Source organism: Chiloscyllium plagiosum, unplaced genomic scaffold, assembly GCF_037043375.1.
Source record: "Chiloscyllium plagiosum isolate Xiang-an unplaced genomic scaffold, Cpla_swu_hap1 HiC_scaffold_48, whole genome shotgun sequence".
Classification (NCBI taxonomy): domain Eukaryota; kingdom Metazoa; phylum Chordata; class Chondrichthyes; order Orectolobiformes; family Hemiscylliidae; genus Chiloscyllium; species Chiloscyllium plagiosum.
Genome location: NW_028270186.1, coordinates 28753947 through 28826035, shown reverse-complemented (window position 1 = coordinate 28826035; position 72089 = coordinate 28753947).

Here is a 72089-nt window from a genome sequence, read left to right as displayed (position 1 = left end):
CAGATGCCATGTACACCATCAGGAATCCCACTATACTGGCTATACCCGGCAGCTTCCTGCTGAGGGAGAAACAATCTATTTACCTCATCCACCATATATATCCTCCATCACTGAATGGTGACATTGATGTTGAGATACTGGGAAATGATGGATATGTCTCCTAGTCCTGCCTGGAAAGGTCAGGTTCATAGAAGTTGAATGAACCCGTGACCCTAGCAGCCACTGGCAGCACCATACTCCCCCGGGTGTGAAGCTGCAGGTCGTGTTGAAGGAGGTGACACCGCTCTGTGACCAGATCCTTGTTCAGTCAGGGTCCCCTCACACTCTGCTCCTGGGTCAAGTGAAGCTTGGGAAGCTGTTCCTGGAAAACCCGGGATGGATACAGCAGATCCCTTTCACCACACGCACTCACTGCGTGGTGTCAGAGCTTCCCCTCTCTGCAGCCTCTGCTCCATTTGTTGTTCATGTTACACACCCAGATGCTGTAACTACAGTCCCCATGCTCCATCCAGAGTTGGGTCACCAAATCCTCAGGTCTCCCTGAATGTCTGAGGCAGCTCACAGCACAACCTCCAGAAAACCATCCCCAGCCTCTCCACTAAATTTTGAATTACAGGAGTCAGTCAGAAACCCCTCGGTACAAGTATTGTGAACCAGACCAGATCACCACAGAATGTTTTAAGAAGGCCGCTTAGACCCAAACCTTTCCTTATTTTAAACATAGATGTGAAGTGTGCCTTACCGATATGTTGTTACTTGTCAAACCACTCGACATTGAGCAAAATATAATCTATTAAAATGCTTTAGTTAAAATACAATCAAAGAAAAGAACATTTTGAGATAGCTTAGATGTTGGAACACTTACACAAATAATAGATACCATACCTTCTTGGTTTACACCGCTTGGCACAAAGATATATTCAAATACAGATCCTTACAGCAGTTTTCCAATCCAGGAGAAAACAACATCAACAGAGATCTCAGAGAAAAACAGCTGGGGATCATGTATTGAAACTTCAAACCCTTCTGGGATCCCCAGCAGCTTCGGAATGCTGCAGCTAAAAACAAAATGAGGAAACCTGGTCTGGGAGAGCTGGCCACTGCCCTCCCATCGTTACCACCGTTTTAATGAAACTTAAAGGCTTTGTCCGTTATTTATTTAAACTGTTTTCAGACCACTCTTCAAAAAAACCCAAGAGAAAATAACCTTTTTACAATGATAGCATTCTCACAATTCCATCTTCAATAAAATAATCCATCAATACACAAAGGTGGATTCATTTTAGACCTCCTAATCTTCCTCTATTAGTAGACTGAAATGCATAGACATTACATTGACTGTGAGCATACAAATGTTCACAACTAGTTTCGATTTCAGGCGTTTTACTCCTGCCACAGAATGCCTTTGTAAAAACGTCGGGTTTCTCGCCCTGTCACCTGTATGATTACAAACTGAATGGCAGCAATAATAAGCTCAATCGAAACAGACTGGTATTTTTCTCCCTAAACTTCTCCAAAAACTTTAAGTGGTCACGATCAATGATAAAGATTTGTCTCGTGTATGTTATTCGCAATTTAAATGCTGAAATGTTGTAACACCAACACAAAGCTCAAGGCCTCCTTCCCCATTGTGGAATAGATCTGTTGATGTTTCCACTGGACACTCCAAACACACGTTACATAACGGAACACTCCTCACCTTTCCAATCCTCCCTCTGAATGACATAGCTCCTTATGTCTCAGCAAAAAAGAATTACATGCTTATGTACCTCTTAATGCTGTAACCCCTTTACCTGTGCTCCTGGCCTATGCCAGTGAACCTTACTCTCGCAGGTAAATGTTTTAAGAAGATCTCGCACATTCTTCTCAATCTCTCACAGCAACCAAACTTTGCTTTCTGAACTCAATCATCATCAGCAGCCATTTCAGCTTCTAATATTGCCATTGTTACTCTCTGCTCTTCTACATGAGTTCTCACGACTGCAGGAAGTGAATTGTTGAACTTCTCCAAAATAAGAATCTCTCTAACAGTGTCATAGGTTTGCTCTGTTTTTAATACCCTTACCCACCTTTCACAATTACTTTGTTTGATCCTTTCAGACTCAATGTGCGTTTAACCAGGGACCCTTTTTTAGATTCCTGAAACGCTGTCTGTCAACTTCTGGCCCAAGCTCATATGCACTTCAGATGGCTTTCTTCACCACCCCATACTGGCCAGGTACCGTCTCCGATCGGGATGCAAATACCTATCAGTTTTGTTTGGATCAACTAAATCCACATGGTCACTGGGCACTGCATTGGTTTAGCCACTTTCTCAAATGAAATTCAAAAGGATTCCCCATCCTTCTCATCAAATTTAGATAATGCCTGGGTGTATTTAAACAGAATCCCATTAGGCCTTTGGCTACTATAGGGTTACTCAACCTCACTAACCTCCTCATCCCGCCGACCGTCTACCTTCATCTCCGCCTTCTATGTCAACTTTCCTCTCTAATTACTAACTGTTTAAGTTGATACTCTCTGCTTTTCTTCTCTTTTTCTCTCTTTCTTCTTCATTTCCTTTTCTTTTATTTCTGCTTTTCATCATAATTCAAACTGCTTCAATTCCTTCTCATGTTCAAATTGCCTCATTTGAAATTGAATTCTTGCCGAGCTGTAATTGCCGAGCTGTAGCTCTAATTATCTTCATTTTCTCACAGACAGACACAACCCCAACTCCAGCTTGTCTGCCAATTCCTACAGCTTTGCCTTCATTACCTTTTGTAAAACCCCCAACTTCACTTCTTCCACACCCAGAGAACTCTTAATGACTGAAAGAATCTTTATACACAAAAACACTGCTTAAACCAACCGAATTCAACATCCGGAACAAAAGACACTGACAACTGCCATACGCGACCTTTGAACCCAATAGCCTCCTGGTGCATAATCTCCAGTGTCTGCATGAGCTTATTCTGGATTCTCCGGTTTCCTCCCACAATCCAAAGGTGTGCATGTCAGGTGTATTGGCCATGCTAAATTGTTCATAGTTTTCAGGGATGTGTGGGTTAGGTGCCTTAGTCGGGATAAATGTGTAATAATAGGGTAGAGGAATGGGTCTAGGTAGGTTACTCCTCGGAGGGTCGGTGTAGACTTGTTGGGTCGAATGGCCTGTTCGCACACTGTAGTGATTGTAATTCTAAACCCACTTTGGTATTATCGATTTAGAACCAGATAAGAGTCCCCAGTTTGCTATAGACCAACCAGACTGCCTCAAACTATTTTAAGAAGGTAGCTTGAATGCCAAACCTTTGTAATTTTAAAGGTAAATGGGAAGTGGGTGCTACAGATGTGATGCTACTAGTCAAACCACTCACCATTATGCAAAACACAATATATTTAAACACTCTAATGAAAATCCACACAAAATGAAGAGGAATTTAGAATAACCTAATTATTGGAAACCTTAACTGAATGATAGATACAGTACCTTCTACAAATGAACTGTTCCAATTTATTAACATCACCTAAACACAGGGTGGCACCGTGGGGTGGCACGGTGGTACAGTGGTTAGCACTGTTGCCTCCCAGCGCCAGAGACCCGCGTTGAAATTCCCACCTCAGGCGACTGACTGTTTGGAGTTTGCACATTCTCCCCGTGTCCACGTGGGTTTCCTCTGGGTGCTCCGGCTTCCTCCCACAGTCCAAAAATGTGCAGGTTAGGTGAATTGGCCATGCTAAATTGCCCGTAGTGTTAGGTGAAGGGGTAAATGTAGGGGAATGGGTCTGTTTGGGTTAATCTTCCGCGGTCGGTGTGGACTTATTGGGCAAAAGGACCTGCTTCCACACTGTAAGTAATCCAATCCATTAAGACATGCATTCTTGCACACAGTTCTCCAATCCAGGAGGAAACAGTATCAAGTGAGGTTTCAGAGATAATAGCGTCGAGGGACAATTTACTAAAACATCCAACTCTTCTGGGACACCAGTCACCTGGTAACTTTTACATCTACAAGAAGAAAATCTGGAAATCTGAAAATCTGTGCGAGCTGGCCATTGTTACTACTATTTATTAAAAACACTAAAAACCTAATAAGTTGTTTACTTGAGCCGTTTTCAGTAGGCAGTTTGTCCTTTAAGATCGCTTTCTACAAAAAAAGGAGAAAATAATCTTTTTAAAAAATAAGTTACATCATTGCCACACAATTTAGATGCCTGGTCCTTTACTGAAGGGGCTTCCTCGTGTTACTGATAGTAAGATCACCTGAAAGGGGCAAACACAGGTACAGACCAAGTTACAAGGATGTGTCTCATAACTTCTGAAACACGCCTGTCCATGGACCATCACATGGGACATACCGGGAAGGGAACAACAGCTTGACACACACCATTTCAGTATTTCTGAGTTACACAATGCCAGCACTCGATACACTAGGGAGCCAAAAGCCAAAGGCCAGGGAAAGATGCAGAGGGACAGAGAGATTCACAGTAAAGACAGAAACAGACAGTTTATTAAGTGAGAAGATGTTGTGGAAATATGTGGAAAAAAACAGGGCAGTGGGAGTAACTGGAGAAATGAGACCTTCGAGAGTAAAATGACAAGAATTAGAGCATTGAATAAAGGCATTGTCAGATCAGCTGGAATGGTTTGTTACATCAAATTCTGAATCTGCTTCACAGAACACCACAAACAACATAAACTGGGACAAGATGACAGCCCAGCATGGAGAGCTGTGCAGACCATGCTAGTGTGTTGCTCAGTAAACTGCACTATCTGCCCAGCATGGAGAGCATTGCAAACTTTACTACCATATGCTAACTATACTCGCATCAGATTACTGCCTACAATGGGAAGGTTTGCTCTCTCTGAGTGTGTGTGTGTGTGTTCATCAGAGAATGTGTGTGCGCGATTGGTGTGGTTGAATGCGAAACTCATTGTTTGAGAAGGAACGCACATGGAGGAAACTATTTTAATTACGAACAACTGGCAGGCTTTTTGTTAATCGAGAGAACGAGAGAAGTTTCATGGACAGATGAGGTAAAGTGTTTGATAATGTTTAAATAAAGGCGTTGCCAGACACAACAGCAATATACATCGGCGTGCACATGAATGACTGATGGATGGGAGTTTGGTGTGAGTTCCAATCAGGTTTGCTTCGGCAGGTTTGAAGCCAGGAGCATCAGCAGCAGATTATTGGCTTTATTAAGAATGTACATCATAGCTCAAGATTCAAACAGCAGATGGAATAAGCCAGTGAGATATATTCTGGAGTAGTGAGTATTTAAAGTTAAAAGGGTCAGGGAATGGTGTCAAGAGTCAGCGCATGTTCATAGGGATGTCCCACAGTTGGGACTTGTGTGCTTCAGTCGCAGATATTGGCCAGGGATGGGATGGAAACAGTGGAAGGAAGTGGAGTATGTAACCAGAACAGTAGAGAGTGACCTCCATGCTCTTACTATTTAAATAACAAAGGCAATGATACAGTAAATTGTAGTTCTCCACTGGAATTGAGTAGGTCAACATAGAGACCCGTGAGTAACACTGCCAGAGCAGAGAGGGAGACAGTAATTGAACACCTTCGTTGATGTATTTAATAGTGGTCTGTAGAGTGAATATCTGGATTCAGAGTTTCAACAGGAACAATAATAGTGCAAGATGTGTAGACTATATGAAAGAACAATAATACAGTCATAACTGGTTTATAGAGAATAAAAATCTGGACAGTGACACTCACCAGGAACACCAACGATAGCCAGGAAGGGATAAGAAAAGTGTTGAATAATGAGAAGGGCGTAATAGATCCGCAATGATAATGACAAACAATCAAATGCAGAAAGATACCAAACATAATTGGATAAAATCCTGTCTATTGTTGGAATATTCCTGTCTAATATTCTCAGTTTCTGATCCATTATTGGAACATTCCAGTCTAATGTTCGCACATTCTGATCCATTGTTGGAATATTCTAGACTACTGTTCTCAGATTCTGATCCAATGTTGGAATATTCCAGTCTAATGTTCTCAGATTCTGGCAACGCTCCTCCCCCTTTCTCTGGAGCTGCTGATCCCTGTCAGTGCTGTCGGTGACTCTCCGCTCATGTTATGGGATAACACATTGAATGGCGCCCATTTATCATTAAAAGAAGGAAGCCCTCCACTGAGATAATTAGAATCCATCGAGCCTGGCATTAATCACAGTCACTGAACAAATAGGCTCAGTTAAACAGTTCCATACATCACTTTGTATAACACTATAAAATGGAACATTTGGATGGAATGGATGAGGGTTGCTGAGGGATGAACCATCAACCTTTCAATGTTTTTAATCTTTTTTGCCTTGTATATGAGAGTATTAACAGAACACTGCAGCGGTCTATATATGTTCCACTCTGTTTATGAAAGGAAGCAGTTATGGAATAACAGATCGGCTGCTTAAAAAAAAGTCGGCTGGGCAAGTTTATAGATACCTCAACACAAAGTACGGTACTTATTGACCAGTGTGAGGCTACTCCTGGTTTTAATGCCCTGTTATCAAATCTTTGCATAACCTTGAGACAGAGCATTGAGACTGCTGCTCAGGAACAGGCTAAAGTAATTCTGTCCCTAACAACCTCTTACAGAGGGATAAGAGAAGACCATTCAGCTCATATTAGACTGTTGCTACTTGAAAGGTGGAAAGCTGGAATATTGGCATATTTTGTCAAAATAATCATTCAGAACAAAGGGATGTGTGGCTGCAGCTGTATGAAGTGTTACTGATAGGGCACTTGGAGTACATTGCGTTGTTTGTGTTTCTGTAACTGAGAAGGAATGGGCCTCCATTAGGTACAGTTTACCGGCTGCTCACACGGATTGCTGTGTCATTTAATGTCTCGAGTCTGTTACACAGGGACAGGAGGAGGCCATGAAGCTTGTCGATTGTGTTATAGAAGAACAGGAGGAGGCCATTAAGCCTCTTGAGTCTATTACAGAGGGAAAGGAGGAAGTCATTCAGTCTCTCAAGCCTGTTCCAGAGGGGCAGGAAGTGTCTATTTAATTTTTCAAGTCTGTTACGCATAAATATTAGTTTTACACTCGTTGTGGAATAGGAAAGACCTGATGTAAACATTAAAGTTCTAACTTTGACTAAGGTCAATTTTGAAAGTGTGAGGCGAGCCCTGTGAAAGGCTAATTGTAATACCCTATTCACAGGGAAAGGGATGGTTGGAAAATGGAAAACCATCAAGACTTGGTTTCAGAGAGTCCAAAGCCAACTTGCTCCTATCAGTGAGATGGGCAATGCTGTTGGGTGCAGGGAATGCTGGATGGCTAGATATATTGATGTTATGGTCAAGGTAAGGAAGGAGGCATATGTCAGGTAAACAGAGCTGAGATCAATTGGATCCCCAGAGGTGTATAAGGGCAGTAAGTATAGAGTCAATGGGGAAATCGGGCCAGAAAAATGTGGACATGAGATGGCTTTAGAAATAGGGTTAACGAGGCACTGAAGAAATTCTGCAAATCCTTTGATGGCAAAAGATTAACTAGGGAGAGACTAGGGCCCCTTAAAGATCAGTAAGGCTAGCTGTGTGTGGAACCACACGAGATGGGAGGGATTAGAAACCAATATTTCTCCTCAGTATTTAATGTGGGGTGGGGGGGGTTAGAAAAGCCAGAGAATGATGAAATATATAGTGATATCTTGAAAAGTATCTATATTACAAGGAGTTGTAGGTCATTTTAAAATATATAAAGGTGAGCAACTTCCTGGGACCTGATCAGTTGTATCCCAAAAGTATGTGGGAAGCTAGGAAAGAGATTGCTCAGCATTTTGCTGATATGTTTGTATCATTGATTTCCACAGGCGACGTGTCAAAAGACTGGAGGGCTGCTAACATGGTGTCATTATTTAAGAAAGTAAGGAAAAAAACAGGTAACTATAGATCGGTGAGCCTGACGTCAATGGTGACTAAATTGTTGGAGGGGATTTGGAGGAAAAGGATCTCTATGCATTTGGAAAGACAAGGACTGAAGAGGGCTTTATTCATTGGCGATGACGTCTCACTGACTCGGTGGATTTTTTTGAGGAAGTGATGAAGATGATTGATGAAGATGATTGATGAAGGCAGGACAGTGGATGTTGTCTTTATGGAATTCAGTAAGAAATCCAAAATGTTCTACATGGTGGACTAGTTAACAAGGTTAGACTGCCTGGGATCCAGGGAGAGCTCGTCATTTAGATCCAAGGTTTTCTTGAATATTGGAGACAGGCCGTGACAGTGGATGTTTGTTCATTGAACTGCGATCAGTGGCATGCCGCAAAGATCAATAGTGAGTCCACTGCCTTTTGTCACTTATACAAATCATTTTCACTTGGGTATATGAAGTATGGTCAGTAAGTTTGTAGATAATTCCAAATTGGTTGGTGTCGTCGACAGTGAAGATTGATCTCTCAGACTGTAATGGGAACTTGATTAGGTGAGCCGAGGGGTGGCAGATGGAGTTAAATTTAGATAAATGTGAGGTGGTGCATTTTGGCAAGACAATCAGGGCAAGACATGTAGGTAGGGTCCTGTCGAAAGTTGCCAATCAAAGAGAACTCTATTGAAATTATAGAACCCCTACAGTGAGGAAACAGGCTATTCGGCCCATCGAGGTCACCCATCTAAACAGTATCCTACTAGACAAACCCCTACCCTATCCCTTTAAGCCTGTATTTCCCATGGCTAATCCACCTTGCCCACACATCCCAGGGTACTTGGGGCAATTTAGCATGGCCAATCTACACTTGCCTGTATATCTTTGTACTGTGGCAGGAAAACGTAGCACCCGAAAGAAACACACGCAGAGACGGGGAGAATGTGCAAACTCCACGCAGGCAGTCATTCAAGGATGGAATTAAACCCAGCTCGCTGCGCTCTGAAGCAGCAATGCGAGTCACTGAGTTACTGTGTCACCTTGTGGTGCTGGCTCTCCGTTCCTTGCAAGTGCTGTCACAGGTAGACAGTGCAGTGAAGAAGGCACTTGGTGATCTTCCCTTTATTGGTGCGTGCTTTGAGGCTATGCGTTTGCATGACATGTTGCACCTGTCCACGACATTGGTTTGGCCACTTTTGTAATATTGCCTTTAATTCTGGTCTCCCTGCTGTCAGAAAGGTGTTGTCAAACTTGAAAGGGTGCAGAAGAGATTTAAAAGAATGTTGCAGACGTTGGAGGCTTTGAGCTACAGAGAGAGTTTGAAAAGGCTGGGAGTATTTTCAAGTGCTGAGGCTGAGGGGTGACCTAAAAGAAGATTATAAAATCATGAGGAGCAGAGATAAGGTTAACAGTCAATGTCTTTACCCCAGGAGAGGCGAGTGGAAAATTACAGGACAAAGATTTAAGGTGAGAGGGGAAAGATGTATAAAGGGAAATGAGGTACAACACTTTCAAAGAGATACTGCTGTGTTTATGGACTGAGCACCCAAAAGAGGTGGTGGAGGCAGGCACAGTTACACCATTTAAAAGGCATTTGAATGGGTACGTGCATGGTAAGTGTTTAGAGGCATATAGGCCAAGTGCTGGCAAGGGGGACGAGAATAATTTAGGATATTTGATCAGAATGGACGAATGGATCGAAGGGTCTTTTTCCGTGCTGTACATCACAGAGACTTTGCTGACTCTTGAGTGTATAACACAGGAACAGGAAGAGGCTACTCAGGTTCTGAATTCTGTCAGTCAGCTTGTTTGAGCAATTACTGAGACTCAAATACAAAAATACATCATTCAGATGTTGATGGTGTTTTACAGAAAGAGAAGAAAGGCTTTTAGTCAAGAGAAGCTGTAAAGAATGTAAAGAGGCCATTCAGTCCCTCAACTCCATCCACAAAAGCAGCAGGTGAGCACAGAGTTATTGGAGCCAGTTCGTCAGTCGCAAGAGGAGGACATCGAATTTCACAAACTTGGGATCAGGAGCCATCACTCAGTTGCTCAAGAATGGGACACAGGAACAGGAAGCAGTCACTCAACTGCTCGAGACTGGGACACAGGGACAGGAGAGAGTCATTCAACTGCTCGAGACTGGAACACAGGAACAGAAGGAAGACATTCAACTGCTCGAGACTGGGACACAGGTACAGGAGCGAGTTACTCAACTAGTCTAGACTGGGTCACAGGAACAGGAGGGAGTCAGTCAACTGCTCGAGTCTGGGTCACAGGAACAGGAGGGAGTCATTCAACTGCTCCAGTCTGGGACACAGGAACAGGAGGGAGTCAGTCAACTGCTCGAGACTGGGACACAGGGACAGGAGGGAGTCAGTCAACTGCTCGAGACTGGGAAACAGGAACAGGAGGCAGTCATTCAATTGCTCGAGACTGGGACACAGGAACTGGAGGCAGTCACTCAACCGCTCGAGTCTGGGACACAGGTTCAGGAGGCATTCATTCAACTGCTCGCGACTGGAACACAGGAACAGGAGGGAGTCATTCAACTGCTCGAGTCTGGGACACAGGAACAGAAGGGAGTTACTCAACTGCTCGAGACTGGGACACAGGGACAGGAGGGAGTCAGTCAACTGCTCGAACTGGGACACAGGAACAGGAGGCAGTCAGTCAACTGCTCGAGACTGGGAAACAGGAACAGGAGGGAGTCAGTCAACTGCTCTAGATGGGGACACAGGAACAGGAGGTAGTCACGCAACTGCTCGGGACTGGGACACAGGACCGGGAAGGTGTCACTCAACTGCTTGAGATGGGTGACATGAACAGGAGGCAGTCAGTCAACCGCTCGAGACTGGGACATAGGGACTGGAGGGAGTCAGTCAACTGCTCAGACTGGGACACAGGAGCAGGAGGGATTCATTCAACTGCTCGAGTGTGGGACGATGGAACAGGAGGGAGTCATTCAACTACTCGAGACTAGGACACAGGGACAAGATGGAGTCATTCAACTGCTCGAGACTGGGACACAGGAACAGGAGGCAGTCACTCAACTGCTCGAGACTTGGAAACAGGAACAGGAGGGAGTCAATCAACTGCTCGAGATGGGGACACAGGAACAGGAGGTCGTCACGCAACTGCTCGAGACTGGGACACAGGACCGGGAAGGTGCCACTCAACTGCTTGAGATGGGTGACAGGATCAGGACGCAGTCAGTCAACTGCTCGAGACTGGAACATAGGGACAGGTGGGAGGTAGTCAACTGCTCAGACTGGGACACAGGAGCAGGAGGCAGTCAGTCAACTGCTCGAGACTGGGACAAAGGGACAGGAGGGAGTCAGTCAACTGCTCCAGACTGGGACACGGGAACAGGAGGGAGTCACTCACTTGCTCAAGACTGGGACACAGGAACAGGAGGGAGTCACTCAACTGCCCGAGTCTGGGTCACAGGAACAGGAGGGATTCATTCAACTGCTCAAGTGTTGGACGAAGGAACAGGAGGGAGTCATTCAACGACTCGAGACTGGGACACAGGGACAGGAAGCAGTCACACAACCGCTCGAGTTTTGGCCACAGGAACTCCAAGTCATCATTCAACTGCTCGAGACTAGGACACAGGAACAGGAGGCAGTCACTCAACTGCTCGACTCTGGGACACAGGGTTAGGAGGGAGTCAGTCAACTGCTCGAGACTGGGACACAGGAACAGGAGGCAGTCACTCAACTGCTCGAGACTGGGAAACAGGAACAGGAGGGAGTTACACAACTGCTCGAGACTGGGACACAGGGACAGGAGGGAGTCAGTCATATGCTCGAGACTGGGACACAGGAACAGGAGGCAGTCACTCAACTGCTCGAGACTGGGAAACAGGAACAGGAGGGAGTCAGTCATCTGCTCGAGTCTGGGTCAGAGGAACAGGAGGGATTCATTCAACTGCTCGAGACTGGGACACAGGAACAGGAGGGAATCACTTAACTGCTTGAGATAGAGAAACAGGAACTGGAGGGAATCATTCAACTGCTCGAGACTGGGACACAGGAACCGGGGGGAGTTACTCAACTGCTCGATACTGGGAGACAGGAACAGGAGGGAGTCACTCAACTACTCGATACTGGGACACAGGAACAGAATGGAGTCACTCAATTGCTCGAAACTGGGACACAGGAACAGGAGGGATTCATTCAACTGCTCGAGGCTGGGACACAGGAACAGGAGGGAATCACTTAACTGCTTGAGATAGAGAAACAGGAACAGGAGTCAGTCACTCAACTGCTCGAGACTGGGACACAGGAACCGGGGGGAGTTACTCAACTGCTCGATACTGGGAGACAGGAACAGGAGGGAGTCACTCAACTACTCGATACTGGGACACAGGAACAGAATGGAGTCACTGAATTGCTCGAAACTGGGACACAGGAACAGGAGGGATTCATTCAACTGCTCGAGGCTGGGACAACAGGACAGGAGGGAGTCAGTTAACTGTTCGACATTGGGAAACAGGAACAGGAGGGAGTCATTCAACTGCTCTAGACTGGGACAACAGGACAGGAGCGGATCACTCAACTGCTCGATATTGCGACACAGGAACAGGAATGAGTCACTCTGCCACTCGGGTTTGGGCCACAGGAACAGGAAGTAGTCACTCAACAGCTCAAGACTGGGACACAGGAGCAGGAGGGAGTCACTCAACTGCTCTAGACTGGATCACAGGAACAGGAGGTAGTCATTACACTGCACGAAACTGGAACACAGGAACAGGAGGCAGTCACTCAACAGCTCGAGACTGGGAAACAGGAACAGGAGGGAGTCACTCAGCTGCTCGAGATGGGGACACAGGAACAGGAGGTAGTCACGCAACTGATCGAGACTGGGACACAGGACCGGGAAGGTGTCACTCAACTGCTTGAGATGGGTGACATGAACAGGAGGCAGTCAGTCAACCGCTCGAGACTGGGACATAGGGACTGGAGGGAGTCAGTCAACTGCTCAGACTGGGACACAGGAGCAGGAGGGATTCATTCAACTGCTCGAGTGTGGGACGATGGAACAGGAGGGAGTCATTCAACTACTCGAGACTAGGACACAGGGACAAGATGGAGTCATTCAACTGCTCGAGACTGGGACACAGGAACAGGAGGCAGTCACTCAACTGCTCGAGACTTGGAAACAGGAACAGGAGGGAGTCAATCAACTGCTCGAGATGGGGACACAGGAACAGGAGGTCGTCACGCAACTGCTCGAGACTGGGACACAGGACCGGGAAGGTGCCACTCAACTGCTTGAGATGGGTGACAGGATCAGGACGCAGTCAGTCAACTGCTCGAGACTGGAACATAGGGACAGGTGGGAGGTAGTCAACTGCTCAGACTGGGAAACAGGAGCAGGAGGCAGTCAGTCAACTGCTCGAGACTGGGACAAAGGGACAGGAGGGAGTCAGTCAACTGCTCCAGACTGGGACACGGGAACAGGAGGGAGTCACTCACTTGCTCAAGACCGGGACACAGGAACAGGAGGGAGTCACTCAACTGCCCGAGTCTGGGTCACAGGAACAGGAGGGAGTTACACAACTGCTCGAGACTGGGACACAGGGACAGGAGGGAGTCAGTCATATGCTCGAGACTGGGACACAGGAACAGGAGGCAGTCACTCAACTGCTCGAGACTGGGAAACAGGAACAGGAGGGAGTCAGTCATCTGCTCGAGTCTGGGTCAGAGGAACAGGAGGGATTCATTCAACTGCTCGAGACTGGGACACAGGAACAGGAGGGAATCACTTAACTGCTTGAGATAGAGAAACAGGAACTGGAGGGAATCATTCAACTGCTCGAGACTGGGACACAGGAACCGGGGGGAGTTACTCAACTGCTCGATACTGGGAGACAGGAACAGGAGGGAGTCACTCAACTACTCGATACTGGGACACAGGAACAGAATGGAGTCACTCAATTGCTCGAAACTGGGACACAGGAACAGGAGGGATTCATTCAACTGCTCGAGGCTGGGACACAGGAACAGGAGGGAATCACTTAACTGCTTGAGATAGAGAAACAGGAACAGGAGTCAGTCACTCAACTGCTCGAGACTGGGACACAGGAACCGGGGGGAGTTACTCAACTGCTCGATACTGGGAGACAGGAACAGGAGGGAGTCACTCAACTACTCGATACTGGGACACAGGAACAGAATGGAGTCACTGAATTGCTCGAAACTGGGACACAGGAACAGGAGGGATTCATTCAACTGCTCGAGGCTGGGACAACAGGACAGGAGGGAGTCAGTTAACTGTTCGACATTGGGAAACAGGAACAGGAGGGAGTCATTCAACTGCTCTAGACTGGGACAACAGGACAGGAGCGGATCACTCAACTGCTCGATATTGGGACACAGGAACAGGAATGAGTCACTCTGCCACTCGGGTTTGGGCCACAGGAACAGGAAGTAGTCACTCAACAGCTCAAGACTGGGACACAGGAGCAGGAGGGAGTCACTCAACTGCTCTAGACTGGATCACAGGAACAGGAGGTAGTCATTACACTGCACGAAACTGGAACACAGGAACAGGAGGCAGTCACTCAACAGCTCGAGACTGGGAAACAGGAACAGGAGGGAGTCACTCAGCTGCTCGAGATGGGGACACAGGAACAGGAGGTAGTCACGCAACTGATCGAGACTGGGACACAGGACCGGGAAGGTGTCACTCAACTGCTTGAGATGGGTGACATGAACAGGAGGCAGTCAGTCAACCGCTCGAGACTGGGACATAGGGACTGGAGGGAGTCAGTCAACTGCTCAGACTGGGACACAGGAGCAGGAGGGATTCATTCAACTGCTCGAGTGTGGGACGATGGAACAGGAGGGAGTCATTCAACTACTCGAGACTAGGACACAGGGACAAGATGGAGTCATTCAACTGCTCGAGACTGGGACACAGGAACAGGAGGCAGTCACTCAACTGCTCGAGACTTGGAAACAGGAACAGGAGGGAGTCAATCAACTGCTCGAGATGGGGACACAGGAACAGGAGGTCGTCACGCAACTGCTCGAGACTGGGACACAGGACCGGGAAGGTGCCACTCAACTGCTTGAGATGGGTGACAGGATCAGGACGCAGTCAGTCAACTGCTCGAGACTGGAACATAGGGACAGGTGGGAGGTAGTCAACTGCTCAGACTGGGACACAGGAGCAGGAGGCAGTCAGTCAACTGCTCGAGACTGGGACAAAGGGACAGGAGGGAGTCAGTCAACTGCTCCAGACTGGGACACGGGAACAGGAGGGAGTCACTCACTTGCTCAAGACTGGGACACAGGAACAGGAGGGAGTCACTCAACTGCCCGAGTCTGGGTCACAGGAACAGGAGGGATTCATTCAACTGCTCAAGTGTTGGACGAAGGAACAGGAGGGAGTCATTCAACGACTCGAGACTGGGACACAGGGACAGGAAGCAGTCACACAACCGCACGAGTTTTGGCCACAGGAACTCCAAGTCATCATTCAACTGCTCGAGACTAGGACACAGGAACAGGAGGCAGTCACTCAACTGCTCGACTCTGGGACACAGGGTTAGGAGGGAGTCAGTCAACTGCTCGAGACTGGGACACAGGAACAGGAGGCAGTCACTCAACTGCTCGAGACTGGGAAACAGGAACAGGAGGGAGTTACACAACTGCTCGAGACTGGGACACAGGGACAGGAGGGAGTCAGTCATATGCTCGAGACTGGGACACAGGAACAGGAGGCAGTCACTCAACTGCTCGAGACTGGGAAACAGGAACAGGAGGGAGTCAGTCATCTGCTCGAGTCTGGGTCAGAGGAACAGGAGGGATTCATTCAACTGCTCGAGACTGGGACACAGGAACAGGAGGGAATCACTTAACTGCTTGAGATAGAGAAACAGGAACTGGAGGGAATCATTCAACTGCTCGAGACTGGGACACAGGAACCGGGGGGAGTTACTCAACTGCTCGATACTGGGAGACAGGAACAGGAGGGAGTCACTCAACTACTCGATACTGGGACACAGGAACAGAATGGAGTCACTCAATTGCTCGAAACTGGGACACAGGAACAGGAGGGATTCATTCAACTGCTCGAGGCTGGGACACAGGAACAGGAGGGAATCACTTAACTGCTTGAGATAGAGAAACAGGAACAGGAGTCAGTCACTCAACTGCTCGAGACTGGGACACAGGAACCGGGGGGAGTTACTCAACTGCTCGATACTGGGAGACAGGAACAGGAGGGAGTCACTCAACTACTCGATACTGGGACACAGGAACAGAATGGAGTCACTGAATTGCTCGAAACTGGGACACAGGAACAGGAGGGATTCATTCAACTGCTCGAGGCTGGGACAACAGGACAGGAGGGAGTCAGTTAACTGTTCGACATTGGGAAACAGGAACAGGAGGGAGTCATTCAACTGCTCTAGACTGGGACAACAGGACAGGAGCGGATCACTCAACTGCTCGATATTGCGACACAGGAACAGGAATGAGTCACTCTGCCACTCGGGTTTGGGCCACAGGAACAGGAAGTAGTCACTCAACAGCTCAAGACTGGGACACAGGAGCAGGAGGGAGTCACTCAACTGCTCTAGACTGGATCACAGGAACAGGAGGTAGTCATTACACTGCACGAAACTGGAACACAGGAACAGGAGGCAGTCACTCAACAGCTCGAGACTGGGAAACAGGAACAGGAGGGAGTCACTCAGCTGCTCGAGATGGGGACACAGGAACAGGAGGTAGTCACGCAACTGATCGAGACTGGGACACAGGACCGGGAAGGTGTCACTCAACTGCTTGAGATGGGTGACATGAACAGGAGGCAGTCAGTCAACCGCTCGAGACTGGGACATAGGGACTGGAGGGAGTCAGTCAACTGCTCAGACTGGGACACAGGAGCAGGAGGGATTCATTCAACTGCTCGAGTGTGGGACGATGGAACAGGAGGGAGTCATTCAACTACTCGAGACTAGGACACAGGGACAAGATGGAGTCATTCAACTGCTCGAGACTGGGACACAGGAACAGGAGGCAGTCACTCAACTGCTCGAGACTTGGAAACAGGAACAGGAGGGAGTCAATCAACTGCTCGAGATGGGGACACAGGAACAGGAGGTCGTCACGCAACTGCTCGAGACTGGGACACAGGACCGGGAAGGTGCCACTCAACTGCTTGAGATGGGTGACAGGATCAGGACGCAGTCAGTCAACTGCTCGAGACTGGAACATAGGGACAGGTGGGAGGTAGTCAACTGCTCAGACTGGGAAACAGGAGCAGGAGGCAGTCAGTCAACTGCTCGAGACTGGGACAAAGGGACAGGAGGGAGTCAGTCAACTGCTCCAGACTGGGACACGGGAACAGGAGGGAGTCACTCACTTGCTCAAGACCGGGACACAGGAACAGGAGGGAGTCACTCAACTGCCCGAGTCTGGGTCACAGGAACAGGAGGGATTCATTCAACTGCTCAAGTGTTGGACGAAGGAACAGGAGGGAGTCATTCAACGACTCGAGACTGGGACACAGGGACAGGAAGCAGTCACACAACCGCACGAGTTTTGGCCACAGGAACTCCAAGTCATCATTCAACTGCTCGAGACTAGGACACAGGAACAGGAGGCAGTCACTCAACTGGTCGAGACTGGGACACAGGAGCAGGAGGGAGTCATTCAAATGCTCGACTCTGGGACACAGGGTTAGGAGGGAGTCAGTCAACTGCTCGAGACTGGGACACAGGAACAGGAGGCAGTCACTCAACTGCTCGAGACTGGGAAACAGGAACAGGAGGGAGTTACACAACTGCTCGAGACTGGGACACAGGGACAGGAGGGAGTCAGTCATATGCTCGAGACTGGGACACAGGAACAGGAGGCAGTCACTCAAATGCTCGAGACTGGGAAACAGGAACAGGAGGGAGTCAGTCATCTGCTCGAGTCTGGGTCAGAGGAACAGGAGGGATTCATTCAACTGCTCGAGACTGGGACACAGGAACAGGAGGGAATCATTTAACTGCTTGAGATAGAGAAACAGGAACTGGAGGGAATCATTCAACTGCTCGAGACTGGGACACAGGAACCGGGGGGAGTTACTCAACTGCTCGATACTGGGAGACAGGAACAGGAGGGAGTCACTCAACTACTCGATACTGGGACACAGGAACAGAATGGAGTCACTCAATTGCTCGAAACTGGGACACAGGAACAGGAGGGATTCATTCAACTGCTCGAGGCTGGGACACAGGAACAGGAGGGAATCACTTAACTGCTTGAGATAGAGAAACAGGAACAGGAGTCAGTCACTCAACTGCTCGAGACTGGGACACAGGAACCGGGGGGAGTTACTCAACTGCTCGATACTGGGAGACAGGAACAGGAGGGAGTCACTCAACTACTCGATACTGGGACACAGGAACAGAATGGAGTCACTGAATTGCTCGAAACTGGGACACAGGAACAGGAGGGATTCATTCAACTGCTCGAGGCTGGGACAACAGGACAGGAGGGAGTCAGTTAACTGTTCGACATTGGGAAACAGGAACAGGAGGGAGTCATTCAACTGCTCTAGACTGGGACAACAGGACAGGAGCGGATCACTCAACTGCTCGATATTGCGACACAGGAACAGGAATGAGTCACTCTGCCACTCGGGTTTGGGCCACAGGAACAGGAAGTAGTCACTCAACAGCTCAAGACTGGGACACAGGAGCAGGAGGGAGTCACTCAACTGCTCTAGACTGGATCACAGGAACAGGAGGTAGTCATTACACTGCACGAAACTGGAACACAGGAACAGGAGGCAGTCACTCAACAGCTCGAGACTGGGAAACAGGAACAGGAGGGAGTCACTCAGCTGCTCGAGATGGGGACACAGGAACAGGAGGTAGTCACGCAACTGATCGAGACTGGGACACAGGACCGGGAAGGTGTCACTCAACTGCTTGAGATGGGTGACAGGAACAGGAGGCAGTCAGTCAACTGCTCGATACTGGGACATAGGGTCAGGAGAGAGTCAGTCAACTGCTCAGACTGGGACACAGGAGCAGGAGGGAGTCACTCAATTGCTCGAGACTGGGACACAGGAACTGGAGGGAGTCACTCAATTGCTCGAGACTGGGTCACAGGAACAGGACGCAGTCATTCAACTGCATGAGACTGGAACACGACAGGAGGGAGTCATTCAACTGCACGAGACTGGGACACAGGTACAGGAGCGAGTTACTCAAGTAGTCTAGACTGGGTCACAGGAACAGGAGGGAGTCAGTCAACTGCTCGAGTCTGGGTCACAGGAACAGGAGGGAGTCATTCAACTGCTCGAGTCTGGAACACAGGAACAGGAGGGAGTCAGTCAACTGCTCGAGACTGTGACACAGGGACAGGAGGGAGTCACTCAATTGCTCGAGACTGGGACACAGGAACAGGAGGGAGTCAGTCAACTGCTCGAGTCTGGGTCACAGGAACAGGAGGGAGTCATTCAACTGCTCGAGTCTGGAACACAGGAACAGGAGGGAGTCAGTCAACTGCTCGAGACTGGGAAACAGGAACAGGAGGCAGTCACTCAATTGCTCGAGACTGGGACACAGGAACAGGAGGCAGTCACTCAACCGCTCGAGTCTGGGACACAGGTCCAGGAGGCAGTCATTCAACTGCTCGAGACTGGAACACAGGAACAGGAGGGAGTCATTCAACTGCTCGAGTCTGGGACACAGGAACAGGAGGGAGTTACTCAACTGCTCGAGACTGGGAAACAGGAACAGGAGGGATACAGTCAGCTGCTCGAGACTGGGACACAGGAACAGGAGGGAGTCATTCAACTGCTCGAGTCTGGATCGAAGGAACAGGAGGGAGTCATTCAACTACTCGAGACTGGGACACAGGGACCAGATGGAGTCATTCAACTGGTCGAGACTGGGACACAGGAACAGGAGGCAGTCACTCAACTGCTAGAGACTTGGAAACAGGAACAGGAGGGAGTCACACAACTGCTCGAGATGGGGACACAGGAACAGGAGGTTGTCATACAACTGCTCGAGACTGGGACACAGGACCGGGAAGGAGTCACTCAACTGCTTGAGACTGGGTGACAGGAACAGGAGGGAGTCAGTCAACAGCTCGAGACTGGGACATAGGGACAGGAGGGAGTCAGTCAACTGTTCAGACTGGGACACAGGAACATGAGGCAGTTACTGAACTGCTCCAGACTGGTACACAGGAACAGGAGGGAGTCACTCAACTGCTCGAGACTGGGACAACAGTACAGGAGTGATTCATTCAACTACTCGAGACTGGGACACAGGGTCAGGAGTGAGTCATTCAACTGCTCGAGACTGGGACACAGGGACAGGAAGCAGTCACACAACCGCTCGAGTTTGGGCCACAGGAACACGAAGTCGTCATTCAACTGCTCGAGACTGGGACACAGGAACAGGAGGCAGTCACTCAACTGCTCGAGACTGGGAAACAGGAACAGGAGGGAGTTACACAACTGCTCGAGACTGGGACACAGGGACAGGAGGAAGTCAGTCATATGCTCGAGACTGGGACACAGGAACAGGAGGCAGTCACTCAACTGCTCGAGACTGGGAAACAGGAACAGGAGGGAGTCAGTCATCTGCTCGAGTCTGGGTCACAGGAACAGGAGGGATTCATTCCACTGCTCAAGACCGGGACACAGGAACAGGAGGGAATCACTTAACTGCTTGAGATAGAGAAACAGGAACTGGAGGGAATCATTCAACTGCTCGAGCCTGGGACACAGGAACAGGAGGGAATCACTTAACTGCTTGAGACAGAGAAACAGGAACAGGAGGCAGTCACTCAACTGCTCGAGACTGGGACACAGGAACCGGGGGGAGTTACTCAACTGCTCGATACTGGGAGACAGGGACAGGAGGGAGTCACTCAACTACTCGATACTGGGACACAGGAACAGGATGGAGTCACTCAATTGCTCGAAACTGGGACACAGGAACAGGAGGGATTCATTCAACTGCTCGAGGCTGGGACAACAGGACAGGAGGGAGTCAGTTAACTGTTCGACATTGGGAAACAGGAACAGGAGGGAGTCATTCAACTGCTCTAGACTGGGACAACAGGACAGGAGCGGATCACTCAACTGCTGGATATTGGGACACAGGAACAGGAGTGAGTCACTCTGCCACTCGGGTTTGGGCCACAGGAACAGGAAGTAGTCACTCAACAGCTCTAGACTGGGACACAGGAGCAGGAGGGAGTCACTCAACTGCTCTAGACTGGCACACCAAAGCAGCAGGGAGTCACTCAACTGCTCGAGACTGGATCACAGGAACAGGAGGTAGTCATTCCACTGCACGAAACTGGAACACAGGAACAGGAGGCAGTCACTCAACAGCTCGAGACGGGGAAACAGGAACAGGAGGGAGTCACTCAGCTGCTCGAGATGGGGACACAGGAACAGGAGGTAGTCACGCAACTGATCGAGACTGGGACACAGGACCGGGAAGGTGTCACTCAACTGCTTGAGATGGGTGACAGGAACAGGAGGCAGTCAGTCAACTGCTCGATACTGGGACATGGGGTCAGTAGAGAGTCAGTCAACTGCTCAGACTGGGACACAGGAGCAGGAGGGAGTCACTCAATTGCTCGAGACTGGGACACAGGAACTGGAGGGAGACACTCAATTGCTCGAGACTGGGTCACAGGAACAGGACGCAGTCATTCAACTGCATGAGACTGGAACACGACAGGAGGGAATCATTCAACTGCTCGAGACTGGGACACAGGTACAGGAGCGAGTTAATCAACTAGTCTAGACTGGGTCACAGGAACAGGAGGGAGTCAGTCAACTGCTCGAGTCTGGGTCACAGGAACAGGAGGGAGTCATTCAACTGCTCGAGTCTGGAACACAGGAACAGGAGGGAGTCAGTCAACTGCTCGAGACTGTGACACAGGGACAGGAGGGAGTCAGTCAACTGCTCGAGACTGGGAAACAGGAACAGGAGGCAGTCACTCAATTGCTCGAGACTGGGACACAGGAACAGGAGGCAGTCACTCAACCGCTCGAGTCTGGGACACAGGTCCAGGAGGCAGTCATTCAACTGCTCGAGACTGGAACACAGGAACAGGAGGGAGTCATTCAACTGCTCGATTCTGGGACACAGGAACAGGAGGGAGTTACTCAACTGCTCGACACTGGGAAACAGGAACAGGAGGGTGTCAGTCAACTGCTCGAGACTGGGACACAGGAACAGGAGGGAGTCACTCAACTGCTCGAGTCTGGGTCACAGGAACAGGAGGGATTCATTCAACTGCTCGAGTCTGGATCGAAGGAACAGGAGGGGGTCATTCAACTACTCGAGACTGGGACACAGGGACAAGATGGAGTCATTCAACTGCTCGAGACTGGGACACAGGAACAGGCGGCAGTCACTCAACTGCTAGAGACTTGGAAACAGGTAAAGGAGGGAGTCACTCAACTGCTCGAGATGGGGACACAGGAACAGGAGGTAGTCACACCACTGCTCGAGACTGGGACACAGGACCGGGAAGGAGTCACTCAACTGCTTGAGACTGGGTGACAGGAACAGGAGGGAGTCAGTCAACAGCTCGAGACTGGGACATAGGGACAGGAGGGAGTCAGTCAACTGTTCAGACTGGGACACAGGAATATGAGGCAGTTACTGAACTGCTCCACACTGGTACACAGGAACAGGAGGGAGTCACTCAACTGCTCGAGACTGGGACAACAGTACAGGAGTGATTCATTCAACTACTCGAGACTGGGACACAGGGTCAGGAGTGAGTCATTCAACTACTCGAGACTGCGACACAGGGACAGGAAGCAGTCACACAACCGCTCGAGTTTGGGCCACAGGAACTCGAAGTCGTCATTCAACTGCTCGAGACTGCGACACAGGAACCGGAGGCAGTCACTCAACTGGTCGAGACTGGGACACAGGAGCAGGAGGGAGTCATTCTACTGCTCGAGTCTGGGACACAGGACCAGGAGGGAGTTACTCAACTGCTCGAGACTGGGACACAGGGACAGGAGGGAGTCAGCCAACTGCTCGAGACTGGGACACAGGAACAGGAGGCAGTCACTCAACTGCTCGAGACTCAGAAACAGGAACAGGAGGGAGTTACTCAACTGAACGAGACTGGGACACAGGGACAGGAGGGAGTCAGTCATATGCTCGAGACTGGGACACAGGAACAGGAGGCAGTCACTCAACTGCTCGAGACGGGGAAACAGGAACAGGAGGGAGTCACTCAGCTGCTCGAGATGGGGACACAGGAACAGGAGGTAGTCACGCAACTGATCGAGACTGGGACACAGGACCGGGAAGGTGTCACTCAACTGCTTGAGATGGGTGACAGGAACAGGAGGCAGTCAGTCAACTGCTCGATACTGGGACATAGGGTCAGTAGAGAGTCAGTCAACTGCTCAGACTGGGACACAGGAGCAGGAGGGAGTCACTCAATTGCTCGAGACTGGGACACAGGAACTGGAGGGAGACACTCAATTGCTCGAGACTGGGTCACAGGAACAGGACGCAGTCATTCAACTGCATGAGACTGGAACACGACAGGAGGGAATCATTCAACTGCTCGAGACTGGGACACAGGTACAGGAGCGAGTTAATCAACTAGTCTAGACTGGGTCACAGGAACAGGAGGGAGTCAGTCAACTGCTCGAGTCTGGGTCACAGGAACAGGAGGGAGTCATTCAACTGCTCGAGTCTGGAACACAGGAACAGGAGGGAGTCAGTCAACTGCTCGAGACTGTGACACAGGGACAGGAGGGAGTCAGTCAACTGCTCGAGACTGGGAAACAGGAACAGGAGGCAGTCACTCAATTGCTCGAGACTGGGACACAGGAACAGGAGGCAGTCACTCAACCGCTCGAGTCTGGGACACAGGTCCAGGAGGCAGTAATTCAACTGCTCGAGACTGGAACACAGGAACAGGAGGGAGTCATTCAACTGCTCGAGACTGGGACACAGGAACAGGCGGCAGTCACTCAACTGCTAGAGACTTGGAAACAGGTAAAGGAGGGAGTCACTCAACTGCTCGAGATGGGGACACAGGAACAGGAGGTAGTCACACCACTGCTCGAGACTGGGACACAGGACCGGGAAGGAGTCACTCAACTGCTTGAGACTGGGTGACAGGAACAGGAGGGAGTCAGTCAACAGCTCGAGACTGGGACATAGGGACAGGAGGGAGTCAGTCAACTGTTCAGACTGGGACACAGGAATATGAGGCAGTTACTGAACTGCTCCAGACTGGTACACAGGAACAGGAGGGAGTCACTCAACTGCTCGAGACTGGGACAACAGTACAGGAGTGATTCATTCAACTACTCGAGACTGGGACACAGGGTCAGGAGTGAGTCATTCAACTACTCGAGACTGCGACACAGGGACAGGAAGCAGTCACACAACCGCTCGAGTTTGGGCCACAGGAACTCGAAGTCGTCATTCAACTGCTCGAGACTGCGACACAGGAACCGGAGGCAGTCACTCAACTGGTCGAGACTGGGACACAGGAGCAGGAGGGAGTCATTCTACTGCTCGAGTCTGGGACACAGGACCAGGAGGGAGTTACTCAACTGCTCGAGACTGGGACACAGGGACAGGAGGGAGTCAGCCAACTGCTCGAGACTGGGACACAGGAACAGGAGGCAGTCACTCAACTGCTCGAGACTCAGAAACAGGAACAGGAGGGAGTTACTCAACTGCACGAGACTGGGACACAGGGACAGGAGGGAGTCAGTCATATGCTCGAGACTGGGACACAGGAACAGGAGGCAGTCACTCAACTGCTCGAGACTGGGAAACAGGAACAGGAGGGAGTCACTCGACAGCTCGAGTCTGGGTCACAGGAACAGGAGGGATTCATTCAACTGTTCGAGACTGGGACACAGTAACAGGAGGGAATCACTTAACTGCTTGAGATAGAGAAACAGGAACTGGAGGGAATCATTCAACTGCTCGAGCCTGGGACACAGGAACAGGAGGGAATCACTTAACTGCTTGTGATAGAGAAACAGGAACATGAGGCAGTCACTCAACTGCTCGAGACTGGGACACAGGAACCGGAGGGAGTTACTCAACTGCTCGATACTGGGAGACAGGAACAGGATGGAGTCACTCAATTGCTCGATACTGGGACACAGGAACAGAAGGGAGTCATTCAACTGCTCGAAACCTGGACACAGGACCGGGATGGTGTCACTCAACTGCTTGAGACTGGGTGACAGGAACAGGAGGGAGTCAGTCAACTGCTCAGACTGGGACACAGTCACATGAGGCAGTTACTGAACTGCTCCAGACTGGGACACAGGAACAGGAGGGAGTCACTCAACTGCTCGTGACTGGGACAACAGGACAGCAGTGATTCATTCAACTACTCGAGACTGGGACACAGGGTTAGGAGTGAGTCATTCAACTACTCGAGACTGGGACACAGGGACAGGAAGCAGTCACACAACCGCTCGAGTTTTGGCCACAGGAACTCGAAGTCGTCATTCAACTGCTCGAGACTGGGACACAGGAACAGGAGGCAGTCACTCAACTGGTCGAGACTGGGACACAGGAGCCGGAGGGAGTCATTCTACTGCTCGAGTCAGGGACACAGGACCAGGAGGGAGTTACTCAACTGCTCGACATTGGGAAACAGGGACAGGAGGGAGTCAGCCAACTGCTCGAGACTGGGACACAGGAACAGGAGGCAGTCACTCAACTGCTCGAGACTCAGAATCAGGAACAGGAGGGAGTTACTCAATTGCTCGAGACTGGGACACAGGGACAGGAGGGAGTCAGTCATATGCTCGAGACTGGGACACAGGAACAGGAGGCAGTCACTCAACTGCTCGAGACTGGGAAACAGGAACAGGAGGGAGTCACTCGACAGCTCGAGTCTGGGTCACAGGAACAGGAGGGATTCATTCAACTGTTCGAGACTGGGACACAGTAACAGGAGGGAATCACTTAACTGCTTGAGATAGAGAAACAGGAACTGGAGGGAATCATTCAACTGCTCGAGCCTGGGACACAGGAACAGGAGGGAATCACTTAACTGCTTGAGATAGAGAAACAGGAACATGAGGCAGTCACTCAACTGCTCGAGACTGGGACACAGGAACCGGAGTGAGTCACTCAACTACTCGATACTGGGACACAGGAACAGGATGGAGTCACTCAATTGCTCGATACTGGGACACAGGAACAGAAGGGAGTCATTCAACTGCTCGAGACCTGGACACAGGACCGGGAAGGTGTCACTCAACTGCTTGAGACTGTGTGACAGGAACAGGAGGGAGTCATTCTACTGCACGAGACTGGGATAACAGGACAGAAGGGAGTCAGTCAACTGCTCAGACTGGGACACAGTCACATGAGGCAGTTACTGAACTGCTCCAGACTGGAACACAGGAACAGGAGGGAGTCACTCAACTGCTCGAGACTCGGACAACAGGACAGGAGTGATTCATTCAACTACTCGAGACTGGGACACAGGGTTAGGAGTGAGTCATTCAACTACTCGAGACTGGGACACAGGGACAGGAAGCAGTCACACAACCGCTCGAGTTTTGGCCACAGGAACACGAAGTCGTCATTCAACTGCTCGAGACTGGGACACAGGAATAGGAGGCAGTCACTCAACTGGTCGAGACTGGGACACAGGAGCAGGAGGGAGTCATTCAACTGCTGGAGTCTGGGACACAGGACCAGGAGGGAGTTACTCAACTGCTCGAGACTGGGACACAGGGACAGGAGGGAGTCAGCCAACTGCTCGAGACTGGGACACAGGAACAGAAGGCAGTCACTCAACTGCTCGAGACTGGGAAACAGGAACAGGAGGGAGTTACTCAACTGCTCGAGATTGGGACACAGGGACAGGAGGGAGTCAGACATATGCTCGAGACTGGGACACAGGAACAGGAGGCAGTCACTCAACTGCTCGAGACTGGGAAACAGGAACAGGAGGGAGTCAGTCAACTGCTCGAGTCTGGGTCACAGGAACAGGAGGGATTCATTCAACTGCTCGAGACTGGGACACAGGAACAGGATGGAGTCACTCAATTGCCCGATACTGGGACACAGAAACAGGAGGGAGTCATTCAACTGGTCGAGGCTGGGACAACAGGACAGGAGGGAGTCAGTTAACTGCTCGACATTGGGAAACAGGATCAGGAGGGAGTCATTCAACTGCTCTAGACTGGGACAACAGGACAGGAGCGGGTCACTCAACTGCTCGATATTGGGACACAGGAACAGGAGGGAGTCACTCAACTGCTCGTGACTGGGACAACAGGACAGGAGTGATTCATTCAACTACTCGAGACTGGGACACAGGGTTAGGAGTGAGTCATTCAACTACTCGAGACTGGGACACAGGGACAGGAAGCAGTCACACAACCGTTCGAGTTTTGGCCACAGGAACTCGAAGTCGTCATTCAACTGCTCGAGACTGGGACACAGTAACAGGAGGCAGTCACTCAACTGGTCGAGACTGGGACACAGGAGCCGGAGGGAGTCATTCTACTGCTCGAGTCAGGGACACAGGACCAGGAGGGAGTTACTCAACTGCTCGACATTGGGAAACAGGGACAGGAGGGAGTCAGCCAACTGCTCGAGACTGGGACACAGGAACAGGAGGCAGTCACTCAACTGCTCGAGACTCAGAATCAGGAACAGGAGGGAGTTACTCAATTGCTCGAGACTGGGACACAGGGACAGGAGGGAGTCAGTCATATGCTCGAGACTGGGACACAGGAACAGGAGGCAGTCACTCAACTGCTCGAGACTGGGAAACAGGAACAGGAGGGAGTCACTCGACAGCTCGAGTCTGGGTCACAGGAACAGGAGGGATTCATTCAACTGTTCGAGACTGGGACACAGTAACAGGAGGGAATCACTTAACTGCTTGAGATAGAGAAACAGGAACATGAGGCAGTCACTCAACTGCTCGAGACTGGGACACAGGAACCGGAGTGAGTCACTCAACTACTCGATACTGGGACACAGGAACAGGATGGAGTCACTCAATTGCTCGATACTGGGACACAGGAACAGAAGGGAGTCATTCAACTGCTCGAGACCTGGACACAGGACCGGGAAGGTGTCACTCAACTGCTTGAGACTGTGTGACAGGAACAGGAGGGAGTCATTCTACTGCACGAGACTGGGATAACAGGACAGAAGGGAGTCAGTCAACTGCTCAGACTGGGACACAGTCACATGAGGCAGTTACTGAACTGCTCCAGACTGGAACACAGGAACAGGAGGGAGTCACTCAACTGCTCGAGACTGGGACAACAGGACAGGAGTGATTCATTCAACTACTCGAGACTGGGACACAGGGTTAGGAGTGAGTCATTCAACTACTCGAGACGGGGACACAGGGACAGGAAGCAGTCACACAACCGCTCGAGTTTTGGCCACAGGAACTCGAAGTCGTCATTCAACTGCTCGAGACTGGGACACAGGAATAGGAGGCAGTCACTCAACTGGTCGAGACTGGGACACAGGAGCAGGAGGGAGTCATTCAACTGCTCGAGTCTGGGACACAGGACCAGGAGGGAGTTACTCAACTGCTCGAGACTGGGACACAGGGACAGGAGGGAGTCAGCCAACTGCTCGAGACTGGGACACAGGAACAGAAGGCAGTCACTCAACTGCTCGAGACTGGGAAACAGGAACAGGAGGGAGTTACTCAACTGCTCGAGATTGGGACACAGGGACAGGAGGGAGTCAGACATATGCTCGAGACTGGGACACAGGAACAGGAGGCAGTCACTCAACTGCTCGAGACTGGGAAACAGGAACAGGAGGGAGTCAGTCAACTGCTCGAGTCTGGGTCACAGGAACAGGAGGGATTCATTCAACTGCTCGAGACTGGGACACAGGAACAGGATGGAGTCACTCAATTGCCCGATACTGGGACACAGAAACAGGAGGGAGTCATTCAACTGGTCGAGGCTGGGACAACAGGACAGGAGGGAGTCAGTTAACTGCTCGACATTGGGAAACAGGATCAGGAGGGAGTCATTCAACTGCTCTAGACTGGGACAACAGGACAGGAGCGGGTCACTCAACTGCTCGATATTGGGACACAGGAACAGGAGTGAGTCACTCTGCCACTCGAGTTTGGGCCACAGGAACAGGAAGTAGTCACTCAACAGCTCTAGACTGGGACACCAAAGCAGCAGGGAGTCACTCAACTGCTCGAGACTGGATCACAGGAACAGGAGGTAGTCATTCCACTGCACGAAACTGGAACACGGGAACAGGAGGCAGTCACTCAACTGCTCGAGACTGGGAAACAGGAACAGGAGGGAGTCACTCAGCTGCTCGAGATGGGGACACAGGAACAGGAGGTAGTCACGCAACTGCTCGAGACTGGGACACAGGACCGGGAAGGTGTCACTCAACTTCTTGAGATGGGTGACAGGAACAGGAGGCAGTCAGTCAACTGCTCGAGACTGGGACATAGGGACAGGAGGGAATCACTCAACCTCTCGAGTTTGGGACACAGGAACAGGAAGTAGTCACTGAACAGCTCTAGACTGGGACACAGGAGCAGGACGATGTCACTCAAATGCTCTAGACTGGCACACCAAAGCACCAGGGAGTCACTCAACTGTTCGAGACTGGATCACAGGAACAGGAGGCAGTCACACAACTGCTCGATTCTGGGACACAGGAACAGGAGGGAGTCACTCAACCGCTCGAGACTGGGACACAGGTACAGGAGCGAGTTACTCAACTAGTCTAGACTGGGTCACAGGAACAGGAGGGAGTCATTCAACTGCTCGAGTCTGGGACACAGGGACAGGAGGGAGTCAGTCAACTGCTCGAGACTGGGACACAGGGACAGGAGGGAGTCAGTCAACTGCTCGAGACTGGGAAACAGGAACCGGAGGCAGTCACTCAATTGCTCGAGTCTGGGAAACAGGAACAGGAGGCAGTCACTCAACCCCTCGAGTCTGGGACACAGGTTCAGGAGGCAGTAATTCAACTGCTCGAGACTGGAACACAGGAACTGGAGTGTGTCATTCAACTACTCGAGTCTGGGACACAGGAACAGGAGGGAGTTACTCAACTGCTCGAGACTGGGACACAGCGACAGGAGGAAGTCCGTCAACTGCTCGAACTGGGACACAGCGACAGGAGGCAGTCACTCAACTGCTCGAGACTGAGAAACAGGAACAGGAATTTGTCAGTCAACTGCTCGAGACTGGGACACAGGAACAGGAGGGAGTCACTCAACTGCACGAGTCTGGGTCACAGGAACAGGAGGGATTCATTCAACTGCTCGAGTCTGGGACGAAGGAACAGGAGGGAGTCATTCAACTGCTCGAGACTGGGACACAGGAACAGGCGGCAGTCACTCAACTGCTCGAGACTGGGACACAGGAACAGGAGGCAGTCACTCAACTGCCCGAGATGGGGACACAGGAACAGGAGGTAGTCACGCAACTGCTCGAGACTGGGACACTGGACCGGGAAGGTGTCACTCAACTGTTTGAGATGGGTGACAGGAACAGGAGGCAGTCAGTCAACTGCTCGAGACTGGGACATAGGGACAGGAGAGAGTCAGTCAACTGCTCAGACTGGAACACAGGAGCAGGAGGGAGTCACTCAACAGCTCGAGACTGGGAAACAGGAACATGAGGGATTCACGCAACTGCTCGAGATTGGGACACAGGAACAGGAGTGAGTCATTGAACTTCTCTAGACTGGGACAACAGGACAGGAGGGAGTCAGTCAACTGTTCGAGCCTGGGACACATGAACAGGAGTGAGTCACTCTGCGGCTCGGGTTTGGGCCACAGGAACAGGAAGTCGTCACTCAACTGGTCTAGACTGGGACACAGGAGCAGGAGGGAGTCACTCAACTGCTCTAGACTGGGACACCCGAGCAGGAGGGAGAAACTCAACTGCTCGAGACTGGATCACAGGAACAGGAGGTAGTCATTCCACTGCACGAAACTGGAACAGAGGAACAGGAGAGAGTCATTCACCTGATCGTGTCTGGGACGAAGGAACAGGAGGGAGTCGTTCAACTACTCGAGACTGGGACACAGGGACAGGATGGAGTCATTCAACTGCTCGAGACTGGGACACAGGAACAGGAGGCAGTCACTCAACTGCTCGAGACTGGGAAACAGGACCGGGAAGGTGTCACTCAACTGGTTGAGACTGGGTGACAGGAACAGGAGGGAGTCAGTCAACTGCTCGAGACTGGGACATAGGGACAGGAGGGAGTCAGTCAACTGCTCAGTCTGGGACACAGGAGCAGGAGGGAGTCACCCAACCGCTCGGGACTGGGACACAGGAACAGGAGGGAGTCACTCAACTGCTCGAGACTGGGACAACAGGTCAGGAGTGAGTCATTCAACTGCTCGTGACTGGGACACAGGGACAGGAGTGAGTCATTCAACTACTCGAGACTGGGACACAGGGACAGGAAGCAGTCACACCACCGCTCGAGTTTGGGCCACAGGAACTCGAAGTCGTCATTCAACTGCTCGCGACTGGGACACAGGAACAGGAGGCAGTCACTCAACTGGTCCAGACTGGGACACAGGAGCAGGAGGGAGTATTTCAACTGCTCGAGTCTGGGACACAGGAACAGGAGTGAGTTACTCAACTGCTCGAGCCTGGGACACAGGAACAAGAGGGAGTCAGTCAACTGCTCGAGTCTGAGAAACAGGAACAGGAGGGAGTCAGTCAACTGCTCGAGACTGGGACACAGGAACAGGAGGCAGTCATTCAACTGCTCGAGACTGGGACACAGGAACTGGAGGGAATCATTCAACTGCTCGAGCCTGGGACACAGGAACAGGATGGAATCACTTAACTACTTGAAATAGAATAACAGGAACAGGAGGCAGTCACTCAACTGCTCGAGACTGGGACACAGGAACCGGAGGGAGTTACTCAACTGCTCGATACTGGGAGGCAGGAACGGGAGGGAGTCAATCAACTATTTGATACTGGGACACAGAAACAGGATGGAGTCACTCAATTGCTCGATACTGGGACACAGGAACAGGAGGGAGTCATTCAACTGCTCGAGGCTGGGACAACAGGACAGGAGGGAGTCAGTTAACTGCTCGACATTGGGAAACAGGAACAGGAGGGAGTCATTCAACTGCTCTAGACTGGGACAACAGGACAGGAGGGGGTCACTCAACTGCTCGATATTGGGACACAGGAACAGGAGTGAGTCACTCTGCCACTCGAGTTTGGGCCACAGGAAGTAGTAACTTTATTGCTGGAACAGCACAGCAGGTCAGGCAGCATCTAGGGAACAGAAGATTCGACGTTTCGGGCACATGCCCTTCTTCAGGAATGAAGAAAGGCATGTGCCCGAAACGTCGAATCTTCTGTTCCCTAGATGCTGCCTGACCTGCTGTGCTGTTCCAGCAATAAAGTTTCAGCTTTGATCTCCAGCGTCTGCAGACCTCACTTTCTCCTCCACAGGAAGTAGTCACTCAACAGCTCTAGACTGGGACACAGGAGCAGGAGGGAGTCACTCAACTGCTCTAGACTGGCACACCAAAGCAGCAGAGAGTCACTCAACTGCTCGAGACTGGGTCACAGGAACAGGAGGTAGTCAGTCATATGCTCGAGACTGGGACACAGGAACAGGAGGCAGTCACTCAACTGCTCGAGACTGGGAAACAGGAACAGGAGGGAGTCAGTCATCTGCTCGAGATGGGGACACAGGAACAGGAGGTTGTCATACAACTGCTCGAGACTGGGACACAGGACCGGGAAGGAGTCACTCAACTGCTTGAGACTGGGTGACAGGAACAGGAGGGAGTCAGTCAACAGCTCGAGACTGGGACATAGGGACAGGAGGGAGTCAGTCAACTGTTCAGACTGGGACACAGGAACATGAGGCAGTTACTGAACTGCTCCAGACTGGTACACAGGAACAGGAGGGAGTCACTCAACTGCTCGAGACTGGGACAACAGTACAGGAGTGATTCATTCAACTACTCGAGACTGGGACACAGGGTCAGGAGTGAGTCATTCAACTGCTCGAGACTGGGACACAGGGACAGGAAGCAGTCACACAACCGCTCGAGTTTGGGCCACAGGAACACGAAGTCGTCATTCAACTGCTCGAGACTGGGACACAGGAACAGGAGGCAGTCACTCAACTGCTCGAGACTGGGAAACAGGAACAGGAGGGAGTTACACAACTGCTCGAGACTGGGACACAGGGACAGGAGGAAGTCAGTCATATGCTCGAGACTGGGACACAGGAACAGGAGGCAGTCACTCAACTGCTCGAGACTGGGAAACAGGAACAGGAGGGAGTCAGTCATCTGCTCGAGTCTGGGTCACAGGAACAGGAGGGATTCATTCCACTGCTCAAGACCGGGACACAGGAACAGGAGGGAATCACTTAACTGCTTGAGATAGAGAAACAGGAACTGGAGGGAATCATTCAACTGCTCGAGCCTGGGACACAGGAACAGGAGGGAATCACTTAACTGCTTGAGACAGAGAAACAGGAACAGGAGGCAGTCACTCAACTGCTCGAGACTGGGACACAGGAACCGGGGGGAGTTACTCAACTGCTCGATACTGGGAGACAGGAACAGGAGGGAGTCACTCAACTACTCGATACTGGGACACAGGAACAGGATGGAGTCACTCAATTGCTCGAAACTGGGACACAGGAACAGGAGGGATTCATTCAACTGCTCGAGGCTGGGACAACAGGACAGGAGGGAGTCAGTTAACTGTTCGACATTGGGAAACAGGAACAGGAGGGAGTCATTCAACTGCTCTAGACTGGGACAACAGGACAGGAGCGGATCACTCAACTGCTGGATATTGGGACACAGGAACAGGAGTGAGTCACTCTGCCACTCGGGTTTGGGCCACAGGAACAGGAAGTAGTCACTCAACAGCTCTAGACTGGGACACAGGAGCAGGAGGGAGTCACTCAACTGCTCTAGACTGGCACACCAAAGCAGCAGGGAGTCACTCAACTGCTCGAGACTGGATCACAGGAACAGGAGGTAGTCATTCCACTGCACGAAACTGGAACACAGGAACAGGAGGCAGTCACTCAACAGCTCGAGACGGGGAAACAGGAACAGGAGGGAGTCACTCAGCTGCTCGAGATGGGGACACAGGAACAGGAGGTAGTCACGCAACTGATCGAGACTGGGACACAGGACCGGGAAGGTGTCACTCAACTGCTTGAGATGGGTGACAGGAACAGGAGGCAGTCAGTCAACTGCTCGATACTGGGACATAGGGTCAGTAGAGAGTCAGTCAACTGCTCAGACTGGGACACAGGAGCAGGAGGGAGTCACTCAATTGCTCGAGACTGGGACACAGGAACTGGAGGGAGACACTCAATTGCTCGAGACTGGGTCACAGGAACAGGACGCAGTCATTCAACTGCATGAGACTGGAACACGACAGGAGGGAATCATTCAACTGCTCGAGACTGGGACACAGGTACAGGAGCGAGTTAATCAACTAGTCTAGACTGGGTCACAGGAACAGGAGGGAGTCAGTCAACTGCTCGAGTCTGGGTCACAGGAACAGGAGGGAGTCATTCAACTGCTCGAGTCTGGAACACAGGAACAGGAGGGAGTCAGTCAACTGCTCGAGACTGTGACACAGGGACAGGAGGGAGTCAGTCAACTGCTCGAGACTGGGAAACAGGAACAGGAGGCAGTCACTCAATTGCTCGAGACTGGGACACAGGAACAGGAGGCAGTCACTCAACCGCTCGAGTCTGGGACACAGGTCCAGGAGGCAGTCATTCAAATGCTCGAGACTGGAACACAGGAACAGGAGGGAGTCATTCAACTGCTCGATTCTGGGACACAGGAACAGGAGGGAGTTACTCAACTGCTCGACACTGGGAAACAGGAACAGGAGGGTGTCAGTCAACTGCTCGAGACTGGGACACAGGAACAGGAGGGAGTCACTCAACTGCTCGAGTCTGGGTCACAGGAACAGGAGGGATTCATTCAACTGCTCGAGTCTGGATCGAAGGAACAGGAGGGAGTCATTCAACTACTCGAGACTGGGACACAGGGACAAGATGGAGTCATTCAACTGCTCGAGACTGGGACACAGGAACAGGAGGCAGTCACTCAACTGCTAGAGACTTGGAAACAGGTAAAGGAGGGAGTCACTCAACTGCTCGAGATGGGGACACAGGAACAGGAGGTAGTCACACCACTGCTCGAGACTGGGACACAGGACCGGGAAGGAGTCACTCAACTGCTTGAGACTGGGTGACAGGAACAGGAGGGAGTCAGTCAACAGCTCGAGACTGGGACATAGGGACAGGAGGGAGTCAGTCAACTGTTCAGACTGGGACACAGGAATATGAGGCAGTTACTGAACTGCTCCAGACTGGTAAACAGGAACAGGAGGGAGTCACTCAACTGCTCGAGACTGGGACAACAGTACAGGAGTGATTCATTCAACTACTCGAGACTGGGACACAGGGTCAGGAGTGAGTCATTCAACTACTCGAGACTGCGACACAGGGACAGGAAGCAGTCACACAACCGCTCGAGTTTGGGCCACAGGAACTCGAAGTCGTCATTCAACTGCTCGAGACTGCGACACAGGAACCGGAGGCAGTCACTCAACTGGTCGAGACTGGGACACAGGAGCAGGAGGGAGTCATTCTACTGCTCGAGTCTGGGACACAGGACCAGGAGGGAGTTACTCAACTGCTCGAGACTGGGACACAGGGACAGGAGGGAGTCAGCCAACTGCTCGAGACTGGGACACAGGAACAGGAGGCAGTCACTCAACTGCTCGAGACTCAGAAACAGGAACAGGAGGGAGTTACTCAACTGCACGAGACTGGGACACAGGGACAGGAGGGAGTCAGTCATATGCTCGAGACTGGGACACAGGAACAGGAGGCAGTCACTCAACTGCTCGAGACTGGGAAACAGGAACAGGAGGGAGTCACTCGACAGCTCGAGTCTGGGTCACAGGAACAGGAGGGATTCATTCAACTGTTCGAGACTGGGACACAGTAACAGGAGGGAATCACTTAACTGCTTGAGATAGAGAAACAGGAACTGGAGGGAATCATTCAACTGCTCGAGCCTGGGACACAGGAACAGGAGGGAATCACTTAACTGCTTGTGATAGAGAAACAGGAACATGAGGCAGTCACTCAACTGCTCGAGACTGGGACACAGGAACCGGAGGGAGTTACTCAACTGCTCGATACTGGGAGACAGGAACAGGATGGAGTCACTCAATTGCTCGATACTGGGACACAGGAACAGAAGGGAGTCATTCAACTGCTCGAAACCTGGACACAGGACCGGGATGGTGTCACTCAACTGCTTGAGACTGGGTGACAGGAACAGGAGGGAGTCAGTCAACTGCTCAGACTGGGACACAGTCACATGAGGCAGTTACTGAACTGCTCCAGACTGGGACACAGGAACAGGAGGGAGTCACTCAACTGCTCGTGACTGGGACAACAGGACAGCAGTGATTCATTCAACTACTCGAGACTGGGACACAGGGTTAGGAGTGAGTCATTCAACTACTCGAGACTGGGACACAGGGACAGGAAGCAGTCACACAACCGCTCGAGTTTTGGCCACAGGAACTCGAAGTCGTCATTCAACTGCTCGAGACTGGGACACAGGAACAGGAGGCAGTCACTCAACTGGTCGAGACTGGGACACAGGAGCCGGAGGGAGTCATTCTACTGCTCGAGTCAGGGACACAGGACCAGGAGGGAGTTACTCAACTGCTCGACATTGGGAAACAGGGACAGGAGGGAGTCAGCCAACTGCTCGAGACTGGGACACAGGAACAGGAGGCAGTCACTCAACTGCTCGAGACTCAGAATCAGGAACAGGAGGGAGTTACTCAATTGCTCGAGACTGGGACACAGGGACAGGAGGGAGTCAGTCATATGCTCGAGACTGGGACACAGGAACAGGAGGCAGTCACTCAACTGCTCGAGACTGGGAAACAGGAACAGGAGGGAGTCACTCGACAGCTCGAGTCTGGGTCACAGGAACAGGAGGGATTCATTCAACTGTTCGAGACTGGGACACAGTAACAGGAGGGAATCACTTAACTGCTTGAGATAGAGAAACAGGAACTGGAGGGAATCATTCAACTGCTCGAGCCTGGGACACAGGAACAGGAGGGAATCACTTAACTGCTTGAGATAGAGAAACAGGAACATGAGGCAGTCACTCAACTGCTCGAGACTGGGACACAGGAACCGGAGTGAGTCACTCAACTACTCGATACTGGGACACAGGAACAGGATGGAGTCACTCAATTGCTCGATACTGGGACACAGGAACAGAAGGGAGTCATTCAACTGCTCGAGACCTGGACACAGGACCGGGAAGGTGTCACTCAACTGCTTGAGACTGTGTGACAGGAACAGGAGGGAGTCATTCTACTGCACGAGACTGGGATAACAGGACAGAAGGGAGTCAGTCAACTGCTCAGACTGGGACACAGTCACATGAGGCAGTTACTGAACTGCTCCAGACTGGAACACAGGAACAGGAGGGAGTCACTCAACTGCTCGAGACTCGGACAACAGGACAGGAGTGATTCATTCAACTACTCGAGACTGGGACACAGGGTTAGGAGTGAGTCATTCAACTACTCGAGACTGGGACACAGGGACAGGAAGCAGTCACACAACCGCTCGAGTTTTGGCCACAGGAACACGAAGTCGTCATTCAACTGCTCGAGACTGGGACACAGGAATAGGAGGCAGTCACTCAACTGGTCGAGACTGGGACACAGGAGCAGGAGGGAGTCATTCAACTGCTGGAGTCTGGGACACAGGACCAGGAGGGAGTTACTCAACTGCTCGAGACTGGGACACAGGGACAGGAGGGAGTCAGCCAACTGCTCGAGACTGGGACACAGGAACAGAAGGCAGTCACTCAACTGCTCGAGACTGGGAAACAGGAACAGGAGGGAGTTACTCAACTGCTCGAGATTGGGACACAGGGACAGGAGGGAGTCAGACATATGCTCGAGACTGGGACACAGGAACAGGAGGCAGTCACTCAACTGCTCGAGACTGGGAAACAGGAACAGGAGGGAGTCAGTCAACTGCTCGAGTCTGGGTCACAGGAACAGGAGGGATTCATTCAACTGCTCGAGACTGGGACACAGGAACAGGATGGAGTCACTCAATTGCCCGATACTGGGACACAGAAACAGGAGGGAGTCATTCAACTGGTCGAGGCTGGGACAACAGGACAGGAGGGAGTCAGTTAACTGCTCGACATTGGGAAACAGGATCAGGAGGGAGTCATTCAACTGCTCTAGACTGGGACAACAGGACAGGAGCGGGTCACTCAACTGCTCGATATTGGGACACAGGAACAGGAGGGAGTCACTCAACTGCTCGTGACTGGGACAACAGGACAGGAGTGATTCATTCAACTACTCGAGACTGGGACACAGGGTTAGGAGTGAGTCATTCAACTACTCGAGACTGGGACACAGGGACAGGAAGCAGTCACACAACCGTTCGAGTTTTGGCCACAGGAACTCGAAGTCGTCATTCAACTGCTCGAGACTGGGACACAGTAACAGGAGGCAGTCACTCAACTGGTCGAGACTGGGACACAGGAGCCGGAGGGAGTCATTCTACTGCTCGAGTCAGGGACACAGGACCAGGAGGGAGTTACTCAACTGCTCGACATTGGGAAACAGGGACAGGAGGGAGTCAGCCAACTGCTCGAGACTGGGACACAGGAACAGGAGGCAGTCACTCAACTGCTCGAGACTCAGAATCAGGAACAGGAGGGAGTTACTCAATTGCTCGAGACTGGGACACAGGAACAGGAGGGAGTCAGTCATATGCTCGAGACTGGGACACAGGAACAGGAGGCAGTCACTCAACTGCTCGAGACTGGGAAACAGGAACAGGAGGGAGTCACTCGACAGCTCGAGTCTGGGTCACAGGAACAGGAGGGATTCATTCAACTGTTCGAGACTGGGACACAGTAACAGGAGGGAATCACTTAACTGCTTGAGATAGAGAAACAGGAACATGAGGCAGTCACTCAACTGCTCGAGACTGGGACACAGGAACCGGAGTGAGTCACTCAACTACTCGATACTGGGACACAGGAACAGGATGGAGTCACTCAATTGCTCGATACTGGGACACAGGAACAGAAGGGAGTCATTCAACTGCTCGAGACCTGGACACAGGACCGGGAAGGTGTCACTCAACTGCTTGAGACTGTGTGACAGGAACAGGAGGGAGTCATTCTACTGCACGAGACTGGGATAACAGGACAGAAGGGAGTCAGTCAACTGCTCAGACTGGGACACAGTCACATGAGGCAGTTACTGAACTGCTCCAGACTGGAACACAGGAACAGGAGGGAGTCACTCAACTGCTCGAGACTGGGACAACAGGACAGGAGTGATTCATTCAACTACTCGAGACTGGGACACAGGGTTAGGAGTGAGTCATTCAACTACTCGAGACGGGGACACAGGGACAGGAAGCAGTCACACAACCGCTCGAGTTTTGGCCACAGGAACTCGAAGTCGTCATTCAACTGCTCGAGACTGGGACACAGGAATAGGAGGCAGTCACTCAACTGGTCGAGACTGGGACACAGGAGCAGGAGGGAGTCATTCAACTGCTCGAGTCTGGGACACAGGACCAGGAGGGAGTTACTCAACTGCTCGAGACTGGGACACAGGGACAGGAGGGAGTCAGCCAACTGCTCGAGACTGGGACACAGGAACAGAAGGCAGTCACTCAACTGCTCGAGACTGGGAAACAGGAACAGGAGGGAGTTACTCAACTGCTCGAGATTGGGACACAGGGACAGGAGGGAGTCAGACATATGCTCGAGACTGGGACACAGGAACAGGAGGCAGTCACTCAACTGCTCGAGACTGGGAAACAGGAACAGGAGGGAGTCAGTCAACTGCTCGAGTCTGGGTCACAGGAACAGGAGGGATTCATTCAACTGCTCGAGACTGGGACACAGGAACAGGATGGAGTCACTCAATTGCCCGATACTGGGACACAGAAACAGGAGGGAGTCATTCAACTGGTCGAGGCTGGGACAACAGGACAGGAGGGAGTCAGTTAACTGCTCGACATTGGGAAACAGGATCAGGAGGGAGTCATTCAACTGCTCTAGACTGGGACAACAGGACAGGAGCGGGTCACTCAACTGCTCGATATTGGGACACAGGAACAGGAGTGAGTCACTCTGCCACTCGAGTTTGGGCCACAGGAACAGGAAGTAGTCACTCAACAGCTCTAGACTGGGACACCAAAGCAGCAGGGAGTCACTCAACTGCTCGAGACTGGATCACAGGAACAGGAGGTAGTCATTCCACTGCACGAAACTGGAACACGGGAACAGGAGGCAGTCACTCAACTGCTCGAGACTGGGAAACAGGAACAGGAGGGAGTCACTCAGCTGCTCGAGATGGGGACACAGGAACAGGAGGTAGTCACGCAACTGCTCGAGACTGGGACACAGGACCGGGAAGGTGTCACTCAACTTCTTGAGATGGGTGACAGGAACAGGAGGCAGTCAGTCAACTGCTCGAGACTGGGACATAGGGACAGGAGGGAATCACTCAACCTCTCGAGTTTGGGACACAGGAACAGGAAGTAGTCACTGAACAGCTCTAGACTGGGACACAGGAGCAGGACGATGTCACTCAAATGCTCTAGACTGGCACACCAAAGCACCAGGGAGTCACTCAACTGTTCGAGACTGGATCACAGGAACAGGAGGCAGTCACACAACTGCTCGATTCTGGGACACAGGAACAGGAGGGAGTCACTCAACCGCTCGAGACTGGGACACAGGTACAGGAGCGAGTTACTCAACTAGTCTAGACTGGGTCACAGGAACAGGAGGGAGTCATTCAACTGCTCGAGTCTGGGACACAGGGACAGGAGGGAGTCAGTCAACTGCTCGAGACTGGGACACAGGGACAGGAGGGAGTCAGTCAACTGCTCGAGACTGGGAAACAGGAACCGGAGGCAGTCACTCAATTGCTCGAGTCTGGGAAACAGGAACAGGAGGCAGTCACTCAACCCCTCGAGTCTGGGACACAGGTTCAGGAGGCAGTAATTCAACTGCTCGAGACTGGAACACAGGAACTGGAGTGTGTCATTCAACTACTCGAGTCTGGGACACAGGAACAGGAGGGAGTTACTCAACTGCTCGAGACTGGGACACAGCGACAGGAGGAAGTCCGTCAACTGCTCGAACTGGGACACAGCGACAGGAGGCAGTCACTCAACTGCTCGAGACTGAGAAACAGGAACAGGAATTTGTCAGTCAACTGCTCGAGACTGGGACACAGGAACAGGAGGGAGTCACTCAACTGCACGAGTCTGGGTCACAGGAACAGGAGGGATTCATTCAACTGCTCGAGTCTGGGACGAAGGAACAGGAGGGAGTCATTCAACTGCTCGAGACTGGGACACAGGAACAGGCGGCAGTCACTCAACTGCTCGAGACTGGGACACAGGAACAGGAGGCAGTCACTCAACTGCCCGAGATGGGGACACAGGAACAGGAGGTAGTCACGCAACTGCTCGAGACTGGGACACTGGACCGGGAAGGTGTCACTCAACTGTTTGAGATGGGTGACAGGAACAGGAGGCAGTCAGTCAACTGCTCGAGACTGGGACATAGGGACAGGAGAGAGTCAGTCAACTGCTCAGACTGGAACACAGGAGCAGGAGGGAGTCACTCAACAGCTCGAGACTGGGAAACAGGAACATGAGGGATTCACGCAACTGCTCGAGATTGGGACACAGGAACAGGAGTGAGTCATTGAACTTCTCTAGACTGGGACAACAGGACAGGAGGGAGTCAGTCAACTGTTCGAGCCTGGGACACATGAACAGGAGTGAGTCACTCTGCGGCTCGGGTTTGGGCCACAGGAACAGGAAGTCGTCACTCAACTGGTCTAGACTGGGACACAGGAGCAGGAGGGAGTCACTCAACTGCTCTAGACTGGGACACCCGAGCAGGAGGGAGAAACTCAACTGCTCGAGACTGGATCACAGGAACAGGAGGTAGTCATTCCACTGCACGAAACTGGAACAGAGGAACAGGAGAGAGTCATTCACCTGATCGTGTCTGGGACGAAGGAACAGGAGGGAGTCGTTCAACTACTCGAGACTGGGACACAGGGACAGGATGGAGTCATTCAACTGCTCGAGACTGGGACACAGGAACAGGAGGCAGTCACTCAACTGCTCGAGACTGGGAAACAGGACCGGGAAGGTGTCACTCAACTGGTTGAGACTGGGTGACAGGAACAGGAGGGAGTCAGTCAACTGCTCGAGACTGGGACATAGGGACAGGAGGGAGTCAGTCAACTGCTCAGTCTGGGACACAGGAGCAGGAGGGAGTCACCCAACCGCTCGGGACTGGGACACAGGAACAGGAGGGAGTCACTCAACTGCTCGAGACTGGGACAACAGGTCAGGAGTGAGTCATTCAACTGCTCGTGACTGGGACACAGGGACAGGAGTGAGTTATTCAACTACTCGAGACTGGGACACAGGGACAGGAAGCAGTCACACCACCGCTCGAGTTTGGGCCACAGGAACTCGAAGTCGTCATTCAACTGCTCGCGACTGGGACACAGGAACAGGAGGCAGTCACTCAACTGGTCCAGACTGGGACACAGGAGCAGGAGGGAGTATTTCAACTGCTCGAGTCTGGGACACAGGAACAGGAGTGAGTTACTCAACTGCTCGAGCCTGGGACACAGGAACAAGAGGGAGTCAGTCAACTGCTCGAGTCTGAGAAACAGGAACAGGAGGGAGTCAGTCAACTGCTCGAGACTGGGACACAGGAACAGGAGGCAGTCATTCAACTGCTCGAGACTGGGACACAGGAACTGGAGGGAATCATTCAACTGCTCGAGCCTGGGACACAGGAACAGGATGGAATCACTTAACTACTTGAAATAGAATAACAGGAACAGGAGGCAGTCACTCAACTGCTCGAGACTGGGACACAGGAACCGGAGGGAGTTACTCAACTGCTCGATACTGGGAGGCAGGAACGGGAGGGAGTCAATCAACTATTTGATACTGGGACACAGAAACAGGATGGAGTCACTCAATTGCTCGATACTGGGACACAGGAACAGGAGGGAGTCATTCAACTGCTCGAGGCTGGGACAACAGGACAGGAGGGAGTCAGTTAACTGCTCGACATTGGGAAACAGGAACAGGAGGGAGTCATTCAACTGCTCTAGACTGGGACAACAGGACAGGAGGGGGTCACTCAACTGCTCGATATTGGGACACAGGAACAGGAGTGAGTCACTCTGCCACTCGAGTTTGGGCCACAGGAAGTAGTAACTTTATTGCTGGAACAGCACAGCAGGTCAGGCAGCATCTAGGGAACAGAAGATTCGACGTTTCGGGCACATGCCCTTCTTCAGGAATGAAGAAAGGCATGTGCCCGAAACGTCGAATCTTCTGTTCCCTAGATGCTGCCTGACCTGCTGTGCTGTTCCAGCAATAAAGTTTCAGCTTTGATCTCCAGCGTCTGCAGACCTCACTTTCTCCTCCACAGGAAGTAGTCACTCAACAGCTCTAGACTGGGACACAGGAGCAGGAGGGAGTCACTCAACTGCTCTAGACTGGCACACCAAAGCAGCAGAGAGTCACTCAACTGCTCGAGACTGGGTCACAGGAACAGGAGGTAGTCATTCCATTGCACGAAACTGGAACACAGGAACAGGAGAGAGTCATTCACCTGCTCGAGACGGGGACACAGGAACAGGAGGCAGTCACTCAACTGCTCGAGACTGGGAAACAGGAGCAGGAGGGAGTCACTCAACTGCTCGAGATGGGGACACAGGAACAGGAGGTAGTCACGCAACTGCTCGAGACTGGGACACAGGACCGGAAAGGTGTCACTCAACTGCTTGAGATGGGTGACAGGAACAGGAGGCAGTCAGTCAACTGCTCGAGACTGGGACATAGGGACAGGTGGGAGTCAGTCAACTGCTCAGACTGGGACACAGGAGCAGGAGGGAGTCACTCAACCGCTCGAGACTGAGACACAGGAACAGGAGGGAGTCACTCAATTGCTCGAGACTGGGACACAGGAACAGGAGGGAGTCACTCAATTGCTCGAGACTGGGTCACAGGAACAGGACGCAGTCATTCCACTGCATGAGACTGGAACACAACGACAGGAGGGAGTCATGCAACTGCTCGAGACTGGGACACAGGAACAGGAGGGAGTCATTCAACTACTCGAGTCTGGGACACAGGAACAGGAGGGAGTCAGTCAACTGCTCGAGACTGGGACACAGGAACAGGAGAGAGTCATTCAACTACTCGAGTCTGGGACACAGGAACAGGAGGGAGTCAGTCAACTGCTCGAGGCAGGGACACAGGGACAGGAGGGAGTCAGTCAACTGCTCGAGACTGGGAAACAGGAACAGGAGGGAGTCAGTCAACTGCTCGAGACTGGGAAACAGGAACAGAAGGCAGTCACTCAATTTCTCGAGACTGGGACACAGGAACAGGAGGCAGTCACTCAACCGGGACACAGGAACAGGAGGGAATCACTTAACTGCTTGAGATAGAGAAACAGGAACAGGAGGCAGTCACTCAACTGCTCGAGACTGGGACACAGGAACCGGAGGGAGATACTCAACTGCTCGATACTGGGAGACAGGAACAGGATGGAGTCACTCAATTGCTCGATACTGGGACACAGGAACAGGAGGGAGTCATTCAACAGCTTGAGTCTGGGCCAACAGGACAGGAGGGAGTCAGTTAACTGCTCGACATTGGGAAACAGGAACAGGAGGGAGTCATTCAACTGCTTTAGACTGGGACAACAGGACAGGAGCGGGTCACTCAACTGCTCGATATTGGGACACAGGAACAGGAGTGAGTCACTCTGCCACTCGAGTTTGGGGCACAGGAACAGGAAGTAGTCACTGAACAGCTCTAGACTGGGACACAGGAGTAGGAGGGAGTCACTCAACTGCTCTGGACTGGCACACCAAAGCAGCAGGGAATCACTCAACTGCTCGAGACTGGAACACAGGAACAGGAGGCAGTCATTCCACTGCACGAAACTGGAACACAGGAACAGGAGGCAGTCACTCAACTGCTCGAGACTGGGACATAGGGACAGGAGAGAGTCAGTCAACTGCTCAGACTGGGACACAGGAGCAGGAGGGAGTCACTCAACCGCTCGAGACTGGTACACATGAACAGGAGGGAGTCACTCAATTGCTCGAGACTGGGACACAGGAACAGGAGGGAGTCACTCAATTGCTCGAGACTGGGTCACAGGAACAGGACGCAGTCATTCCACTGCTTGAGACTGGGAAACACGAACAGGAGGGAGTCACGCAACTGCTTGAGATTGGGACACAGGAACAGGAGTGAGTCATTGAACTGCTCTAGACTGGGACAACAGGACAGGAGGGACTCAGTCATCTGTTCGAGCCTGGGACACAGGAACAGGAGTGAGTCACTCTGCGGCTCGGGTTTGGGCCACAGGAACAGGAAGTAGTCACTCAACTGGTCTAGACTGGGACACAGGAGCAGGAGGGAGTCACTCAACTTCTCTAGACTGGGACACCGGAGTAGGAGGGAGTAACTCAACTGCTCGAGACTGAATCACAGGAACAGGAGGTAGTCATTCCACTGCACGAAACTGGAACACAGGAACAGGAGAGAGTCATTCACCTGCTCGAGTCTGGGACGAAGGAACTGGAGGGAGTCATTCAACTGCTCGAGACTGAGACACAGGGACAGGAACGAGTTACTCAACTAGTCTAGACTGGGTCACAGGAACAGGAGAAAGTCAGTCAACTGCTCGAGACTGGGACACAGGGACAGGAAGCAGTCACACAACAGCTCGAGACTGGGACACAGGAACAGGATGGAGTCACTCAACTGCTCGAGACTGCCACACCAAAGCAGCAGGGAGTCACTCAACTGTTCGAATCTGGAACACAGGAACAGGAGGCAGTCACTCAACTGCTCGAGACTGGGAAACAGGAACAGGAGGGAGTCACTCAACTGCTCGAGATGGGGACACAGGAAAAGGAGGTAGTCACGCAACTGCTCGAGACTGGGACACAGGACCGGGAAGGTGTCACTCAACTGCTTGAGACTGGGTGACAGGAACAGGAGGCAGTCAGTCAACTGCTCGATACTGGGACACAGGGATAGGAGAGAGTCAGTCAACTGCTTAGTCTGGGACACAGGAGCAGGAGGGTGTCACTCAACCGCTCGAGACTGGGACACAGGAACAGGAGGGAGTCACTCAATTGCTCGAGACTGGGTCACAGGAACAGGACGCAGTCATTCCACTGCATGAGACTGGAACACGACAGGAGGGAGTCATTCAACTGCTCGAGACTGGGACACAGGTACAGGAGCGAGTTACTCAACTAGTCTAGACTGGGTCACAGGAACAGGAGGGAGTCAGTCAACTGCTCGAGGCTGGGACACAGGAACAGGAGGGAGTCACTCAAATGCACGAGACTGGGTCACAGGAACAGGACGCAGTCATTCCACTGCATGAGACTGGAACACGACAGGAGGGAGTCATTCAACTGCTCGAGACTGGGACACAGGTACAGGAGCGAGTTACTCAACTAGTCTAGACTGGGTCACAGGAACAGGAGGGAGTCAGTCAACTGCTCGAATCTGGGTCACAGGAACAAGAGGGAGTAATTCAACTGCTCGAGCCTGGGACACAGGAACAAGAGGGAGTCAGTCAACTGCTCGAGTCTGGGAAACAGGAACAGGAGGGAGTCAGTCAACTGCTCGAGACTGGGATACAGGAACTGGAGGGAATCATTCAACTGCTCGAGCCTGGGACACAGGAACAGGATGGAATCACTTAACTACTTGAGATAGAATAACAGGAACAGGAGGCAGTCACTCAACTGCTCGAGTCTGGGACACAGGAACAGGAGGGAGTCAGTCAACTGCTCGAGACTGGGACACAGGGACAGGAGGGAGTCAGTCAACTGCTCGAGACTGGGAAACAGGAACAGGAGGAAGTCACTCAATTGCTCGAGACTGGGACACAGGAACAGGAGGCAGTCACTCAACCGCTCGAGTCTGGGACACAGGTTCAGGAGGCAGTCATTCAACTGCTCGAGACTGGAACACAGGAACAGGAGGGAGTCATTCAACTGCTCGAGTCTGGGACACAGGAACAGGAGGGAGTTACTCAACTGCTCGAGACTGGGACACAGGGACAGGAGGGAGTCAGTCAACTGCTCGAACTGGGACACAGGAACAGGAGGCAGTCACTCAACTGCTCGAGACTTGGAAACAGGAACAGGAGGGAGTCACTCAACTGCTCGAACTGGGGACACAGGAACAGGAGGTAGTCACGCAACTGCTCGAGTCTGGGTCACAGGAACAGGAGGGAGTCAGTCAACTGCTCGAGACTGGGACACAGGGACAGGAGGGAGTCAGTCAACTGCTCGAGAGTGGGAAACAGGAACAGGAGGAAGTCACTCAATTGCTCGAGACTGGGACACAGGAACAGGAGGCAGTCACTCAACCGCTCGAGTCTGGGACACAGGTTCAGGAGGCAGTCATTCAACTGCTCGATACTGGAACACAGGAACAGGAGGGAGTCATTCAACTGCTCGAGTCTGGGACACAGGAACAGGAGGGAGGTACTCAACTGCTCGAGACTGGGACACAGGGACAGGAGGGAGTCAGTCAACTGCTCGAACTGGGACACAGGAACAGGAGGCAGTCACTCAACTGCTCGAGAATGGGAAACAGGAACAGGAGGGTGTCAGTCAACTGCTCGAGACTGGTACACAGGAACAGGAGGGAGTCACTCAACTGCTCGAGTCTGGGTCACAGGAACAGGAGGGATTCATTCTACTGCTCGAGTCTGGGACGAAGGAACAGGAGGGAGTCATTCTACGACTCGAGACCAGGACACAGGGACCAGATGTAGTCATTCAACTGCTCGATACTGGGACACAGGAACAGGAGGCAGTCACTCAACTGTTCGAGACTTGGCAACAGGAACAGGAGGGAGTCACTCAACTGCTCGAGACCTGGACACAGGACCGGGAAGGTGTCACTCAACTGCCTGAGACTGGTTGACAGGAACAGGAGGGAGTCAGTCAACTGCTCGAGACTGGGACATAGGGACAGGAGGGAATCAGTCAACTGCTCAGACTGGGACACAGGAACATGAGGCAGTTACTGAACTGCTCCAGACTGGGACACAGGAACAGGAGGGAGTCACTCAACTGCTCGAGTCTGGGACAACAGGACAGGAATGATTCATTCAGCTACTCGAGACTGGGACACACGGTCAGGAGTGAGTCATTCAACTACTCGAGACTGGGACACAGGGACAGGAAGCAGTCACACAACAGCTCGAGACTGGGACACAGGAACAGGATGGAGTCACTCAACTGCTCGAGACTGCCACACCAAAGCAGCAGGGAGTCACTCAACTGTTCGAGACTGGATCACAGGAACAGGAGGTAGTCATTCCACTGCACGAATCTGGAACACAGGAACAGGAGGCAGTCACTCTACTGCTCGAGACTGGGAAACAGGAACAGGAGGGAGTCACTCAACTGCTCGAGATGGGGACACAGGAAAAGGAGGTAGTCACGCAACTGCTCGAGACTGGGACACAGGACCGGGAAGGTGTCACTCAACTGCTTGAGACTGGGTGACAGGAACAGGAGGCAGTCAGTCAACTGCTCGATACTGGGACACAGGGATAGGAGAGAGTCAGTCAACTGCTTAGTCTGGGACACAGGAGCAGGAGGGAGTCACTCAACCGCTCGAGACTGGGACACAGGAACAGGAGGGAGTCACTCAACCGCTCGAGACTGGGACACAGGAACAGGAGGGAGTCACTCAACTGCTCGAGACTGGGACACAGGTACAGGAGCGAGTTACTCAACTAGTCTAGACTGGGTCACAGGAACAGGAGAAAGTCAGTCAACTGCTCGAATCTGGGTCATGGGAACAAGAGGGAGTCATTCAACTGCTCGAGCCTGGGACACAGGAACAAGAGGGAGTCAGTCAACTGCTCGAGTCTGGGAAACAGGAACAGGAGGGAGTCAGTCAACTGCTCGAGACTGGGACACAGGAACAGGAGGGAATCACTTAACTACTTGAGATAGAATAACACGAACAGGAGGCAGTCACTCAACTGCTCGAGACTGGGACACAGGAACCGGAGGGAGTTACTCAGCTGCTCGATACTGGGAGGCAGGAACAGGAGGGAGTCACTCAACTACTTGATACTGGGACACAGGAACAGGATGGAGTCACTCAAATGCTCGATACTGGGACACAGGAACAGGAGGGAGTCATTCAACTGCTCGAGGCTGGGACAACAGGTCAGGAGGGAGTCAGTTAACTGCTCGACATTGGGAAACAGGAACAGGAGGGAGTCATTCAACTGCTCTAAACTAGGACAACAGGACAGGAGGGGGTCACTCAACTGCTCGATATTGGGACACAGGAACAGGAGTGAGTCACTCTGCCACTCGAGTTTGGGCCACAGGAAGTAGTAACTCAACAGCTCTAGACTGGGACACAGGAGCAGGAGGGAGTCACTCAACTGCTCTAGACTGGCACACCAAAGCAGCAGAGAGTCACTCAACTGCTCGAGACTGGATCACAGGAACAGGAGGTAGTCATTCCATTGCACGAAACTGGAACACAGGAACAGGAGAGATTCATTCACCTGCTCGAGACGGGGACACAGGAACAGGAGGCAGTCACTCAACTGCTCGAGACTGGGAAACAGGAACAGGAGGGAGTCACTCAACTGCTCGAGATGGGGACACAGGAACAGGAGGTAGTCACGCAACTGCTCGAGACTGGGACACAGGACCGGAAAGGTGTCACTCAACTGCTTGAGATGGGTGACAGGAACAGGAGGCAGTCAGTCAACTGCTCGAGAGTGGGACATAGGGACAGGTGGGAGTCAGTCAACTGCTCAGACTGGGACACAGGAGCAGGAGGGAGTCACTCAACCGCTCGAGACTGAGACACAGGAACAGGAGGGAGTCACTCAATTGCTCGAGACTGGGACACAGGAACAGGAGGGAGTCACTCAATTGCTCGAGACTGGGTCACAGGAACAGGAGGGAGTCATTCAACTACTCGAGTTTGGGACACAGGAACAGGAGGGAGTCAGTCAACTGCTCGAGACAGGGACACAGGGACAGGAGGGAGTCAGTCAACTGCTCGAGACTGGGAAACAGGAACAGAAGGCAGTCACTCAATTTCTCGAGACTGGGACACAGGAACAGGAGGCAGTCACTCAACCGGGACACAGGAACAGGAGGGAATCACTTAACTGCTTGAGATAGAGAAACAGGAACAGGAGGCAGTCACTCAACTGCTCGAGACTGGGACACAGGAACCGGGGGGAGTTACTCAACTGCTCGATACTGGGAGACAGGAACAGGAGGGAGTCACTCAACTACTCGATACTGGGACACAGGAACAGGATGGAGTCACTCAATTGCTCGATACTGGGACACAGGAACAGGAGGGAGTCATTCAACAGCTTGAGTCTGGGACAACAGGACAGGAGGGAGTCAGTTAACTGCTCGACTTTGGGGAACAGGAACAGGAGGGAGTCATTCAACTGCTTTAGACTGGGACAACAGGACAGGAGCGGGTCACTCAACTGCTCGATATTGGGATACAGGAACAGGAGTGAGTCACTCTGCCACTCGAGTTTGTGGCACAGGAACAGGAAGTAGTCACTGAACAGCTCTAGACTGGGACACAGGAGTAGGAGGGAGTCACTCAACTGCTCTGGACTGGCACACCAAAGCAGCAGGGAATCACTCAACTGCTCGAGACTGGAACACAGGAACAGGAGGTAGTCATTCCACTGCACGAAACTGGAACACAGGAACAGGAGGCAGTCACTCTACTGCTCGAGATGGGGACACAGGAACAGGAGGTAGTCACGCAACTGCTCGAGACTGGGACACAGGACCGGGAAGGTGTCACGCAACTGCTTGAGATGGGTGACAGGAACAGGAGGGAGTCAGTCAACTGCTCGAGACTGGGACATAGGGACAGGAGAGAGTTAGTCAACTGCTCAGACTGGGACACAGGAGCAGGAGGGAGTCACTCAACCGCTCGAGACTGGGACACATGAACAGGAGGGAGTCACTCAATTGCTCGAGACTGGGACACAGGAACAGGAGGGAGTCACTCAATTGCTCGAGACTGGGTCACAGGAACAGGACGCAGTCATTCCACTGTTTGAGACTGGGAAACACGAACAGGAGGGAGTCACGCAACTGCTTCAGATTGGGACACAGGAACAGGAGTGAGTCATTGAACTGCTCTAGACTGGGACAACAGGACAGGAGGGACTCACTCATCTGTTCGAGCCTGGGACACAGGAACAGGAGTGAGTCAATCTGCGGCTCGGGTTTGGGCCACAGGAACAGGAAGTAGTCACTCAACTGGTCTAGACTGGGACATAGGAGCAGGAGGGAGGCACTCAATTCTCCAGACTGGGACACCGGAGCAGGAGGGAGTAACTCAACTGCTCGAGACTGAATCACAGGAACAGGAGGTAGTCATTCCACTGCACGAAACTGGAACACAGGAACAGGAGAGAGTCATTCACCTGCTCGAGTCTGGGACGAAGGAACAGGAGGGAGTCATTCAACTGCTCGAGACTGGGACACAGGGACAGGATGGAGTCATTCAACTGCTCGAGACTGGGACACAGGAACAGGATGGAGTCACTCAACTGCTCGAGATGGGGACACAGGAAAAGGAGGTAGTCACGCAACTGCTCGAGACTGGGACACAGGACCGGGAAGGTGTCACTCAACTGCTTGAGACTGGGTGACAGGAACAGGAGGCAGTCAGTCAACTGCTCGATACTGGGACACAGGGATAGGAGAGAGTCAGTCAACTGCTTAGTCTGGGACACAGGAGCAGGAGGGAGTCACTCAACCGCTCGAGACTGGGACACAGGAACAGGAGGGAGTCACTCAATTGCTCGAGACTGGGTCACAGGAACAGGAGGGAGTCACTCAAATGCACGAGTCTGGGTCACAGGAGCAGGAGGGAGTCACTCAATTGCTCGAGACTGGGTCACAGGAACAGGACGCAGTCATTCCACTGCATGAGACTGGGTCACAGGAACAGGAGGGAGTCACTCAATTGCTCGAGACTGGGTCACAGGAACAGGACGCAGTCATTCCACTGCATGAGACTGGAACACGACAGGAGCGAGTCATTCAACTGCTCGAGACTGGGACACAGGTACAGGAACGAGTTACTCAACTAGTCTAGACTGGGTCACAGGAACAGGAGAAAGTCAGTCAACTGGTCGAGTCTGGGTCACAGGAACAGGAGGGAGTCAGTCAACTGCTCGAGACTGGGACACAGGGACATGAGGGAGTCAGTCAACTGCTCGAGACTGGGAAACAGGAACAGGAGGCAGTCACTCAACCGCTCGAGTCTGGGACACAGGTTCATGAGGCAGTCATTCAACTGCTCGAGACTGGAACACAGGAACAGGAGAGAGTCATTCAACTGCTCGAGTCTGGGACACAGGAACAGGAGGGAGTTACTCAACTGCTCGAGACTGGGACACAGGGACAGGAGGGAGTCAGTCAACTGCTCGAACTGGGACACAGGAACAGGAGGCAGTCACTCAACTGCTCGAGACTTGGAAACAGGAACAGGAGGGAGTCACTCAACTGCTCGAAATGGGGACACAGGAACAGGAGTTGGTCACGCAACTGCTCGAGTCTGGGTCACAGGAACAGGAGGGAGTCAGTCAACTGCTCGAGACTGGGACACAGGGACAGAAGGGAGTCAGTCAACTGCTCGAGACTGGGAAACAGGAACAGGAGGCAGTCACTCAATTGCTCGAGACTGGGACACAGGAACTGGAGGCAGTCACTCAACCGCTCGAGTCTGGGACACAGGTTCAGGAGGCAGTCATTCAACTGCTCGAGACTGGAACACAGGAACAGGAGGGAGTCATTCAACTGCTCGAGTCTGGGACACAGGAACAGGAGGGAGTTACTCAACTGCTCGAGACTGGGACACAGGGACAGGAGGGAGTCAGTCAACTGTTCGAACTGGGACACAGGAACAGGAGGCAGTCACTCAGCTGCTCGAGAGTGGGACACACGAACAGGAGGGAGTCATTCAACTGCTCTAGTCTGGGACACAGGAACAGGAGGGAGTTACTCAACTGCTCGAGACTGGGACACAGGAACAGGAGGCAGTCACTCAACTGCTCGAGAATGGGAAACAGGAACAGGAGGGTGTCAGTCAACTGCTCGAGACTGGTACACAGGAACAGGAGGGAGTCACTCAACTGCTCGAGTCTGGGTCACAGGAACAGGAGGGATTCATTCAACTGCTCGAGTCTGGGACGAAGGAACAGGAGGGAGTCATTCTGCGACTCGAGACTGGGACACAGGGACAAGATGGAGTCATTCAACTGCTCGATACTGGGACACAGGAACAGGAGGCAGTCACTCAACTGCTCGAGACTTGGAAACAGGAACAGGAGGGAGTCACTCAACTGCTCGAGATGGGGACACAGGAACAGGAGGTAGTCACGCAACTGCTCGAGACCTGGACACAGGACCGGGAAGGTGTCACTCAACTGCCTGAGACTGGTTGACAGGAACAGGAGGGAGTCAGTCAACTGCTCGAGACTGGGACATAGGGACAGGAGGGAATCAGTCAACTGCTCAGACTGCGACACAGGAACATGAGGCAGTTACTGAACTGCTCCTGACTGGGACACAGGAACAGGAGGGAGTCACTCAACTGCTCGAGTCTGGGACAACAGGACAGGAATGATTCATTCAGCTACTCGAGACTGGGACACACGGTCAGGAGTGAGCCATTCAACTACTCGAGACTGGGACACAGGGACAGGAAGCAGTCACACAACCGCTCGAGTTTGGGCCACAGGAACTCGAAGTCGTCATTCAACTGCTCGAGACTGGGATACAGGAACAGGAGGCAGTCACTCAACTGGTCGAGACTGGGACACAGGAGCAGGAGGGAGTCATTCAACTGCGAGAGTCTGGGATACAGGACCAGGAGGGAGTTACTCAACTGCTCGAGACTGGGACACAGGGACAGGAGGGAGTCAGTCAACTGCTCGAGACTGGGACACAGGAACAGGAGGGAGTTACTCAACTGCTCGACTCTGGGACACCGGGACAGGACGGAGTCAGTCAACTGCTCGAGACTGGGACACAGGAACAGGAGGCAGTCACTCAACTGCTCGAGACTGGGAAACAGGAACAGGAGGGAGTTACTCAACTGCTCGAGACTGGGACAGGAGGGAGTTACTCAACTGCTCGACTCTGGGACACCGGGACAGGACGGAGTCAGTCATATGCTCGAGACTGGGAGACAGGAACAGGAGGCAGTCACTCAACTGCTCGAGACTGGGAAACAGGAACAGGAGGGAGTCAGTCAACTGCTCGAGTCTGGGTCAGAGGAACAGGAGGGATTCATTCAACTGCTCGAGCCTGGGGCACAGGAACAGGAGGGAATCACTTAACTGCTTGAGATAGAGAAACAGGAACAGGAGGCAGTCACTCAACTGCTCGAGACTGGGACACAGGAACCGGAGGGAGTTACTCAACTGCTCGATACTGGGAGACAGGAATAGGAGGGAGTCACTCAACTGCTCGAGATGGGGACACAGGAAAACGAGGTGGTCACGCAACTGCTCGAGACTGGGACACAGGACCGGGAAGGTGTCACTCAACGGCTTGAGATGGGTGACAGGAACAGGAGGCAGTCAGTCAACTGCTCGATACTGGGACACAGGGATAGGAGAGAGTCAGTCAACTGCTTAGTCTGGGACACAGGAGCAGGAGGGAGTCACTCAACCGCTCGAGACTGGGACACAGGAACAGGAGGGAGTCACTCAATTGCTCGACACTGGGACACAGGGACAGGAGGCAGTCACTCAACTGCTCGAGACTGGGAAACAGGAACAGGAGGGAGTCAGTCAACTGCTCGAGTCTGGGTCACAGGAACAGGAGGGATTCATTCAACTGCACGAGACTGGGACACAGGAACCGGAGGGAGTTACTCAACTGCTCGATACTGGGAGACATGAACAGGAGGGAGTCATTCAACTGCTTGAGTCTGGGACAACAGGACAGGAGGGAGTCAGTTAACTGCTCGACATTGGGAAACAGGAACAGGAGGGAGTCATTCAACTGCTCTAGACTCGGACAACAGGACAGGAGGGGGTCACTCAACTGCTCGATATTGGGACACAGGAACAGGAGTGAGTCACTCTGCCACTCGAATTTGGGCCACAGGAACAGGAAGTAGTCACTCAACAGCTCTAGACTGGGACACAGGAGTAGGAGGGAGTCACTCAACTGCTCTAGACTGGCACACCAAAGCAGCAGGGAGTCACTCAACAGCTCGAGACTGGATCACAGGAACAGGAGGTAGTCATTCCACTGCTCGAGACTGGGACACAGGAACAGGAGGCAGTGACTCAACTGCTCGAGACTGGGACACAGGAACAGGAGGGAGTCACTCAACTGCTCGAGATGGGGACACAGGAACAGGAGGTAGCCACGCAACTGCTCGAGACTGGGACACAGGACCGGGAAGGTGTCACGCAACTGCTTGAGATGGGTGACAGGAACAGGAGGCAGTCAGTCAACCGCTCGAGACTGGGACGTAGGGACAGGAGAGAGTCAGTCAACTGCTCAGACTGGGACACAGGAGCAGGAGGGATTCACTCAACAGCTCGAGACTGGGACACAGGAACAGGAGGGAGTCACTCAATTGCTCGAGACTGGGACACAGGAACAGGAGGGAGTCAGTCAATTGCTCGAGACTGGGTCACAGGAACAGGACGCAGTCATTCCACTGCTTGAGACTGGGAAACACGAACAGGAGGGAGTCGTGCAACTGCTTGAGATTGGGACACAGGAACAGGAGTGAGTCATTGAACCGCTCTAGACTGGGACAACAGGACAGGAGGGAGTCAGTCAACTGTTCGAGCCTGGGACACAGGAACAGGAGTGAGTCACTCTGCGGCTCGGGTTTGGGCCACAGGAACAGGAAGTAGTCACTCAACTGGTCTAGACTGGGACACAGGAGCAGGAGGGAGTCACTCAACTGCTCTAGATTGGGACACCGGAGCAGGAGGGAGTAACTCAACTGCTCGAGACTGGATCACAGGAACAGGAAGTAGTCATTCCACTGCACGAAACTGGAACACAGGAACAGGAGAGAGTCATTCACCTGCTCGAGACTGGGACAAAGGAACAGGAGGGAGTCAATAAACTACTCGAGACTGGGACACAGGGATAGGATGGAGTCATTCAACTGCTCGCGACTGGGACACAGGAACAGGAGGGATTCACTCAACTGCTCGAGATTGGGACACAGGAACAGGAGGTAGTCAGTCAACTGCTCGAGACTGGGAAACAGGAACAGGAGGGATTCACTCAACTGCTCGAGATTGGGACACCGGGACAGGACGGAGTCAGTCAACTGCTCGAGACTGGGACACAGGACTGGGAAGGTGTCACTCAACTGCTTGAGACTGGGTTACAGGAACAAGAGGGAGTCAGTCAACTGCTCGAGACTGGGACATAGGGACAGGAGGGAGTCAGTCAACTGCTCAGACTGGGACACAGTAGCAGGAGGGTGTCGCTCAACCGCTCGGAACTGGGACACAGGAACAGGAGGGAGTCACTCAACTGCTCGAGACTGGGACAACAGGACAGGAGAGAGTCAGTCAACTACTCGAGACTGGGACACAGGAACAGGACTGAGTCATTCAACTGCTCGAGACTGGGTCACAGGAATAGGAGGCAGTCACTCAACTGCTCGAGACTGGGACACAGGAACAGGAGGGAGTCACTCAACTGCCCGAGACTGGGTCACAGGAATAGGAGGCAGTCACTCAACAGCTCGAGATTGGGACACAGGAACAGGAGGGAGTCACTCAACTGCTCGAGACTGGGTCACAGGAATAGGAGGCAGTCACTCAACTGCTCGAGACTGGGACACAGGAACAGGAGGGAGTCACTCAACTGCCCGAGATGGGGACACAGGAACAGGAGGTAGTCACGCAACTGCTCGAGGCTGGGACACAGGAACAGGAGGTAGTCACTCAACTGGTCGAGACTGGGACACAGGAGCAGGAGGGAGTATTTCAAATGCTCGAGTCTGGGACACAGGAACAGGAGGGAGTTACTCAACTGCTCGAAACAGGGACACATGGACACAGGGACAGGAGGGAGTCAGTCAACTGCTCGAGACTGGGACACAGGAATAGGAGGCAGTCACTCAACTACTCGAGACTGGAAACAGGAACAGGAGGGAGTCAGCCAACTGCTCGAGACTTGACACAGGGACAGGAGGCAGTCACTCAACTGCTCGACTCTGGGTCACAGGAACAGGAGGGAGTCAGTCAACTGCTCGACATTGGGAAACAGGAACAGGAGGGAGTCATTCAAATGTTCGAGCCTGGGAAACAGGAACAGGAGTGAGCCACTCTTCCGCTCGAGTTTGGGCCGCAGGAACAGGAAGTAGTCATTCAACTGCTTTCGACTGGTACAGAGGAGCAGGAGGTAGTCATTCCACTGCACGAAACTGGAACACAGGAACAGGAGAGAGTCATTCACCTGCTCGAGTTTGGGACGCAGGAACAGGAGGGAGTCATTCAACTACTCGAGACTGGGACACAGGCACAGGATGGAGTCATTCAACTGCTCGAGACTGGGACACAGGAACAGGATGGAGTCACTCAACTGCTCGAGACTGGGTCACAGGTACAGGAGGCAGTCACTCAACTGCTCGAGACTGGGACACAGGAACAGGAGGGAGTCACTCAACTGCCCGAGATGGGGACACAGGAACAGGAGGTAGTCACGCAACTGCTCGAGACTGGGACACAGGAACAGGAGGTAGTCACTCAACTGGTCGAGACTGGAACACAGGAGCAGGAGGGAGTATTTCAAATGCTCGAGTCTGGGACACAGGAACAGGAGGGAGTTACTCAACTGCTCGAAACAGGGACACAGGGACAGGAGGGAGTCAGTCAACTGCTCGAGACTGGGACACAGGAATAGGAGGCAGTCACTCAACTACTCGAGACTGGAAACAGGAACAGGAGGGAGTCAGTCAACTGCTCGAGACTTGACACAGGGACAGGAGGCAGTCACTCAACTGCTCGACTCTGGGTCACAGGAACAGGAGGGATTCATTCAACTGCTCGAGGCTGGGACACAGGAACAGAAGGCAGTCACTCAACTGCTCGAGCCTGGGACACAGGAACAGGAGGGAGTGACTTAACTGCTGGAGATTGGGAAACAGGAACAGGAGGCAGTCGTTCAACTGCTCGAGACAGTGACACATAAACCGGAAAGAGTCACTCAACTGATTGAGACTGGGTCACAGGAACAGGAGAGAGTCACTCAACTGCCCGAGACTGGGACACAGAAACAGGATGGAGTCACTCAATTGCTCGAGACGATTTCACAGGAACAGGAGGCAGTCATTCCACTCACGAGTCAGGAACACAGGTACAGGAGAGAGTCATTCAACTGCTCGATACTGGGACACAGGAACAGGAAGGAGTCACTCAATTGCTCGAGACTGGGAGACAGGAACAGCAGGGAGTCACTCAACCGCTCTAGACTGGTACAGAGGAGCAGGAGGTAGTCATTCCACTGCACGAAACTGGAACACAGGAACAGGAGAGAGTCATTCAACTGCTCGGGTTTGGGCCGCAGGAACAGGAAGTAGTCATTCAACTACTCGAGACTGGGACACAGGGACAGGAGGGAGTCAGTCAACTGCTCGAGACTGGGAAACTGGAAGAGGAGGGAGTCAGTCAACTGCTCGAGACTGGGACACAGAAACAGGAGGCAGTCACTCAACTGCTCGAGACTGGGAAACTGGAACAGGAGGGAGTGACTCAACTGCCCGAGATGGGGACACAGGAACAGGAGGTAGTCACTCAACTGTTCGAGTCTGGGTCACAGGAACAGGAGGGATCCATTCAACTGCTCGAGACTGGGACACAGGAACAGGAGGGATTCACTTAACTGCTCGAGACTGGGACACAGGAACAGGAGGCAGTCACTCAACTGCTCGAGACTGCGAAACAGGAACAGGAGGGAGTCACTCAACTGTCCGAGATGGGGACACAGGAACAGGAGGTAGTCACGCAACTGCTCGAGACTGGGACACAGGACTGGGAAGGTGTCACTCAACTGCTTGAGACTGGGTTACAGGAACAGGAGGGAGTCAGTCAACTGCTCGAGACTGGGACATAGGGACAGGAGGGAGTCAGTCAACTGCTCAGACTGGGACACAGGAGCAGGAGGGAGTCACTCAACCGCTCGAGTCTGGGACACAGGAACAGGAGGGAGTCACTCAATTGCTCGAGACTGGGTCACAGGAACAGGAGGCAGTCATTCCACTGCATGAGAGTGGAACACAACGACAGGAGGGAGGCATTCAACTACTCGAGACTGGGACACAGGAACCGAAGGCAGTCATTCAACTGCTTGAGACTGGGAAACAGGAACATGAGGGAGTCACGCAACTGCTCGAGATTGGGAAACAGGAACAGGAGGTAGTCACGCAACTGCTCGAGACTTTACACAGGGACAGGAGGAAGTCACTCAACTGCTCGAGACTGGGACACAGGAACAGGAGGCAGTCACTCAACTGCTCGAGACTGGGACACAGGAACCGGAGGGAGTTACTCAACTGCTTGAGACTGGGTCACAGGAACAGGAGGGAGTCACTCAACTGCTCGATACTGGGACACAGGAACAGAAGGGAGTCACTCAACCAATCGCTACTGGGACACAGGAACAGGATGGAGTCACTCAATTGCTCGAGGCTCGGACAACAGGAACAGGAGGGAGTCAGTCAACTGCTCGACATTGGGAAACAGGAACAGGAGGGAGTCATTCAAATGTTCGAGCCTGGGAAACAGGAACAGGAGTGAGTCACTCTTCTGCTCGGGTTTGGGCCACAGGAACAGGAAGTAGTCATTCAACTGCTCTAGACTGGTACAGAGGAGCAGGAGGTAGTCATTCCACTGCACGAAACTGGAACACAGGAACAGGAGAGAGTCATTCACCTGCTCGAGTTTGGGACGCAGGAACAGGATGGAGTCATTCAACTACTCGAGACTGGGACACAGGGACAGGATGGAGTCATTCAACTGCTCGAGACTGGGACACAGGAACAGGATGGAGTCACTCAACTGCTCGAGACTGGGTCACAGGAACTGGAGGCAGTCACTCAACTGCTCGAGACTGGGACACAGGAACAGGAGGGAGTCACTCAACTGCTCGAGACTGGGACATAGGGACAGGAGGTAGTCACGCAACTGCTCGAGACTGGGACACAGGACTGGGAAGGTGTCACTCAACTGCTTGAGACTGGGTTACAGGAACAGGAGGGAGTCAGTCAACTGCTCGAGACTGGGACAGGGACAGGAGGGAGTCAGTCAACTGCTCAGACTGGGACACAGGAGCAGGAGGGAGTCACTCAACCGCTCGTGACTGGGACACAGGAACAGGAGGGAGTCACTCAATTGCTCGAGACTGGGACACAGGAATAGGAGGGAGTCACTCAATTGGTCGAGTCTGGGTCACAGGAACAGGAGCCAGTCATTCCACTGCATGAGACTGGAACACAACGACAGGAGGGAGTCATTCAACTGGTCGAGACTGGGACATAGGAACCGAAGGCAGTCATTCAACTGCTTGAGACTGGGAAACAGGAACTTAAGGGAGTCACGCAACTGCTCGAGATTGGGAAACAGGAACAGGAGGTAGTCACGCAACTGCTCGAGACTTGACACAGGGACAGGAGGCATTCACTCAACTGCTCGACTCTGGGTCTCAGGATCAGGAGGGATTCATTCAACTGCTCGAGGCTGGGACACAGGAACAGAAGGCAGTCACTCAAGTGCTCGAGCCTGGGACAGAGGAACAGAAGGCAGTCAATCAACTGCTCGAGCCTGGGACACAGGAACAGGAGGGAGTGACTTAACTGCTGGAGATTGGGAAACAGGAACAGGAGTCAGTCGTTCAACTGCTCGAGACAGGGACAAAGGAACAGGAAGGAGTCACTCAATTGCTCGAGACGAGGTCACAGGAACAGGAGTCAGTCATTCCAATCACGAGTCAGGAACACAGGTACAGGAGGGAGTCATTCAACTACTCGAGACTGGGACACAGGGACAGGAGGGAGTCAGTCAACGGCTCGAGACTGGGAAACTGGAACAGGAGGGAGTCAGTCAACTGCTCGAGACTGGGACACAGAAACAGGAGGCAGTCACTCAACTGCTCGAGACTGGGAAACTGGAACAGGAGGGAGTCAGTCAACTGCTCGAGACTGGGACACAGGAACAGGAGGCAGTCACTCAACTGTTCGAGTCTGGGTCACAGGAACAGGAGGGATTATTCAACTGTTCGAGACTGGGATACAGGAACAGGAGGCAGTCATTCAACTGCTCGAGACTGGGTCACAGGAACAGGAGGTAGTCATTCCACTGCACGAAACTGGAACACAGGAACAGGAGAGAGTCATTCACCTGCTCGAGTTTGGGACGCAGGAACAGGAGGCAGTCATTCAACTGCTCGAGACTGGGACACAGGAACAGGAGGCAGTCACTCAACTGCTCGAGACTGGGACACAGGAACAGGAGGCAGTCACTCAACTGCTCGAGACTGCGAAACAGGAACAGGAGGGAGTCACTCAACTGCCCGAGATGGGGACACAGGAACAGGAGGTAGTCACGCAACTGCTCGAGACTGGGACACAGGACTGGGAAGGTGTCACTCAACTGCTTGAGACTGGGTTACAGGAACAGGAGGGAGTCAGTCAACTGCTCGAGACTGGGACATAGGGACAGGAGGGAGTCAGTGAACTGCACTGACTGGGACACAGGAGCAGGAGGGTGTCGCTCAACCGCCCGGAACTGGGACACAGGAACAGGAGGGAGTCACTCAAACGCTCGGGTCTGGGACACAGGAACAGGAGGGAGTCACTCAATTGCTCGAGACTGGGACATAGGGACAGGAGGGAGTCAGTCAACTGCTCAGACTGGGACACAGGAGCAGGAGGGTGTCACTCAACTGCTCGAGTCTGGGACACAGGACTGGGAAGGTGTCACTCAACTGCTTGAGACTGGGTTACAGGAACAGGAGGGAGTCAGTCAACTGCTCGAGACTGGGACAGGGACAGGAGGGAGTCAGTCAACTGCTCAGACTGGGACACAGGAGCAGGAGGGAGTCACTCAACCGCTCGGGACTGGGACACAGGAACAGGAGGGAGTCACTCAATTGCTCGAGACTGGGACACAGGAATAGGAGGGAGTCACTCAATTGGTCGAGTCTGGGTCACAGGAACAGGAGCCAGTCATTCCACTGCATGAGACTGGAACACAACGACAGGAGGGAGTCATTCAACTGGTCGAGACTGGGACATAGGAACCGAAGGCAGTCATTCAACTGCTTGAGACTGGGAAACAGGAACTTAAGGGAGTCACGCAACTGCTCGAGATTGGGAAACAGGAACAGGAGGTAGTCACGCAACTGCTCGAGACTTGACACAGGGACAGGAGGCATTCACTCAACTGCTCGACTCTGGGTCTCAGGATCAGGAGGGATTCATTCAACTGCTCGAGGCTGGGACACAGGAACAGAAGGCAGTCACTCAAGTGCTCGAGCCTGGGACAGAGGAACAGAAGGCAGTCAATCAACTGCTCGAGCCTGGGACACAGGAACAGGAGGGAGTGACTTAACTGCTGGAGATTGGGAAACAGGAACAGGAGTCAGTCGTTCAACTGCTCGAGACAGGGACAAAGGAACAGGAAGGAGTCACTCAATTGCTCGAGACGAGGTCACAGGAACAGGAGTCAGTCATTCCAATCACGAGTCAGGAACACAGGTACAGGAGGGAGTCATTCAACTACTCGAGACTGGGACACAGGGACAGGAGGGAGTCAGTCAACGGCTCGAGACTGGGAAACTGGAACAGGAGGGAGTCAGTCAACTGCTCGAGACTGGGACACAGAAACAGGAGGCAGTCACTCAACTGCTCGAGACTGGGAAACTGGAGCAGGAGGGAGTCAGTCAACTGCTCGAGACTGGGACACAGGAACAGGAGGCAGTCACTCAACTGTTCGAGTCTGGGTCACAGGAACAGGAGCCAGTCATTCCACTGCATGAGACTGGAACACAACGACAGGAGGGAGTCATTCAACTGGTCGAGACTGGGACATAGGAACCGAAGGCAGTCATTCAACTGCTTGAGACTGGGAAACAGGAACTTAAGGGAGTCACGCAACTGCTCGAGATTGGGAAACAGGAACAGGAGGTAGTCACGCAACTGCTCGAGACTTGACACAGGGACAGGAGGCATTCACTCAACTGCTCGACTCTGGGTCTCAGGATCAGGAGGGATTCATTCAACTGCTCGAGGCTGGGACACAGGAACAGAAGGCAGTCACTCAAGTGCTCGAGCCTGGGACAGAGGAACAGGAGGGAGTGACTTAACTGCTGGAGATTGGGAAACAGGAACAGGAGTCAGTCGTTCAACTGCTCGAGACAGGGACAAAGGAACAGGAAGGAGTCACTCAATTGCTCGAGACGAGGTCACAGGAACAGGAGGCAGTCATTCCAATCACGAGTCAGGAACACAGGTACAGGAGGGAGTCATTCAACTACTCGAGACTGGGACACAGGGACAGGAGGGAGTCAGTCAACGGCTCGAGACTGGGAAACTGGAACAGGAGGGAGTCAGTCAACTGCTCGAGACTGGGACACAGAAACAGGAGGCAGTCACTCAACTGCTCGAGACTGGGAAACTGGAACAGGAGGGAGTCAGTCAACTGCTCGAGACTGGGACACAGGAACAGGAGGCAGTCACTCAACTGTTCGAGTCTGGGTCACAGGAACAGGAGGGATTATTCAACTGTTCGAGACTGGGATACAGGAACAGGAGGCAGTCATTCAACTGCTCGAGACTGGTACAGAGGAGCAGGAGGTAGTCATTCCACTGCACGAAACTGGAACACAGGAACAGGAGAGAGTCATTCACCTGCTCGAGTTTGGGACGCAGGAACAGGAGGCAGTCATTCAACTGCTCGAGACTGGGACACAGGAACAGGAGGCAGTCACTCAACTGCTCGAGACTGGGACACAGGAACAGGAGGCAGTCACTCAACTGCTCGAGACTGCGAAACAGGAACTGGAGGGAGTCACTCAACTGCCCGAGATGGGGACACAGGAACAGGAGGTAGTCACGCAACTGCTCGAGACTGGGACACAGGACTGGGAAGGTGTCACTCAACTGCTTGAGACTGGGTTACAGGAACAGGAGGGAGTCAGTCAACTGCTCGAGACTGGGACATAGTGACAGGAGGGAGTCAGTCAACTGCACTGACTGGGACACAGGAGCAGGAGGGTGTCGCTCAACCGCCCGGAACTGGGACACAGGAACAGGAGGGAGTCACTCAAACGCTCGGGTCTGGGACACAGGAACAGGAGGGAGTCACTCAATTGCTCGAGACTGGGACATAGGGACAGGAGGGAGTCAGTCAACTGCTCAGACTGGGACACAGGAGCAGGAGGGTGTCGCTCAACCGCCCGGAACAGGGACACAGGAACAGGAGGGAGTCACTCAACTGCTCGAGACTGGGACACAGGGACAGGAGTGAGTCATTCAACTACTCGTGACTGGGACACAGGGACAGGAAGCAGTCACACAACCGCTCGAGTTTGGGCCATAGGAACTCGAAGTCGTCATTCAACTGCTCGAGGCTGGGACACAGGGACAGGAGGGAGTCAGTCAGCTGCTCGAGACTGGGACACAGGAATAGGAGCCAGTCACTCAACTGCTCGAGACTGGAAACAGGAACAGGAGGGAGTCAGTCAACTGGTCGAGACTTGACACAGGGACAGGAGGCAGTCACTCAACTGCTCGACTCTGGGTCACAGGAACAGAAGGGATTCATTCAACTGCTCGAGGCTGGGACACAGGAACAGAAGGCAGTCACTCAACTGCTCGAGCCTGGGACACAGGAACAGGAGGGAGTGACTTAACTGCTGGAGATTGGGAATCAGGAACAGGAGGCAGTCGTTCAACTGCTCGAGACAGTGACACATGAACCGGAAAGAGCTACTCAACTGCTTGAGACTGGGTCACAGGAACAGGATGGAGTCACTCAACTGCTCGAGACTGGGATACAGGAACAGGAAGGAGTCACTCAATTGCTCGAGACGAGGTCACAGGAACAGGAGGCAGTCATTCCACTCACCAGTCAGGAACACAGGTACAGGAGAGAGTCATTCAACTGCTCGATACTGGGACACAGGAACAGGAAGGAGTCACTCAATTGCTCGAGACTGGGAGACAGGAACAGGAGGGAGTCACTCAACCGCTCTAGACTGGTACAGAGGAGCAGGAGGTAGTCATTCCACTGCACGAAACTGGAACACAGGAACAGGAGAGAGCCATTCACCTGCTCGAGTTTGGGACGCAGGAACAGGATGGCGTCATTCAACTGCTCGAGTTTGGGACGCAGGAAGAGGAGGGAGTCATTCAACTACTCGAGACTGGGACACAGGGACAGGAGGGAGTCAGTCAACTGCTCGAGACTGGGAAACTGGAACAGGAGGGAGTCAGTCAACTGCTCGAGACTGGGACACAGAAACAGGAGGCAGTCACTCAACTGCTCGAGACTGGGAAACTGGAGCAGGAGGGAGTCAGTCAACTGCTCGAGACTGGGACACAGGAACAGGAGGCAGTCACTCAACTGTTCGAGTCTGGGTCACAGGAACAGGAGGGATTCACTCAACTGCTCGAGACTGGGACACAGGAACTGGAGGGAATCATTCAACCGCTCGAGCCTGGGACACAGAAACAGGAGGCAGTCACTCAACTGCTCGAGACTGCGAAACAGGAACAGGAGGGAGTCACTCAACTGCCCGAGATGGGGACACAGGAACAGGAGGTAGTCACGCAACTGCTCGAGACTGGGACACCGGACTGGGAATGTGTCACTCAACTGCTTGAGACTGGGTTACAGGAACAGGAGGGACTCAGTCAACTGCTCGAGACTGGGACATAGGGAAAGGAGGGAGTCAGTCAACTGCTCGAGACTGGGACACAGGAGCAGGAGGGAGTCACTCAACCGCTCGGGACTGGGACAGAGGAACAGAAGGCAGTCACTCAAGTGCTCGAGCCTGGGACACAGGAACAGAAGGCAGTCACTCATCCGCTCGAGACTGGGACACAGGAACAGGAGGGAGTCACTCAATTGCTCGAGACTGGGTCACAGGAACAGGAGGCAGTCATTCCACTGCATGAGACTGGGAAACAGGAACAGGAGGGAGTCACGCACCTGCTCGAGATTGGGAAACAGGAACAGGAGGTAGTCACGCAACTGCTCGAGACTTGACACAGGGACAGGAGGCAGTCACTCAACTGCTCGAGACTGGGACACAGGAACAGGAGGCAGTCACTCAACTGCTCGAGACTGGGACACAGGAACCGGAGGGAGTTACTCAACTGCTTGAGACTGGGTCACAGGAACCGGAGGGAGTCACTCAACTGCTCGATACTGGGACACAGGAACAGGAGGGAGTCACTCAACTACTCGCTACTGGGACACAGGAACAGGATGGAGTCACTCAATTGCTCGAGACTGGGACACAGGAACAGGAAGGAGTCATTCAACTGCTCGAGGCTCGGACAACAGGAACAGGAGGGAGTCAGTCAACTGCTCGACATTGGGAAACAGGAACAGGAGGGAGTCATTCAAATGTTCGAGCCTGGGAAACAGGAACAGGAGTGAGTCACTCTTCCGCTCGGGTTTGGGCCGCAGGAACAGGAAGTAGTCATTCAACTGCTTTCGACTGGTACAGAGGAGCAGGAGGTAGTTATTCCACTGCACGAAACTGGAACACAGGAACAGGAGAGAGTCATTCACCTGCTCGAGACTGGGACACAGGGACAGGATGGAGTCATTCGACTGCTCGAGACTGGGACACAGGAACAGGAGGCGGTCACTCAATTGCTCGACTCTGGGTCGCAGGAACAGGAACCAGTCATTCCACTGCATGAGACTTGAACACAACGACAGGAGGGAGTCATTCAACTGCTCGAGACTGTGACACAGGAACCGAAGGCAGTCATTCAACTGCTTGAGACTGGGAAACAGGAACATGAGGGAGTCATGCAACTGCTCGAGATTGGGAAACAGGAACAGGAGGTAGTCACGCAACTGCTCGAGACTCGACACAGGGGTAGGATGCAGTCAATCAACTGCTTGAGTCTGGATCACAGGAACAGGAGGGATTCATTCAACTGCTCGATGCTGGGACACAGGAACAGAAGGCAGTCACTCAACTGCTCGAGCCTGGGACACAGGAACAGGAGGGAGTGACTTAACTGCTGGGGATTGGGAAACAGGAACAGGAGGCAGTCGTTCAACTGCTCGAGACAGGGACACATGAACCGGAAAGAGTTCCTTAACTGCTTGAGACTGGGTCACAGGAACAGGAGGCAGTCACTCAACTGCTCGAGACTGGGATACAGGAACTGGAAGGAGTCACTCAATTGCTCGAGACGAGGTCACAGGAACAGGAGGCAGTCATTCCACTCACGAGTCAGGAACACAGGTACAGGAGGGAGTCATTCAACTGCTCGAGACTGGGAGACAGGAACTGCAGGGAGTCACTCAACCGCTCGAATCTGGGACACAGGTACAGGAAGGAGTCATTCAACTACTCGAGACTGGGACACAGGGACAGGAGGGAGTCAGTCAACTGCTCGAGACTGGGAAACTGGAACAGGAGGGAGCCAGTCAACTGCTCGAGACTGGGACACAGGAACAGGAGGCAGTCACTCAACTGTTCGAGTCTGGGTCACAGGAACAGGAGGGATTATTCAACTGCTCGAGACTGGGATACAGGAACTGGAGGGAATCATTCAACTGCTCGAGCCTGGGTCACAGGAACAGGAGGCAGTCACTTAACTGCTCGAGACTGTTACACAGGAAGAGGAGAGAGTCATTCACCTTCTCGAGTTTGGGACGCAATAACAGGAGGGAGTCATTCAACTGCTCGAGACTGGGACACAGGAACAGGAGGCAGTCACTCAACTGCTCGAGACTGGGACACAGGAACAGGAGGCAGTCACTCAACTGCCCGAGATGGGGACACAGGAACAGGAGGTAGTCACGCAACTGCTCGAGACTGGGACACAGGACTGGGAAGGTGTCACTCAACCGCTTGAGACTGGGTTACAGGAACAGGAGGGAGTCACTCAACTTCTCGCTACTGGGACACAGGAACAGGATGGAGTCACTCAATTGCTCGAGACTGGGACACAGGAACAGGAAGGAGTCATTCAACTGCTCGAGGCTCGGACAACAGGAACAGGAGGGAGTCAGTCAACTGCTCGACATTGGGAAACAGGAACAGGAGGGAGTCATTCAAATGTTCGAGCCTGGGAAACAGGAACAGGAGTGAGTCACTCTTCTGCTCGAGTTTGGGCCACAGGAACAGGAAGTAGTCATTCAACTGCTCTAGACTGGTACAGAGGAGCAGGAGGTAGTCAATCCACTGCACGAAACTGGAACACAGGAACAGGAGAGAGTCATTCACCTGCTCGAGTTTGGGACGCAGGAACAGGATGGAGTCATTCAACTACTCGAACTGGGACACAGGGGCAGGATGGAGTCATTCAACTGCTCGAGACTGGGACACAGGAACAGGAGGCGGTCACTCAACTGCTCGAGACTGGGACACAGGAACAGGAGGCAGTCACTCAACTGCTCGAGACTGGGAAACAGGAACAGGAGGGAGTCACTCAACTGCACGAGATCGGGACACAGGAACAGGAGATAGTCACGCAACTGCTCGAGACTGGGACACAGGACTGGGAAGGTGTCACTCAACTGCTTGAGACTGGGTTACAGGAACAGGAGGGAGTCAGTCAACTGCTCGAGACTGTGACATAGGGACAGGAGGGAGTCAGTCAACTGCTCAGACTGGGACACAGGAGCAGGAGGGAGTCACTCAACCGCTCGAGACTGGGACACAGGAACAGGAGGGAGTCACTCAATTGCTCGAGACTGGGACACAGGAATAGGAGGGAGTCACTCAATTGCTCGAGTCTGGGTCACAGGAACAGGAGGCAGTCATTCCACTGCATGAGACTGGAACACAACGACAGGAGGGAGTCATTCAACTGCTCGAGACTGGGACACAGGAACCGAAGGCAGTCATTCAACTGCTTGAGACTGGGAAACAGGAACATGAGGGAGTCACGCAACTGCTCGAGATTGGGAAAAAGGAACAGGAGGTAGTCACGCAACTGCTCGAGACTTGACACTGGGACAGGAGGCAGTCACTCAACTGCTCGACTCTGGGTCACAGGAACAGGAGGGATTCATTCAACTGCTCGAGGCTGGGACACAGGAACAGATGGCAGTCACTCAAGTGCTCGAGCCTGGGACACAGGAACAGAAGGCAGTCACTCAACTGCTCGAGCCTGCGACACAGGAACAGGAGGGAGTGACTTAACTGCTGGAGATTGGGAAACAGGAACAGGAGGCAGTCATTCAACTGCTCGAGACTGGGACACATGAACCGGAAAGAGTCACTCAACTGCTTGAGACTGGGTCACAGGAACAGGAGGGAGTCACTCAACTGCTCAAGATTGGGACACGGGAACAGGAGGCAGTCATTCCACTCACGAGTCTGGAACACAGGCACAGGAGGGAGTCATTCAACTGCTCGAGACTGAGACACCGGAACAGGAGGGAGTCACTCAACCGCTCGAGTCTGTGACACAGGTGCAGGAGGGAGTCAGTCAACTGTTCGAGACTGGGAAACAGGAACAGGAGGGGGACACTAAAATGCTCGAGATTGGGACACAGGAACAGGAAGTATTCATTCAACTGCTCTAGACTGGGACACAGGAGCAGGATAGAGCCAATCAACTGCTCTAGACTGGGACACAGGGGCAGGAGGGTGTTACTCAACTGTTCGAGACTGGATCACAGGAACAGGAGGTAGCCATTCCTCTGCACGAAACTGGAACAGAGGAACAGGAGAGAGTCATTCAACTGCTCGAGTTTGTGACACAGAAACAGGAGAGAGTCATTCAACGACTCGAGACTGGGACGCAAGGACAGGATGGAGTCATTCAACTGCTCGAGACTGGGACACAGGAACAGGAGGCAGTCACTCAATTGCTCGAGACTGGGAAACAGGAACAGGAGGCAGTCACTCAACTGCTTGAGACTGGGTCACGGGAACAGGAGTGAGTCAGTCAACTGTTGGAGACTGGGACATAGGGACAGGCGGGAGTCAGTCAACTTCTCGAGACTGGAACACAGGGACAGGAGGGAGTCACGCAATTGCTCGAGACTGGGACACAGGAACAGGAGGGAATCACTCAATTGCTCGAGACTAGGTCACATGAACAGGAGGCAGTCATTTCACTGCTCCAGATTGGGACACGGGAACAGGAGGCAGTCATTCCACTGCTTGAGCCTGGGAAACAGGAACAGGAGGGAGTCACGCAACTGCTCGAGATTGGAAACAGGAACAGGAGGTAGTAACGCAACTGCTCGAGTCTGGGTCACAGGAAAAGGAGAGATTCATTCAACTGTTCGAGGCTGGGACACAGGAACAGAAGGAAGTCGCTCAACTGCTCGAGCCTGGGAAACAGGAACAGGATGCAGTCACTTAACTGCTTGAGATTGGGGCACAGGAACAGGAGGGAGTCACTCAACTGCTCGAGACTGGGACACAGGCACCGGAGAGTGTCAATCAACTGCTTGAGATTGGGAAATAGGAACAGGAGGGAGTCACTCAACTGCTCGATACTGGGACACAGGAACAGGAGGGAGTCACTCAACTGTCCGATACTGGGAACAGGAACAGGATGGAGTCACTCAATTGCTCGAGACGAGGTCACAGGAACAGGAGGCAGTCATTCCACTCACAAGTCTGGAACACAATGTCAGGAGGGAGTCATTCAACTGCTCGAGACTGTGACACAGGAACAGGATGGAGTCACTCAACTGCTTGAGACTGGGTCACATGAACAGGAGGCAGTCATTACATTGCATGAGACTGGGTCACAGGGAGAGGAGGGAGTCATTCAACTGCACGAGACTGGAACACAGGGACAGGAGGGAGTCATTCAACTGCTCGAGGCTGGGACACAATAACAGGAGGGAGTCAGTCAACTGCACGAGACTGGGACACAGGGACCGGGGGGAGTCACTCAACTGCTCGAGACTGGGACACAGGAACATGAGGCAGTTACTGAACTGCTCGAGTCTGGGACACAGGAACAGGAGGGAGTCACTCAACTGCTCGAGACAGGGAGACAGGAACAGGAGGGAATCATTCAACTGTTCGAGACTGGGAACCAGGAACAGGAGGGAGTCACTCCTCTGTTCGAGACTGGGAAACAGGAATAGGAGGCAGTCAATCTACCGCTCGAGTTTGGGCCACAGAAACAGGAAGTCATCATTCAAGTGCTCAAGTCTGGGACACAGGAGCAGGAGGGAGTCACTCAACTACTCGAGACTGGAACACAGGAACAGGAGAGTGACATTCAACTGCTCGAGTTTGGGACACAGGAACAGGAGGGAGTCGTTCAACTGCTCGAGACTGGGCCACAGGAACAGGAGGGAATCATTCAACTGTTCGAGACTGGTAAACAGGAACAGGAAGGAGTCACTCAACGGCTCGAGACTGGGACACAGGAACGGGAAGGAGTCATTCAAATGCTCGAGACTGGATCACAGGAACAGGAGGTAGTCATTCCCCTGCACGAAACTGGAACACAGGAAAAGGAGGGAGTCATTCAACTACTCGTGACCGGGACACAGGGACAGGATGGAGTCATTCAACTGCTCGAGTCTGGGACACAGGAACAGGAGGGAGTCACTCAACTACTCGTGACCGGGACACAGGGACAGGATGGAGTCATTCAACTGCTCGAGTCTGGGACACAGGAACAGGAGGCAGTCACTCAACTGCTCCAGCCTGTGACACAGGAAAAGGAGCGAGTCACTTAACTGATTGACATTGGGAAACAGGAACAGGAGGGAGTCACGCAACTGCTCG